Source organism: Octopus sinensis, linkage group LG8 (genome assembly GCF_006345805.1).
Source record: "Octopus sinensis linkage group LG8, ASM634580v1, whole genome shotgun sequence".
In the NCBI taxonomy this organism is placed as follows: Eukaryota; Metazoa; Mollusca; class Cephalopoda; order Octopoda; family Octopodidae; genus Octopus; species Octopus sinensis.
In genome coordinates this window covers 82,734,514-82,806,602 of record NC_043004.1, presented here as the reverse complement: position 1 = coordinate 82,806,602, position 72,089 = coordinate 82,734,514, and the positions used below count along the sequence as shown (strand labels likewise).

Sequence of the window (72,089 nt, the reverse complement as noted above, 5' to 3'; positions counted from 1 at the left end):
TTAAGGACTTGATGATGAATTCCTATTTGTATTGATGGAAATTCAACGATGATTATTCGCATGGTTATATATAAAACCAGAAAAGAACCTAAAGGAAAATATAATAGCGATACCAATAAGGATGGGACAACTGGCACCAACGAGTTAATAATTGATGTGAGGAAGATCAGAAGATTTTAGATGAGTTGCAGGAAGTAATGAATAAATAGAGAAGAAAAACATTGCCAGCTTTAAAATGCACCAACATCTTTAAATGATTGTTCCGGAGCATATTCACCATCTACTTCACTTATTACCTCCCATTCGCTCTGCAGACGGCTAGACTGTCATTTAAAGATGTGTTTGTTAAATATTGCTCTTTTTTTTGTTGAAAAAATTTTTGGAAAGAAAATCTGCAATAATTATGCACCAATCAAATATATATGTGGAGGCGGGTTGCCTAGAGGTTTGGGTGTCAGCATCATGATCGTAAGATTGTGGTTTCGATTCCTGGACCGGGCGACGCGTTGTGTTCTTGAGGAACACACTTCATTTCACGTTGCTCCAGTCCCCCCAGCGGGCAAATAGGGCTAAGGTTGCGATGGACTAGCGTCGTGTGCAGCTGGGGAACACATACGCCATAGAAACCGAGAAACTGGACCCATATATATATATATATATATATATATATATATATATATATATATATATATATATTTATATATATAATGGGCTGATGAATAACTTAAAATTGTAGTTAGATAGGAGAAAATCAACCATAAAATTTATTTACCTTCGCAACAACCTCCTGGTCGAAGCCCTGAAACTGCATATAATGAATACTTTGTGTAATGCTGTGAACCTAGACGCGAAAAAGAAAATAATAATGATAATAATAATCATCTGTAATAAAGCTGATATATGTGTTACCCATATCCCAAAAGAATTCCCTAGTCTTCCCCAAAACCACAACCAGCTGTGGCGCTATGATCCGGTAGCAAAAGAGCTGCATGGGAAACTGTGCAGAAAGTGTGGGCTAGAGAGAGGCAGGACCTAGTATGAGTACAACCCACAGAGAGTCGGAGACTAGCAAAATTCTCTACGATTTCCCAATCAAAGGAGATCAGGTGCTAGAGCACAACAGGTCAGAGATATAGATCGTCAAGACGATATACCACATATGCTATATAGTTGATGTTGCATGCCCCCTTGACCAACGAATAGTCGAGAAGGAGAGCGAAAAATAAATACAACCCTCTTAAATGCGAAATAGCCCGGCTCTGGAAAATAAATGTGCAATTAGTGCCAATTAGTGTTGGGTCCTTGGGAACAGCATATCAAGGCATCAAAAGGAATATCGAGAAAATTGGAATAGAGTACCCAGTAGAACTGTTACAAATAGTTGGTCTCCTTTGCCCGGCCAGAATAATCAGGAAAGTATTAGATAGCTGAAAAAAAACGAATAGCAAGGTAAGGTAGGCTGCAGGTAGTAAGCCTGCTATGCATGCAAGAATCAGGCAGCTCCAACAAAACATGTGACGGTTCGGCTTAAATAACCGATAGAATACGTACTAGGCTGAAAAACAATAAGTCCTGGAGTCGATTTGCTCGATGAAACGTGGTAATCCAGCATGGCTTCTGTCAAAATGACTAACAGAGGTAAGAAAATTAAAGAAAATAATAATTAAAGCATGAAGCAAAATTATTTTTTTTAAAATATTTTAAACAGTTGTGCATCAGCATGGCCACTGCTCTGAGCTAAATCTAGATAAAAAAATATTACTTAAACAGCAATGCAGTTTGACGACATTTCAGTGAAGATAATGTCGTTTCTAACCACGAGAACCAGAAATGAATTACAACGTTCTACCTGGAAGCAACTGTCTCACTTGTGACGTTCAAAAAGGTTTTTAAACGGATGAACATAAGGATAAACGTTTCTTTCGAATTTTCATTTCATGTTTCTAGGAATATTCAGACAGTGAATATTGAAAAGAAAACCAGATACGGTTTACCAGCTGATAATCGGAAAAGAAACACGTAGCTCGGAGTACTGGAAATCGTAAGCTTTCAGTTTTTATTAGATGTTGTAAGTATTACAACAGTTTTAAAATGCTGAGCACTCGTCATCCAATTGTAGAGGTTTTCCATTAATAAAAAAGTTTTCAAATCAAGTAGCAACATTATAGAGAAGGTAGATATGTAGACAAAGATGTAGATTTAAATTTTAAGAATATTTCAGGTAGTGGAGCCCATCAACTGACTGACTAAGATTCAGTAGATCCAGACGACTGTAAGGTTAAGAGAGGGAAGAATAAGTGGAAGGAGACAATAAAGATTTACTAATTATAGAAATGAGGTAAAAGGGGATTTCAGAGCTCCATATAAGGAATTTATGTAGAAGACAGCATTGTCACTACTAAATGCCAATTACTACTATTTGATGAACAGATTCGGCGCGCTCACATACACTCACAAGACAATGATAAAAGAAATCCAGACAATTTTTTGTAAGATAATATTTACCCTGCTTGGAGTGGTCACGTGGGTTTGCCATTTCTAAAAGCCAAGAATCATTTCCTACTGAAAGAACTGACCAACTGCTAAGATGTCAACAGATTTTTGTCTTCTTTCTTCCTTCTTCCGTTCCTTCTTTTTTCCATGGACACCCGTTTCCGATACAAAAGGACACACACACACACGCACTCCCTCTCACTTTCTCCCCATTCCTCACCCTCTTGTACTTTCTTATATCTCTCTCCACCCCTACACACTCAATATAAAAATAGACAAATCTCCTGAAAAAGTTCAATCTGAAGACTCCACTAGAGTGGACGCAAGCGCTAATATATGATTTATAAGAGCATGTTTCATATTAATAAATATCTGTAAATATAAGTCCATCTAGATTTCTGAGTACCTTATTTCTTCTAATATATATATATATATATATATATATATATATATATATATATATATATATATATATATATATATATATATATATATATATATATATATATATATGTATATATATATATATATATGCGCGTGTGTTAGTGTGTGTATGTGTAAAATGAAATATAACAGAGGATAGAAAATTGTCAGCTCATTCCTGCTGTTTCTTATACATCTTTTTAATAGAAGAATGAAAACATTACTATATTACAAAAAAAAACAATAATCATCACACGAAACGTAATTTTCACCTGATGCTGAAAGTTATAGAATATCTCAAGAATACGGCAGAGATCTGACTGAAGTCTGTCAAGGCCAATTATGAAATGGAAGGATGAACCACAAAGTTGGACGTTGAGGTTGAGAATATAATTCGTGAATATGTGTAACATATTCAGCAACCCGGGTGAGGTAGGGGTCTGCTAGACTGGTTCCTGGAGTGGAATGTAGGTGATATTTTATTATAATATCCAAATCGCAACGGGTAACAATGAGACAACCGAATATAAATTAGGAATAAAGAAAGATGATCAGGAAAAGGGTGAAGAAAAATGAAAACCTACAAGCCAGCTAAGCATAGGGCCGAGTTTAGGGTTCACTAACTAAGGTTAAAGCACAAACAGAAGAGAGCAGAGATACAGAGAATTTAGGGATGTTCTGTGAATATCGGTTGAATTCTTGGGGAGGGTACAAAGACAATCAAATAATATGATCTAACTTTTATGGAATTGCAGTGTTAAGATGTACAGTGTTGTATATGGGTTAGATAGGACCAATTATACTATTAAAACATGTTTGCCTGGAGAGGGTAAAGCTGCTACTGATAGTTGAGTACTATTTATCATTGAGGAGTACTAGTTATCAATGAGGAGTTTAAAGTGGAAGGGTGTCATATAATAAACTACACCTTGTAAGGTGTTACAGGAAATGCCATGTCGGAAATCATAGAAAGCTGTAGGGAGTAGTCTAATGATTGACAATAGGGAATGTTATACAAATTCCGTAGATATTATTTAATTAGATAGTATAATCACCATTGTGTAAATCACACAAAGCAACTCTGATAAGTAGTCGTAATAGGTGTGGATAGTGTATTTATTATTTGACAAGCGCAGCACACATAACTGTATCTTTTTATAAGGATTAGTACCTAGTGGAATTGGAAAAGAAATGACTAGAGTGTGCAGGATGCTACTTCTAGGTTAGATATATTTGCTATGGTTATTGCATAATAAAAGGTACGTAATACAATGTACATTGCTTAGTTCTTTCGAAGGCGGCGAACTTGCATAAACGGTAGTACGCCGGGCGAAATTCTTAGCAGTATTTCGTCTGCCGCTACGTTCAAATTCCGCCGAGGTCGATTTTGCCTTTCATCCTTTCGGGGTGGATTAAATAAGTACCAGTTACGCACTGGGGTCGATATAATCGACTTAATCCGTGTGTCTGTCCTTGTTTGCCCCCACTGTGTTTAGCCCCTTGTGTGTAATAAAGAAATAGGTTAGTTCTTTCGATATAGCGTACCATGCAAGTATAGTAAATGTGGTTAGAAAGTAATGGTAAAATGACTGTATCCTCTATTCCTTTGGTATTTTGTCCATCTTACTTCTTAAAATTGACTTCTTTGAAAAATCATCAGCCCTTTTAAGAAAATGTGTTTATTTACAAACATGTTGATAGGTGTACAATGGAAAGAAAAAAGAAAGGATAATGAAAAAAATGCTTTGTAATGAAATTTCAATGAATTGTCCACATCAAATTGAAAAGAAATACCTATATATCTAACTATCTATCTGTCTCTCTGTCTGTCTAATTATTTATCCATCTATCTACATATCTATCCATCCTTTCCCCCATTGTATATTATTTTTCTCCTCTTACAGGATTGTCCTGAAACCTCTCTCTCTCTCTCTATTTCCCGCCCTTTGGATTTCCGCCTTTCTCCAAATCGCCTAAAATGTATGCTTGTATAAATATTAGATACGTAAAATCCATGAACTATAATTAATACTTGCATAGTCTACAAGATGATTTGTACAGTACAAAAGCATATTACGTGTATATGTTTTTTAATTGTATTTATAATTCTCAACTTAAAAATTATTTTTTCATATATTGGCCATTGATAAATTTTCTCATAATATAAGCATACATACACATATATACATATGAAAACACACACATACATACGTACATGCATGCATGTATAGGCACACACACACACACACATACACACACACACTGACCCACTCACATGCGCACACACAATCAAAACGGAAAGCAGTGTAAATAACGGACAGAGTCAAAACTATTGAAAAGTTTGCAAGACGCAAAGAAAACTTTAGAAAAATAAAAATAAGATAAAAGTGGGTATTTTACAGGTGAGTGTGTTATATTATAAGGCACAAAAAGAAAATAACTCTCCCCAGACACAACAGAATTTATCTTTATATTAGAAGTAAATTCGGCCTGATCGTTTAGCCAGCGGTGTCGCGTCGTTTATGGCTAAAACAATGCGAAGCGCATTGTGACCAGCTATGTGTAGCAACGTCTGCTAGCCTGGTCGATCCCGTAATCACAGTGATATTAGAAGTAAATTAATTCTCATTCGGTGCTAACTTTATTTTTATCAATGTCTGTTAGCTTGCTTTCCTTCTTTCAATACGTGGTGTAATATTACAGACGATTTAGCGTCTTTTTTCAGCATGTTGGAAATATTTTTTGTTCCTTTGCCCATATTTACATATATATATATACCTACTTATATATATATCCTATATTATTAGTAGTAGACTTATTACTGCTTGCTATAGGGACTGGTAACCATTACAATTTGTAGCGCTGAAAAGGCAACATGTTGTTCTAAGACTGACCGAAGAATTTTTATTTTTAGATATAGCTGAGGTACTTATATGTACATATGTTCTTTGCTTCGGGTTTTTCCATAGGCGCATGTTCTCTCGTAATGTTCCATAGGCGCATGTTCTCTTACTTATATTCTCTCGTAAGCTCTAACGTTGAAGAACAAATCCTTTATGTGATTAATTCCGAAATTGATTCAATATAGAGATAACGAAATTTAAATATTCTAACAGTTAGTTGGCCGACTTCAGTTCTATTTTTCTGTAGCAAGTGGATTATATGTGGTAAATCAGTATATTGGCTTCGGAATAATCTTCTTTAGCCCTTGCTTGTAAGATATACATATATATATATATACTCTTTTACTCTTTTACTCTTTTACTTGTTTCAGCCATCCGGCTGAGGCCATGCTGGGGCATATATATATATTTATATATATATATATATACATATAATATAGGATAAAATTTTGGGGAAAATATTCTATCTTTGGCCAGCATATTAAAAGATACCTTTAAAGGTTAAATTTATAAACAACATATAAACAAGGGCAAAAGAAAAGAATTCTAATGCCAAATATGCCAAAAATAGACAAATCATCAATAACCATATAATTCAGCACTATACGCACGCGTCTCGAAATAAACCGACAGACATTTCTAAAAAAATTCCGTTATTATCTTATCGGCCCCGATTTCAGAGGTAATTCATACGAATTTTCTCCTCGTCAGTGATAAATACGGTAAGAAATAAATGAAATACTTACATATACCCATGGAAGAAGCAAACACTAAGTCATGAGCACAATTAAGTACCTCAAATATAGCCAAAATAGAAATTTTTCAGCATACCTCGAAACACGTGCGATCGGACTGAAAACTGTCATAGAGTGAGAGAGTCCGGTAGTGAACACTATAAAATTTGCATCTAATATAGGATGAAATTCTTTGGAAAGAATTCTATCAATGGCCAGCATATTAAAAAATATCTTTAAAGGTTAAATTTATAAACTTATTATAAACAAGGGTAAAAGATATAAATTCTTAAGCCAAATATGCCAAAAATAGACAAATCATCAATAACCAAATAATTCATCACGGCCACGATTTCAGAGTTAATTCATACGAATTTTCTCCTCGAGAATAAATAAGAATTGTTTATAAATTTAACCTTTAAAGGTATTTTTTAATACGCTGGCCATTGATAGAATCTTTTTCGGCATGTTAAATGAACCATTATGGGTAAACTTAAACAATAATATTTATAATTATGCGAATAATTATAATTAGGGTTCAGCAAAAACATTTGCCTCAACACATACCGAAATTTAGAAATAGCATTCAAGAAAACTAGGTGTGGTAGAGAAATAGCTAGTTCTCTTGGTTGCTATTTCTAAATTTCGGTATGCGGTAATGCAAATTAAGGGCAATTCCTTTCGAGTTGCTTCAGATTAATCATCTAAAGTTTGGTGACAGTCGAATTGTAATACAGCCTGTTATACTCCCACTTGTCACATTCTCCAGTTCCAGGCGGATCTCTGAAAATATCTTTCTACTTACGATTACATAGTCACTTGACTAATAACCGAACACATACTATCAGCCACTAAGATATACAACGTATAATACACAGTTCTGTTTGACTTCGTTGGTTTCCTAAAAATACAAATATTAGACAGAACTGATATCAATTAAATATCATATAAAACTTACCGATTTATTTAAACGAATTCCACTCCAAATCATTATGATCTCATACATCAGATAATATGATGCCATAGATATTAAGTAAATGAATTTATGTAATTCCTTTTCGTATGATTCATTTATAATTCCGTAAGTTGCAATACAACATCCTATAACACTGCTAAGTACGACATATGCTGTGGAAAGACGTAATGATTCATTGAGTAATTTCAGCATTCTACTCAAAGTATCATGAGTTTTACATATTTCTGTAATCTCTATCTCTCTCTTGAAGAAAATAAACTTCTCTGATTGCTGTTCCTTTACATAGCGTTGAACATCACTCGTCACTTTGTTAAACTCATAATCCAGTGTGCTTCCGATCATAAGGTTTACGTAAAAGTCAAGTTGCAGGGAAGCGAGTGACATGCAGTTAAATGCAAGATATAGTGCGAAATATAGAAGGTGATAAGTATTGTTGATTGGTACAGGAAATAGAATGAAACGCATCAAATCATGATTGGACTGTGTAAAAATATAATCTTGAATCGTGAAAACAGTTAACGGGAACAATATAAAAAAGCATAGTGATGTATACGAAAAGAATATATTAGAGTTATAGAATTTTCTATCATCTTCTTCAATTTTAAGTTCGGTGGATGCTTCAATTAGTTGTTTGTCGTTCGGTTTCTTGAAGAGTTTCATCAGACCATACATTGTTATAAAAATCTGGTAAAATATCGTGTAAATATAAAAAAGTGTTTCATCAGTTGATCTATTTTCCATTTGTATTGCACTAATAGTGTTTAAAATTGGAGCTACAGTCAAATATAAGCAGTACACAGCGTAAAAACTATAGAAAAATATTGAGATAAATTTGTGAGATTTTAATGACGTTGTATTCGCAAACGATTTCCAAATATTTATTTTACGATAAAATTCCAGCAGTTTAAAGATTTGCGTTTCATTTGATTTCATGCTTATTATAATTTTGTGACATCCAGAAAATTCTTCCCATTTAGCAAACGAAATCCTTAGAATAGAAGAAGCAGGTTTTATATCTTAATGAGTTTAATAATCCTTGTATGTGGAATTATAATACAAATTATTAAAATCCAGATATACAATATTGACAAATGGTTGATATTAATTTTGATATTTCATTTAGAGAGAAAAATGTCTGCAATTAATTTCGGGGGAATCACTAAGATTCTAATATATATGTGCTCCCATGTAGTTGTTAGATTGTTATAGGTAAAAAAAACGTTGCATATAATTTGCTACACAATATATTCTCTATTCAAAAGGAAATAGATTTGATTAACTTCAGTAAGATGCATTGACTGTCGACTGCATACAACGGTTCAGTTGCCAGTATGACTCTATTAGTAATCTATGAAAAAAGCTATTAGTCCTTACATTCGATAAATATACGTCTGTATATGTTGTTTTGCTAGTGTTACCTGCATATATATACATATAAATATATATATATATATATATATATGTATATATATATATATATATATATATATATATATATACATATACGTGTGTGTATGTGTGTGTGCATGTGTGAGGGTATATGTGTGTACGTGTGTGTGTTTGCTGCGACAAGGAACTTTCAATATGAAATTTCCGTCCTTCAGGGGGGTGGGAATTTAATGCATTAACGTTATATTGCCGTCAATATATTCCACGTACATGAAGCATTAATATGCAATACATTTTATTGTGTTATGTTAATAAAACAAATTATTCCTATTGGTAATTAGATATGTGTACTTAAATCATTAGTACAATGGTTTATATTGATGACATGAGAGTAGTTGATATTTTTGAACCCTGATATTTCTGAACAAACACACAGTTCTCAACCTGACGAATACGCCTTGAAATATTTAGCGAATGGTTTTGAAGAGTCAAAACAGAATCCCCGGAATGCTGAATATTATTTCAAAACCCAGAAAATGATTTATCCAAGAATCTTCTAGGTTTGCAATTAAGCCCCTTGCTTGATCTTGTTATCCACTCTGATTCAATTTTTGAGTAATGGCTCTTCAACAAATCTATATTTTCCAATGTTAAAATATACTTATATAGGGGAAAGGAGGGAAGACATTTCTCAAGTTAAGGGACCATCGTGATTACCCAACTTCTCTTAAAAGATTTAAGCGAATAGAACATGTATCTCAACGGCAGTAGAAAATTTGAAATAGAATGAAATGTAGAGTTAGTTGCGTATTTCTGCATCTGTGCCAATGTATATTTGCAAGAAAGTTTTGCATACATATAGTGTTGAATTAAAGTTAATTCCGTTTTGGGATTGGTTTTGCAAGATTCTTTATATGAGTTCGTGTGTTGAAGCATATTCTGTTGTGCCTGGAGAGAGGCAATTTTTTGTGCCTTATTATTTAACACACACACCGGTAAAATTTCCACTTATCTCTTATTTCTATTTTCCAAAACTTTTGGTTGTGTGTTGCAACCTTTTCTGTAGAGTAAAATCTATTGAAATGTTTGCAACACGCAACGGAAGTTTTAGGAAAATAAAAGTAAGAAATAAGTGGAAATTTTACCGGTGAGCGAGTTAAATAATAAGGCACAAAACAAAATGATTCTCCCCAGACACAACAGAATAAAGTAAATTCATTCAATTGAAATTCTGATCTGTCAAGATGAAGCCGAAGAATCAAACAAAAGGGGTAATTTTGTGTTTATATGTGAAGAAAAGAATAAAATGATGGTTTAAAATCGTATTTTAGAATCTTGTGTGTTTGTGTGTCTCTGTTTATCCCCCCAACATCACTTGACAACCGATACTGGTGTGTTTACGTTCCCCGTTACTTAGCGCTTAATGTTATTTGTATCCATTAAGATTGATGAGACTATACACACTCGAATGAATTCTTAATTGCCATACATTTTGTCATTTGTTGTTGAGAAAAAAATTTCAAGCCAAGTTTTTGAGATTCGCCGATGTCAGGTTTCAAACTTAGCCAAAACAGCATCGCACAAACTTATGATGGAACGATCATGATGGCCTAGACTTCGAGCTTTTGCAGAAAACAATAAATGAGAGTTGGGCGTGAGCATCACATTGTTATGCATTTTCACTTAATTTGGTATTCTCTCAATCAGCTTCAAGTCTTCGCGAATGTCGAATTTTCCAAACTTTGAAAATACTGTTATTTTTCTCAAATTTGACGGCTTGAATAGCTGTATACAAATAAAACCGACGGAGAGCAATTTCTAACGTTACCTGAAACAGTTTTGAATTATACATTTCGACAATTATTCCTTTTCCTCAACAAAATTGCTGTGTTTTCTCGGGTATTTTGAAACGTATTAGAATGTCCATAGTATTGGAGTGCTTCAGAATTAGAACAGACAAAGGAACTAATTACAATCCAAGATTTTCAGTTTAAAACTTATTGCGGTTTTTGAAGCAAATATTCAGTGGCCCAGCGATTCTGTTTTCGATTCTTCAAAAACGTTCCCAATATTTTTGGAGGCGTATTTCTCAGGTTGAGAAGGTCAAAAGACAATGTTTTGGTATTGTGGTATGTGTATTTGTTGTATTAGGATGGCTGCATAAACTACAAACAAAACAAAACTCTTAAATATTTAAAACCAGAGAAGACTGAACATGAATACATAAATTATCAAATCCTCACTGGCGGAGAGACTGGAATACAGGAGTAGACTTATAAGTGATGTCCCAGTCATTAGTTATTTCCAAGACTTAACTGCAAATTCTTGTTGATTCTACGGCCTTGATTTAAAATACCATTGTTTGAAATCTTTGAGCTCAGATTTGTTGACTTGTTGAATCCGAAGATTTTGCAGGCTTAGTAAAAAAATATTTCGTGAAATACTACAATCATACATACTGCAACAATACTAACCAATTGTCTTTCGAATATATATTTTATTTTTATTTTTTTATTTATTTTATTTTATTTAGTTTCAGCTCACAAGGTGTTGCCATGCTGGGGCACCAACATTTGGTGTTGCTACATGATTTTACTTCACGAATGCTTTCTAGCAAATGCCATCTGGTGCATGAGAGTGTTCGATGCAGCTGCGCTCATCTGCACGTCCTGCCGAGAAGTTGGTTCATCTGGGACACCTGACAAGAAGAGATCCAGTTTCATTTTAAAGACATCTGCATCCACCACATACGTCTCTTAAGTTCTTCAGGAAGATATTGAAGAGCTGTGGGCCTCGGAAGCCCAGGCTATCACAGTATCTCGTCCTACATCTTGAGGGCAAATTTGGAGTCCTTGGCACTATGCAGTGGCGCCCAGTTCTGGCATTTGTGTAACTCTCGATGCCAAAGTTTGGGACAAGTCCTTCTAGGATCTACCAGATGTATATTATGGCATATCTTTCTCGCCTTTACTCCAAGGAATAGAGTCTCAATCTCTTGAGTCTTTCCCAATAGCTTATATGCTATATATATATATATATATATAAATGAACAAAAAAGTAAATAGAGGTGATAAATTGTCTTGATGGGTGCTAGCTATAATGTAAGTAGAATATGTTTGTAAGCTGTATAGAAGCATAAAATGATTAGTGTAACTACATGAAGGTTTAAATATTAAGCCAAGTGGTAGGAAAACACTACGATTGTATAGCTGTGTAATTATAATTAAGTAGAAATAAAAACATTGGGAGGTGGATAAGAATATGCGTAATGGCTTAATATGGGAGTTATTAACCTCTGCACCTTCTTATCAAGTTAATAAAAAAATATTTTTTAGGTTTAAGCGAAAAACCTTTGATTCTCTCTGTAAAGTTCCCACTACTTAATCATAGGTATGAGCGAAATAAACTTGTTTGCACATGGTAAAGTTTCTTTTCTATATATGGATAAATACATAATTGGTAATTCTGATTCATTTTACTACTATATCAAGACTAACTCGTATATCCGATCCACTCCTTTTCCAGGCTTCATATTGATTTTGAGCCCTTCTTTTTGTTCCTCCACATTTGTATTTATTTCTGCTCATTTATAATTACACAGCTATCCAATCGCTGTATTTTCCTATCACGTTGCTCAATACTTAATCGTTTATGCATTTATACACATCATTTTAGACTTTCATACACATTATAAACATATTCTATATACGTTATACCTTGTACCTATCTCATAGAATATTTTATTATCAAGCTATTTTATCACCTTTATTTATATATTTTTTTTCATATATATATATATATATATGTATGTACGTATATATATATATATATATATATATATATATATATATATATATATATATATATATATATATATATATATATTGCTGGAGATACATCGGGGTGCAGAAGGCTGGTCTGAGATATATTGAATAAATTTGTCTACTGAACATTTGAATTTTATGGGATCCGTTTCCGTTTGGACATATTTTGGTAAGGTATTAAAGGGAGCTGGACCGGTTGAGGTAAATTAATTGTTATGTAATGTTGCAATTGATATTTCTGTTATTCTCATTCACTGGTTTCTCAACCCCTGTTATTATCTCTTCGTATTATTTGATAGTTATACACATATTTTATCACCTTTATTTATTTATATCTCATATACTCAAATTTTATACTTCTATCTATAATTCGTGTATTGTATCATACTGTACATATACTTCAGACTAATTTGTATATTTGTCTCCCACATTTTCTGGCTCTATGTCGATATATTGATTTATCTATATATGAGATAATGTTATATTGATATATTGATATGGAATTCTTCCTTTCTCTTATCCCAACACACCGTATTTATTTCTACTAATCCATAATTTTAAACCTTTGTACATATTATACCAAATTTTACTTGCTTTAAAACATAAAACCATTTCATATTAGTTATTTATTTCACGTATTTTGCTACCTTACCTCACTTTGTTTGAAATTCTTCGCAGTATACAATACCATATGGTATACGAACTGTATTTTTCTTCTTTTTAATTTGTTTATCAAAATCTTTATTTATTTATATTAATAACAAATTACATTTTTTAATAATAAATATTGCATGTTGTCACGTAAACCTTAACTCAACCAAATTTAATGGTAAGCTTCAAATTTATATAGTTATATAAAAATTATCTTATGTTATTTGCCTCTCCCTCTCCATCTTGTTATTTTCCTCTCTAAAATAAATTTCTTCTCCCGGTATCGAACCCAACCACGAGTATAAAATCATCAGCTACAAGAACATCATCTCTGTGTTTCCTGAATTTAGTAGTAGCCACTGAGCTTAACAAAGTGTGTTATTTCTGAAGGGCCGTTGGCAAACTTCTTTGAATATGTAGATGGAGTGAGATGCAGAATCTGGTACTGTTAAAGTGGTAAACGTTTTAAAGGGATTGACATTTTATTTCCTCGCTGTTATATGTATATATGTATGTATGTATGTATGTATGTATGTATGTATTTATTTATGTGGGTATGTTTACGTATACATGATTGAATATGTCACCTTGATCCAGGAATGATAGAAAAATACAATATCACTATTGAATTGCTACTTCAGGATTAAGCTTATAATAATTTTTTCCACTTAAGAGGAAGAACTCGATGTACAATAACTAAATTATATACAACATATCAATAGCTAAATTGTTATGCCTCTCAATCTCCTTCTCTATCTCCCTCTCTCCCTCTCTCCCCTCTCTCTCTCTCTCTCTCTCTGTATATATATATATATAAATGTATATATACATTCATAAATGAGGGTATATGTATATATATATATATATTATATGAAATTCGTTCTGTCTGTCTGTGTGTGTGTCTTCTAGGATCTCGGGCATCCTCCATCCGATTGCACTCAAATTTGATATGTAAATACCGACGGTATCAGGGCGTGTATAAATATTGATGAAAATTACAATAATCGATACCACGTGAGAATGCGATCGATAAAGTGAATAAAATCGTTTTTCTTTGGCATAGAAAAAACGTCTATCTTTATTTCTTCTTTTGCCGGTGTCTCAAATTTAGGTTAAATCAGTGTTTGTCGAAATGGAGGCCATGGGATGGTCGGACAATTTGCTTTGAGAAAATTTAGTTTAAATGTTTAATAACTCAGCACCGTCCATTGGACAGGGGAGCTTTTGCTCTTATATATATATATACTTTTGATCGTTGATGGCCTATTTCTAGCATACGGCCGACTCCCTAGCAGTAAGCCCTGCCAATATACACATATATTAGAATTTTCTCTGACTTCTCAGATTTTTTGTATGCTGGACTACTGGTTTTAAATTGATGTTAAAATTAATATTAATTTGTCTCCCTCATTATTTAAATATTGAAATAAATACGTTCTCTAGTAGCAAGCACCAACCGCAGTGAATCATTTACTGCAGCCCTTCGCCTCAGGAATTTATTAGCGCGCCAGAACCAAGTCATTTGAAATTTTACCACTAGTGTAATCGGTAAAACTATACACGTGTCTGTACTGGCACGAAAGCTGGGGTTAGTTTACATTACAATGAACGAATGCACTCAAGAAGCACGGACATTTCAATTACGTAAGTAATTCTTTTGTTAAAGGCCGAAACCGAGGTATGCATTTAATTCTGTTTTTTATATAAATTTTCATCTGTCCTGCCCGCCAAATTTGGTTCTGGTGTTCGCTGTATTTTTCCTCTAGAGAATTTCCTTGTAGTTTGATCGTTGATGGTCTATTTCTAGCATACGGCCGACTCACTAGCAGTAAGCCCTGCCAATATACACATATATTAGAATTTTCTCTGACTTCTCAGTTTTTTTGTATGCTGGACTACTGGTTTTAAATTGATATTAAAATTAATATTAAGTTATCTCCCTCATTATTTAAATATATATATATATATATATATATATATATATATATATATATATATATACACCGTAAATCTTCCAGTATAATCCGCATTTTCCCCAAAATTTAAAGGTCAAAATCCCTAGTGCGTACTATATACGACGTTAAAAATGAAAAATATTTTCTAAGCAATGTCCTAGTTTCTATTTGACGTCCGGCAATGTTTATTCAGATGCATTTTGTGATGTCGGGCGCGAGAATACCTTAAGCTAAGCCTGAAAGCAATGAAGTAATAAAAGAATCATCCATAACTTGCAGTAAGCAACATTTACTACACGTTATTACTGTTATTTCTTTATTTTCTGCAAACAAAAGGGACAAAAAAGTTACGTTTGCATTAAGATGTATATACAATAATAATAATAATAAAGGATGTTACCGTATACATTTTTACAAACCAAGGACGTTTAATAGACCTCTTTGACTCAAGTTAGAGAAGGAGTACAGAGGTACAGCGCCCTAACCATGTTCTGCGTTTTATACTCAAGTGCGGACTATACTCGAGGATATACTATATATATATATATGATGCGCTTTAGAACTTCTTTAGGCTAACGTTATAAGAAACATTCTCTTCTGTTTGGAATGTATTGAACTTAAAAGAAAATATTGTTTCAAGACTAAGCTTCATCGTAAATATCTCTCTTTAGTTGTTGACTTCGCTGATGAATTTTACTAAAAATGAGTTGTCTCCTGCTATATTCCATGGTGAACATTTTTTCTAACTTATAGTGGAGTGTTTTGAATTCTTTTAATTTCTCTATGCTTTCATTTCATTGAATGACTCTGTCGACGATGTATGTTTCCAGTTTTATAGTATATATTTGAAGAAAATATTTCTGAATATTCGTAGTCATATTTGTAATTCATAATCTTTACTTACCCCATAAGTAACCTCTCAATAATTCAAATTTCCCTTTTTAAATATGATACTTGAAACTATTTTTCGCCATGGTTTCACCAGAAAAAAGTAATTCATATTTACAGCTGCATTTTCTTCAGATGGTACGGGTTCTGCGATGAAATTACAACGTATCGCTATAGAAACAAATTCCATCACCAAATATCAATCATGCTTAACTATCGATTGCTAAACCAACCACAATCTTTGTTTTAGTTGCCATAAACATGCTGAAATCATCGGTAAATTTGCCACATCTACTGGTAGTAGTAAATTGCTTGACATTACACAACCGATTGACTTACCAACATTCCAACTGCTGAGGCTTCCGGCTGCCACACATGTCACTGCAACTAGCAACGGCCATTCAGGCTGCTATTGTTGCGAAAAACCCACCACGACCAGGTAGCAAAGAAAAGTAAACAAAACAACGGCAGCATGTGAATTTCGTAAAAAAAAAAGTGAGATTGAAGAACTAATATCATGGAACATTGATGAAATACAATTTATTCATTTTTTGTTAAAATTTCATCATGACTAAATCGTCTTTCTACAGCAACCGAAACCGTTAGGATAACTTCTTACTTTTATTCAAGACAGTGCTCAGCCACTTACACGTTAATTTCACGAGCAGGCTGTTCCGTTGATCGGTTCAACTGGAACCCTCGTCGTCGAAACTTACGGAGTGCCATGATTATAGCAACATATAATAATAATATACAAGCAAAAGCTCCGCTCGAAACGTTAATTCCTCCTTCTTTCTTTCCTTTCCTGAGCGTCCAAGAACACTATAATTGTTCCACATCCTCGCGTTGTTGTGTTTTCTGTTTGTTCATGTTTGGATTAACCATATAATTAAGTATCTGGGTCTTACCACTCACGTTACCCATACATGCAATCATAGTTTGTTATCTGAGATTGAACTAACTGAGATAACCTATATCTACTAATTTCGTCCTTGCTGCATAAAATGACATATGCATCACTTAGAAATAAAAGGAATCTTTGCCTTGAAATATTTGTTTTCACTTTGATGCACATACATATTGTAAAGTAAATTAATACTGAACTCAGTAATTGGTTTCATTATTATATTTTATTTCTAGAATATTCGAAAGATTAAGTTTGGAAATGCAAGGTTGAACATTTATAATGTACTAGCAGTATCGCCCGGCGTTGCTCAGATTTGTAAGGGAAATAACTATAAAGCATTTTTAGAGAGTTATAGCCAAAAAATAGCAAAAAAATGGAAAAAAAATGATGGTAAATTTTTTTTGAGAGTTAAAACAGGTGGAGTTGCGTCCCCTAGACGGTCTGTGGTTTGGGTTTCTGATTCTCGACCCCATGTCGAATTTATCGATTTTTTTCAGAACTGGGGGAACTTTTCAACATTTTCGCTGCGTCAGTTTTGAATTATGACATTGGGCTATGTGTGTGTCAAGTTTCATCAGAATCGGTTGAAAGCCGTGGTCAGGGTGAGGGTACGAGAAAACAGACACACAGAAACACGCACAGACAAACTGCCGTTTATATATAGAGAGATTTTCTGTAATATATTGGTGCTTTTTATTTATGTAAATGAGAAAAAGTGACAAGTAGAACATGTGCAGATGTGGTAGCAGGAAAATTAAAATACAGACGGAAAAATCATTGTGTGAATATATATATTTTTATACAATTTTACTTAAAAGATGGCGGACAGTTATAAATAATCCAGCAGAAAAATCAATGGCTGCATGACTGATAATAAAGAGTATAGAATCATCCTGAGATTTCACCGGTAGAAGGCGTTCGATCTCGCTTCAGCATTACCCATCTTTACCTTTTAAGAAAAAATAATCTTGCGTGAGAAAGTGCAGATGTGCCCAGGTTCCAAAGGTATTTAATGGTGAAATAGTGAGGTAGTACTGCTAAAGGCGTCTTCGTACTGAATTTACTTACAATCGAAAATGCATAATAAAATGAGACATCGTTTATAATGGCTTTGTCTGAATTACCACAAGTATGTAAGTAATGAAACTTCCAATCATCTGAAAAACAGAAAAGAGACGTTATATATGTGCTATTTTCAGTGAATGAAGAGAATTATACGGATTGAAGGTCATTATTTACTACTTATACTAGAAAAGTAAACTGGTTGTTTCAGTTAAGCAACCGCAAGTTTTGGGCACTAAACATTTAGGTCATGATTTCAAGATCTTCTGATATATTCGTTACCGATTTTCATTAAGGCGCCCATAAATTATCAATTATTTAATTAAGTTTTATGGTTGAGTAAGGTGTGCGACTGAACCTCGAATCGAAATGTTAAGCAGGCAGATTGTGCTCTGTGCAGTATGACCGACAGAATGTCAAGACTGGTAACGTTTGAACTCAAAAGATAAACGGTTGTAGCAGAATATTGCAAACGTTTTATAAAATCAGGAAGTATAAAACGCATTTCATTGCAAAGTTTTTTTTTTTAAGAAGCTATATCTCTGCCCCAAAAAGTAACAAAGCATATAACAAATACATTCTCCTTCGCAATATTTTCCTTTCGATTTATTTGAAATTCAATTATTTAATTGTATTATATACTCTTTTTATTTTTATTATTCGCGTTTTATTTCTTATTTATCGCTGTGGTTGAAGTTGTATTCACGATCTTTCATGAGTCACTAATAAACCAAATTCATTTTTATCTTAAAATAGCTAATGAAAATTTTGATGCATTTCAGCAAGGGTTTCAGTGGGATGTCTTGAAAATTGCGTAGGCGGTCGCTTTCAGAAGCTGGCCCAGCTACAATGGGTCTTAAGGTGAAGTCCTCTGGCGTTTGGATAGACGAGTATGACCCTGAGAAAAATATCCACTCTACATAAAAACCAAATCCGTTTCCCGCAATACAGGAAAATTCCTCTCAGTGAACATATAAAAAAATATGCAGATAACACCAAGCCAAATATCAAATTCTTCCCCTTCTACAAGTGCAAAGACACAATCTCTCCACAAGAACGTTTAAATAAACACACTTTTTTCATTGAAAAATACAGAACATGTCTTAATATGCACGTATAACCAACTTTTATCTTTTTAAATATTTCAAATCTGTACATAAATCCCCTCACTTAACAAATATTTCGAAACCCTTTTTTTTTTGTCTGTATAATAACGGTAGCTAAATACCTCCCCTTATTTTTTCTACTTGTGAAGTAATTCACTCGTAAATATCATTACACACAACACGGGCAAAATTTCGTCTTAAGAAAATACATATTCAAATAAGTAAACCACAATATCATGAATAGCGAAAGCGAACTGTTGATATATTAAAAATTATATTAAAACTATGTAAAGTGTGTGTTTTTTCCTTATTTAATTTCTTATATATATATATATATATATATATATATATATATATATATATACCTACTATGACACTGTAGCAATTATAGAAGTTGCGTAGCGGTTTACTTGGTAATTTTAATAATTATAATAGGTTTGAACATATTTGCCATCATAACAATCCGCTTTCCAGAAAATGTTCTATTATTTTGGGCTACGATTTGAGTGGATAAAATGTCTGTTTGGGGTGAACAGCGTAAATCACATCAAAACATCTCGTACATAATATATATATGCAAATGATTCCTTTCAGTTTCTGTCTATCGAAATTACTCATTGAGTTCTTTGGTTGACCTGAGGCTAGAGTTGAAAATCTTTGCACTAGGTGTCACGCAGTGAGTCTGATGCTTAAATTATACAGTCGAGAAGCAGAACTCAGGATCATGCCTGCGACTTTGTATGAGAAAATATGTAAATATGCACTAAATACTGTAATATTTACCGTAAGTGTTGACGAAGGAGTTATTACGAAACAGCCACCAACATCAATTCCATGAGATTCAGTCGTTAGTCGATTTAGGAAAACTAATATCTGTAATACATAAGAAGACGAGAAATCATAAACAGAGACGGTTGAACAAGAAATCCCACCAACTTTTCTCATATATTTGATGTCCGTGGACACATCGTCATTTGATTCAGAAAAGGATGGGATTAAAACAAATGCACATTTAAGGACTTGATGATGAATTCCTATTTGTATTGATGGAAATTCAACGATGATTATTCGCATGGTTATATATAAAACCAGAAAAGAACCTAAAGGAAAATATAATAGCGATACCAATAAGGATGGGACAACTGGCACCAACGAGTTAATAATTGATGTGAGGAAGATCAGAAGATTTTAGATGAGTTGCAGGAAGTAATGAATAAATAGGGAAGAAAAACATTGCCATCTTTAAAATGCACCAACATCTTTAAATGATTGTTCCGGAGCATATTCACCATCTACTTCAATTACTACTTCCCATTTGGTCTGCACGCGTTCAGACTCTCATTTAAAGATGTGTTTCTTAAATATTGTTTTTGTTTTTGTTGAATAAATTTTGTTGGAAAAACATTTGCAAAAATAACGCACCAATCCAATATATATGTGGAGGCGTGTGGCCTAGTGGTTAGAGTGTCAGCATGAAGATCGTAAGATTGTGGTTTCGATTCCTGGACCGGGCGACGCGTTGTATTCTTGAGCAAAACACTTCATTTCACGTTGCTCCAGTCCACTAAGCTGGCAAAATGGTAAGGCTGCGATAGACTGGCGTCCTGTCCAACAGGGGAACACATATGCCATAGAAACCGAGAAAATAGACCCATGAGCCTGGCTAGTCTTTAAAAAGGGCGCATTTATTTATTTTTATATATATACATACATAATGCGCTGATGAATAACTTAAAATTGTAGTTAGATAAGAGAAAAATCAAGCATAAAATTTATTTACCTTCGCAACAACCTCCTGGTCGACGCCCTGAAACTGCATATAGTGAATACTTTGTGTAATGCTGTGAACCTGGATGCGAAAAAGAAAATAATAATGATAATAATAATCACATGTAAAGGAGCAGATATAAGCATTGCCAATATCCCAAACGAATAACCTAGTCTTCCCCAAAAGCACAACCAGCTGTGGGGTTATGATCTCTACGATTTCCCAATCAAAGGAGATCAGATGCTTGAGCACAACAGGCCAGAGATATAGATCGTCAAGACGATATACCACATATGCTATATAGTTGATGTTGCATGCCCCTTTGATCAACGAATAGTCGAGAAGGAGAGCGAAAATTTAAAATTTAAAAGAAGAAGGAACAAAAAATAATAATAATCATAATAATAATGCTAATAATAATAATAATAATAATAATAACAACAATAATAATAATAATAATAATAATAATAATAATAATAATAATAATAATAATAATAATAATAATAATAATAAATGCCCTGATGCAGTACCAGACAGTGGTTCTCATGGTTTCTGATCTTAACTGATTGGAAGTGTGATCATGTACATTGTTTTTTCTTGGTACAAAAGTTGGACTGCAGCAAATATTCTGCTCAATACCACAGATTTGCTTGTCAGTTGTTAGACCTTAACCAGTTGAGCATGGTCCTTAGAGGCTGACGATATGTGCATCTCTGATCACGAGAAGAAGTAGTGGGGGAGTATCATAGCCGTATGTTGAAAGGAATTCTTTAGGGTTTGAATAATTCACCACTGGAAACATCATTAAACAACCCGTATTCAGGGACATTTTGAGCGGGATAGGTAACTCGACCTGAATAAAATTCTAACTGGGTCCCACCTGTAAGGTCATGTGCTGTTTATTTTTATATGAGATCACCATGTCGCGCACATATGGTTGTGATGCATGTGCCTCGTGTGCCCTTATCAGGCGGGTAGTAATGATGGGTATACTGGGCTTCGTATATTTTACCCCAGTGTCACTTTGATGGCATGTACAACTCTCTCACTCAATAATAATAATATTGATATTAATAATAATAATAATAATAATAATAATAATAATAATAATAATAATAATAATAATAATAATAATAATAATGATTTCATAGTTTGTCACAAGGCCGGCAATTCCGGTGGTGTTTGTAAGTTGTTTACATCGACCCCAGTGCTCGTCTGGTACTTATGTTATAGACCTCGTAAGAATTAATAGCAAAGTTGACCTCGTTGGTACCAGAACGCAGAACGTAAAAACAGAGGTAATTTAAATGTTGAAGTGAATCTAATGGTTTTCTGTCTTTCTTAAATATCTTATAAACACCTTCCACGACGCATTTGTATATATATATAACTTAGATTCACCTCAACATTTAAATTTATTTTCCCAAATTTATATTCGTTGCGGGCTCCAAGCGACGAAAATATACTGGCAAATGAAATTTAAATGTTGAAATAAATCTAATGGTTTTTGTGGTTCTTAAATGGCTTCTAAACTCCTTCCACACTGCAACTGCTTTCATTCCAGCACAAGATCTCAGATATATATATCTATAATACTGGGTAAAATAAATAAAATAATCAATTAATTGATTAATAATTAATAATTTTACCAAGTAGTCAGTACGTTAAAATTACCTTTTTATGTGAATTACACAAAATATTTCATAATTGTATATGTAATTACAATTAGGGGTCAGCTTATTGCTTTGCCACGTCCCGAATTAGAAATGGACGCACTTATCTTTACAACTACCATAATTATCTCCGAGAAAGAAACACACTTTTTACTCCCTGATCGAATCTACAGTTTTCTGCGGGAGTGTTCGTAACACACACGTGGGTATAATGGATAAAAATGTATTCACATTCGGCTGTATATTTTTGTGAGTGCGGTTGAATATCAGTTATGCGATGACGCTTGATCGCGTACATATCTAATCCTAACACTCGCAAATATATCCCTCGAATTATCACAATGAGGAGAAAAGTAGGTAACTATAATTTACTTTAAATTCGAAACACGTCTGTGGTTAATCGAAGTCGTGTAAATTCATCATTTTTTTTTTTTTTTTTTTGCTTACAAAAATGTGTGTTACTGTCTCGGAGATATATATGGTAACTGAAAAGACCTTAGCGTCCATTTCTAATTCGATACGTGCGGAGCAATTAGCGGAGCCCTGATTATAATTATGTGTATAGTGTAGAACATTTTGTATATATATATATATATATATATATATATATGGATGGCTGTGTGTGTAAATATATATATATATATATGTGTGTGCGTGTAAGTTATGTGTGTGTATGGTTCTCCCTTTGGGATTAAGACTCAATGTGTAAATCACTAAAACGAATGCCACCTGCCATTTATTTAGTCCGCCAGTATCTCTACTATTCCAACTGCCTAAATAATTGGTCCCTATCAAACGGGCAAATTTGCTGTCTATATTGATGTCATTGAAGAAATCGAACACTGGTACACGAAGCATATTGCCTCATTTCTACGTCAACATTTCTACGACTTTGCTCCATAGAGCAAAGAGAAAATTATGCGATTCTATATTTCTGATAGATTCTGAAGCGTTGGTACTAAAAGTTATTTTAATACCTGAACGGATCACCACTGTATAGAGGCCAACATAAGATCGAAAGCTAGATACCACAATAGCTTTGTGATTAAATATCCTACGGAAATTCGTAATAGATACACATGAATGAATGTAGATCGTGTTATAATATAAAGTGATACCATCGGACACGACGGATGCGGCGTAGACAGAGGTTATCGAAGGATTCTAGTCGCTTAATATCTTACACCCTCATCGGCCATGTCTCGCTGCCGTAAAGGAGAATCGTTCGCACTAGTGCTTGATAGAATTCATCTACAAGTGCTTGGAGAATTTATCTACGAAGCAATTGCCCCAGCTCCCCTTCAGGGTTGGCAAAACGGTGTGGTGGACAGCGAAAAACCTGGCTTCTGTCAGTCAAGGCTGATCTGGAACCCGACCTAGGCCCCCATATCTTCGACGTTCGCTGATGGAATAAGGAGTGGTTGGAGATCAAGCGGTCGTTAGCCTCAAATCACCAGGTCTGCTCGGCGTTTGTGCAAGCTGCAGCATTGAGGATGAATGAAGTCAGCTCAACCCACCCCGGATGAATGCTGTCTAAAGACAAGACAAGACATAATATAAACCGACCATCTACCAATTAAAACTTAAGACGATCCTAATTTGCGGAAAGTAAGAAAACCGAGGGTACTAAATTTGGATTCCATCATTCAACAAGTACCGATGAAAGAAAATGGATCAGCGATAGTGCAGCTATACCAAAGTCGGTGCTCGAGCATGACTACAGCCTTCACACTGAAAGAAGAAAGAGATGAAACATAAAAAGATAAAATTAAGATTTGATATTATGAAGTTATCGTAAAAGATACTCACTGATTTATTCAAATGAACTCCACACCAGAACAACAGTATCAAATATATGAAGCACCCTATCATCACCATTGCTAAATATAGGTGTTGGCTGATTTTAATACTTGGTGAGTCATTTATTATTACGTAAGTTGCAACGCAACTGCTAAGAATGGAAGAAAGTACGATAAATCCTGACGTTAGTTGTAAAGATTCATTTACAAATTTCAATTTCCTACTCATAATATTATGAGCGTCACATATTTCTGTGATATCTTTGTGCTTCTTGATGAAATTTGAATGGTCGGATTGCTTCTCCGTTACGAATCGTTCAGCCTCGTTTGCCAACTTGTTGAACTCATAACTGAGTGTAAATCCGATTAACAAGTCTACGTATAGATCAGCTATCAAATAGACAGCGGAAATGCAATTAAATGTAGCTTGTATTGTTAAAAAGGAAACTTTGAAGATATTGTTTGATATCGGATATGTAAAATATTCCAACAAGTCTTTACTAAGGCATGGCAACACGAAATCTATTAATATGTTAGAAGAGATCGTTACGCATATAAATGCATAAAATACCGTAAATGAATATAAAAGAATTAACTTGCGGCATTTTCTACCTTCATTTTCAAGTTTGATTTCGGCAAATTCTTCAGTCAGTAGCTTAAATTTAGATAGGTTGAAGATTTTCAACAAAGTAAAGATATAAATACAAACTCTGAAAATGAATATGTAACTGTACACAAACAGTTGATCAGTATTCCTTTTTTTACATTGTGCTAAAGTAACAATGTGACGAATAGGGTTTATAATCACATACGTACAGAACAGAATATAAAATGCTTGCAAATAAACTGTTTTAGATTTTGGTGATTTCAATGATGAAACAGTCATACTCGATTGGCTAAAGTGATCAAATTTCTGATATAATTCCAGCAGTTTAAACATCTGAGTTTCTTTCACTTGCATAATTCTTCAAATTTTGTCTCCTTCAAAGTTTGTTTATGAAAAAGAAGACTTTTTAAGTAGTTCTTGATAGGTGCGATGCAGTTTTATATTTCCTTGTGAACTTATTTGCCAATCAACGCGTCTATTAAAGATTGGGCAGTATAACTTAATTTACTAGGAACAACGAATCAGTAGCCAAGGAGAGAGATAGAGTTTTTACTAATTTCTTCCATATATTTTGTCAATATCAAGTTCAAATAATGTAGGATGGTCTAACTCTAATTAATACTAGTGTTGACTCTGTCAGAGAAATCGAACTAGAAATGCTTATAAAATCCGTATAGAGAACATTGCTTGATTTCAATTATCCTATAACGAATCAACACTGATTAATTAATTGATATGGTGCTTTTGTATTAAGAGAATGCATTTGATTTATTTTCTTTCACATATCAAGCATATATATTAATTCAAAATATATTATGAACCTCCCTCTCTCTCTCTCTTTCTTTGTGTGTATACATATAAATACATATATACATACATATATATATATATATATATATATATATATATATATGTATCCATACACACACACACACACACACACACACACACATATATATATATATATATATATATATATTGTACCTCTATATCCAGCAATATATCGAACTGTCTATCTACGTCTCTAAGTCACTCTATCTCTCTCCCTCTCTCTCTCTCTCTCTCTCTCTCTCTCTCTCTCTCTCTCTACATATATATATATATATATATATATATATATATATATATCAAAACAAGCAACAAGAATGACTCTGTTAATTTGGTACAATCACTTCGTACTACATCCTTTTATTAGATGTTGTAAGTATTACTGAGCACTCATCAGCCAATTATCGAGGTTTTGCATTAATACAAAAGTTTTCATATGAAGTGGCAACATTATAGAGAAGCTAGATATATAGACAAAGATGTGGATTTAAATATTAAGAACATTTGAGGTAGTGGAGCCCATCAACTGACTGACTAAGATTCGGTTGTTCCAGACTACTGTAAGGTTCATAGAGGGAAAAATAATTGGAAGGAGACAATAAAGATTTACTAATTATAGAATTGAGATAAAAGGGGATTTCAGAGCTCCATATAAGGAATTTAAGTAGAAGACAGCATTGTCACTACTAAATGCCAATTACTACTATTTGAAAAACAGATTCAGCGCGCGCGCACACACTTACAAGACAATGATAAAAAGAAATCCAGACAATTTTTTGTAAGATAATATTTACCCTGCTTGGAGTGGTCACGTGGATTTGCCATTTCTAAAAGCCAAGAATCATTTCCTACTGAAAGAACTGACCAAGTGCTAAGATGTCAACAGATTCTTGTCCTTCATTCTTCCTTCTTCCGTTCCTTTTCTTTTCCATTGACACTCCTTTCCGATGCAAAAGGACACACACACACACACGAACTCTCTCACTTTCGCCCCATTCCTCACCCTATTGTACTATCTTATATCTCTCTCCCCCCATATACACACAATAATACTATAAAAGGAGACAAATTTACTGAAAAAGTTCAATCTGAAGACTCCACTAGAGTGGACGCAAGCGCCAATATATGATTTATAAAAACATGTTTCATTTTACTAAATATCTGTAAATATAAAACCATCTAGATTCCTGAGTACCTTATTTATTCTAATATATATATATATATATATATATATATATATATATATATATATATATGCGCGTGTGTTTGTGTGTGTATGTGTCAAATGAAATATAACAGAGGATGGAAAGTTGTCAGCTCATTCCTGCTGTTTCTTATACATCTTTTTAATAGAAGAATGAAAACATTACTATATTACAAAAAAAAACAATAATCATCACACGAAACGTAATTTTCACCTGATGCTGAAAGTTATAGAATATCTCAAGAATACGGCAGAGATCTGACTGAAGTCTGTCAAGGCCAATTATGAAATGGAAGGATGAACCACAAAGTTGGACGTTGAGGTTGAGAATATAATTCGTGAATATGTGTAACATGATATCTAAGGTCAGCAACCCGGATGAGATAGGGGTCTGCTAGACTGGTTCCTGGAGTGGAATGTAGGTGATATTTCATTATAATATCCCATGAGTAACGGGTAACAATGAGAGAACCGAATATGAATTAGGAATATAGAAAGTGGATAAGGAAAAGGGTGAAGAAAAATGAAAACGTACAAGCCAGCTAGGCATAGGGCCGAGTTTAGGGTTCACTAACTAAGGTTAAAGGACAAATAGAGGAGAGCAGAGATACAGACAATTTAGGGATGTTCAGTGAATATCGGTTGAAATCTTGGGGAGGGTACAAAGACAATCAAATAATACGATCTAACTTTTATGGAATTGCAGTGTTAAGAAGTATGGTGTTGTATATGGGTTAGTTAGGACCACTTATAATATTAGGAAATGTTTGCCTGGAGAGGGTAAAGCTTCTAGTAATAGCTGAGTACTATTTATCATTGAGGAGTACTAGTTATCAATGAGGAGTTTAAAGTGGAAGGGTGTCATATAATAAACTACACCTTGTAAGGTGTTAGAGGAAATGCCAAGTCGGAAATCAAAGAAAGCAGTAGGGAGTAGTCTAATGATTCACAATAGGGAATGTTATACAAATTCCGTAAATCAAACAAAGCAACTCTGGAAAATGGTCGTAATAGGTGTGGATAGTGTGTTGTATTTATTATTTGACAAGCGCAGCACACATAACTGTATCTTGGTATAAGGCTTACGTACCTAGTGGAATTGGAAAAGAAATGACTAGGGTGTGCAGGTTGCTACTTCTAGGTTAGATATCTTTGCTATGGTTATTGCATAATACAATGTACACCACATATAGAATGCTTCGTTCTTTCGAAGGCGGCGAGCTGGCATAAACGGTAGCAGCCGGGCGAACTGCTTTGCAGTATTTCGTCTGCCCTCACGTTCAAATTCCGCCGAGGTCGATTTTGCCTTTCATCCTTTCGGGGTCGATTAAATAAGTACCAGTTACGCACTGGAGTCGATATAATCGACTTAATCCGTGTGTCTGTCCTTGTTTGTTCCCACTGTGTTTAGCCCCTTGTGGGTAGTAAAGAAATAGGTTAGTTCTTTCGATATAGCGTCCCATGCAAGTATAGTAAGTGCTGTTAGAAGTAATGGTAAAATGACTGTATCCTCTATTCCTTTGTTATTTTGTCCATCTTACTTCCTAAAATTGACTTCTTTTAAAGGTCACCAGCCCTTTTAAGAAAATGTGTTTATTTACAAATATGTTGATAGGTGTACAATGGAAAGAAAAAAGAAAGGAGAAAGAAAAATATGCTTTGTAATGAAATTTCAATGAATGGTCCACATCAAATTGAAAAGAAATCTCTATCTATCTAACCATCTATCTGTCTCTCTGTCTGTCTAATTATTTATCTATCTATCTACCTATCTACCCATCCTTTCCCCCATTGTATATTATTTTTCTCCTCTTAGAGGATTGTCCTGAAACCTCTCTCTCTCTCTCTATTCTCTCTCTCTCTCTCTCTATTTCCCTCCCTTTGGATTTCCGCCTTTCTCCAAATCGCCTAAACTTTCTACTTGTATAAATATTAAATACGTAAAATCCATGAATTATAATCAATACTTGCATAGACTACAAGATGATTTGTACAGTACAAAAGCATATTACGCGTATTTGTATGCACAGAAATAAAAGTATAAGCGATATGTGTACCACGTTTGAAAACATTAATTGAAAAAAATAGCAAAAAGCACTTAGCGAAAAAAAGCTTATATTCAACACATATACAGAGATATAGCGCTCTATTGCTATATATGTCCTGTATTTATTCTGCTCGTTAGTCGATTCTGCCAGTTTACATTGCAAAGTGCAAGAAAAGTACGAAGAAGTGGTTATTTTCAATAGCGAATTAGGACACTTAATTGACAGCAAAGTTAATTTATCTTTTCCGCCGATTTTGTCACAATCAGGTGATAATAAAACGAACAAGAGCAAAACAGCTCTTAAATGTAATAATTTGTCAACATAAAGTGGTGAACTGGCAGAATCGTTATCACGATGGGCAAAATGCTTAGCAGCATTTCGTTCGTCCATACTTTCTGGTTTCAAATTCCGCCAAGGTCAAATTTGGCCATCATACTTTCGATATCGATAAAATAAGTCCCAGTTGTATATCAGGCCTTGTGTTTATAGTAGAAACCAGTAATGCAGTGAGCTCGTAGAATGGTCTGCACACCGGTACAAGATATGAAACGGCATTTAAATTTCGTCAAATTATACTCCCCACTTTCTTGCTTTTCCAGGCCTTTTTACTTTTACCCTTATCGATAATTGTATTTATAATTCTCTCTTTAAAAGGTATTTTTTCATATGATGGCCATTGATAAATTTTCTGATAATATACGCATACACACACATATATACATATGCAAACACACACATACATACGTACATGCATGTATAGGCACACACACACACACATACACACATACACACATACACACACAAACTGACCCACACACATGCGCACAAACAAAGAAAACGGAAAGCAGTGTAATTAACGAACAGAGTCAAAACTATTGAAAAGTTTGCAAGACGCAACGAAAATTAAAAAAAAAAATAAGAAAAAAGTGGAAATTTTACCGGTTAGTGTGTTATATCATAAGGCACAAAAAGAAATTGACTCTCCCCAGACACAACAGAATTTGGCCTTATCGGTTAGCCAGTGGGGTGGCGCCATTTGATGGCTAAAACAATGCAAAGCGCATTGTGACCAGCGATGTGTAGCAACATCTGCTAGCCTGGTCGGTCACGGTAATCACAGTGATATCAGAAGTAAATTAATTCTTATTCCCGAAGGGTAAGAAAATTTCTAGGGAATTTCTGTTCGTATATATTTGGGGTACTTAAATGAAATTCTTGACTTTGCATCCGCTTTTCCGTGAATATGTTTAAGTATTTCATCTATTTTCATTTGTGTTTCTCGCTGATGAAGGAAGAATTGTTAGGAGATTAATCAAGAAATCGGAACCGATTCGGTGCTAACTATATTTTTATCAATTTCTGTTAGCTTGCTTTCCTTCATTCGATACGTGGTGCGATAATATAGGTGAAAATATGTTATTTGGTGAGATGATTTAGCGTCATTTTTCAGCATAAGTGATTTACTTATATATATATATATATACTTTATTTTAAGCAGCAGAAAATTCAACAAAATCTGTTACTCTGAGTTTCTCGTTGCCGTTCATCAGAGGGAGAGAGACACGCACACATAGATGCATAAATACATATACATGAGTATACATATCCATATGCATAGATATGTGTATAGTTATATTTACATATGTATATGCACACACACACGTACACATGCATGTATGTTGTACTTCTATGTTGCATAAAAATTCTCGATTCCTTATTTCGGGATCAGCACAAACACTTGACTATTTACATTTCAGGATTGGTACCCAAATTTAAACAGGTTCAAAATCTGCAGTTCTTTACGTTGGCTAAAAGTGGCATGTAAGATGGTTGAATTGTTACTTCTATGTCGATGAAATACAGAAAATTTCAATGCAACAGAAGTTTTACACCCAGTTAAAATTTTCATTGTTTTTTTGCGTAAAGTTTAAAGACTTCCTTCGGTCATGAGTTGCCAAGTAGTTAGAGCAGCGGACTGGCGGTAGAGGGATCGTGGGTTGGAATCTCAGACTGGGCGGTGTGTGTGTTTATGAGCGAAACACCTAAGCTTCACGTGGCTCCGCAGAAGTTAATGGCGAACTTCTGCTGACTCTTTCGCCACGACATTCTCTCACTCTTTCCTCCTGCATTATGCAGTCCACCAGCGACCGACTAGCGTCCCGTCGAGGTGGGGAACCTATACGCCAAGGAAACCGGGAAACCGGCCCTTGTGAGCCAGGCATGGCTCGAGAAGGAACAAACAAGGGATTGCACCTAAAATGTTCCACTCCGAGGCACAAGTCTGGGCAAGGTAATTTATGGAATAAAATCATTCACCCATGCATATCAGCCTCTGGACTCCAGGCCACCAATGTTGTCCAAGGGAAAGGCAAAAGCCGATGCAGCTTGGTACTAGTGACTTATTTTTAGAGCTGAGTGAAATAAAGTAACAAAAATTAAAGTATCTTATTCAAGAACGCACCCAGCTCAGTCTAGGAACCGAAATCACAACCTCATGATTTTGAGACCGAAGTCCTAACCACTGAGCCATGCATCTTCACTTTGATTACTCTTTATATAAGCAACATTGTTCAACGCTTCTCGTACAACATAGATTGTTATAAGATACCATGCTAAAAGTCTGATGAGGTATACACCAACGTTTGTAGATTTATCACGCGCAGTTATCTTACATAGGCGTAGGTGTGGTTGTGTGATAACAAGTTTTATTTTCAACTACATGGTCCGGGTTCAATCCTATTGCGTAGCACCTTGGTCAAGTGTCTTCCACTACAGCACCGGGCCGACCCAAAGTATCGTGAGTGGATATGGTAGAAAAAAACTGAAAGAATCCCGCTTCATATATATATATATATATATATATATATATATATATATGGATCGGAATTTACGCACCATGGACAAGAAGCATCTTACCCACTCTGCACAGCACATTCCTTGCATAACGGAAGAGCAACTTTAACATCGAAGACTTATTTTTATTTTCATTTTTCCTTTCATACTTCCAGTGTCTCTCCCTCTGCAAAATAACTTATATAATGAACTCTACTAATTTCTTCTATTGAAACTCTCTTAATACGTCTCCAATTATAGAACATCATTTATCCCCCTGAAACAGCTGTAAGATCATATTTCTCTTTATAAATATCCTAGTAAATATTACGTTATTTTGGTCTTGTTATTTGATGGATATATATATATATATATATATATATATATATATATATATATATATATATATATATATATATATATATATATATATATATCTTGACTGAAGATAAAAGGCTTTGAATGACCCGTCCGTGTTTCTTTTTTGGTGGGTATCGCCTATTTGGATGTATTGTTGTCACCTCTTGTATCATCTAGTTGTCCGGATGTTTTGCGTTCTTGTCCCATTTTATATTTTATTATATATATATATATATATATATATATGAAGCGGGCTTCTTTCAGTTTCTTTCTACCATATCCACTCAATACTTTGACCAAGGTGCTACGCAATGGGATTGAACCCGGAACCAAGTTGTTGAGACTAAAACTTGTTACCACACAACCTCACCTGCGCCTATATATATATATATATATATATATATATATATATATATATATATATATATATATATATATATATATATATATAATCGGTAGATATAGATATAGATAGATGGATATATAGACAGATAGATAGATAGATAGATAGATAGATAGATAGATAGATATAGATATATATAAATATAGATAGACAGATAGATAGATACGTAGATATATGCATAGGTATGAGTGTGTGTTTTTTGTGTCTGTTTTTGTCGCACATCGTTGCTTGACAACTGGTGGTGGAGTGTTTACGTCCCTGTAATTTAGATCTTCTGGCAATAAATGACACAAAAAATATCAGGTTTTACAAAACAATAAGTACTGAGGTTGATTCGTTTGGTGAAAAGCGATGCCGCAGAAAGGCTGGCCGGAGTCTGAACACAGAAAATGACTAATTTATCAATTTATCAGTTTAATGATTGATAAATGATAAAAGAGAATGTGGTTTGGAAAATGGAGAATACTGAGAAAACAGTAACTAAATATTATACTTGGGCTACATTGATACTTTCCCTTCTTCTCTGATTTATATGTGTGTGTGTGTGTGTGTTTTTGCCTCTGTGTGTGTGTGTGTGTGTGTGTGTCATTTATTCTTTAATTTCTTTTACCCTGCTTCTCACATGTGACTACGACGACCCTGAGGCACCGCCTTGAAGAAATTGTAGTCGAATAAATCGACCCCAGCTCTTCTACATCTTAATCCTAGAGCTTAAAATCGAGATAAATGAAAGAAGGAACTTTTCATGAGCAAATAAAGACATTAAAAGTTGTCAACATTAATGTCAACACAAAAAGGCCAGGTGTATATATTTTAAATGTAAATGCTATGCAATTGAACTTCAACTTTAAAACACCAATACCATTGAAACAATTACACAATTATAATTAAAAATGCAAATGTGTCGCATTTTCATAAAAAAAAAGGTCAATTGTAGGTTAATTGTGTACGTTTAGAAAATGCAAATATTGCACGATTAAGAAGCGAGCAAATAGTCTTTTGCTTCTAAAATTAAAGTATTTTTACTACATGCACCTTGAAATAAAGCTCAAACAAACTTGATTGAATACAATAACGGTTTTCTTTCACTAAAAAAAATCATTTATTGAGTATGAAAATAGTATTTTCTTCCTTGAATGAAAAGCAATCACTGGTTTCTTTTTATTAAAAAATAATTAAGCATCCCTTTATTTCAATAAAATTTTTGGTTTTGTTAAACGAAGTTAAGGCAAAAATGAAAAAAACTTCATGAGAAACAAAATAGTCTTTCCTTCTTTCATGCCAAGTTTGAAGAAAATATCTCTTTCGCATCTTACTTTTTTGGTCTCTTAAATATGCTGCCTATTGTGGCATTATTTCATGCAAGCCGTTTTCCACTTTTTTGCGGAAACTGCAGGTGCATTTTTCTCACGTACGCGTATTATCGATCGCAACAGCTGATGTACTTGCGCGTACAAATGCACGATCCCACGGCTTTATTTATTGCATTCTCACCTGGAATCGATTTTTGTAAATTTTACAAGACATATACACGCCCTGATACCGTTGTTATCTACACATCAAATTTGAGAGCAATCGGATGGAGGATGCCCGAGATCCTAGAACACACACACACACACATACACACACACACACACACACACACAGACAGAACGATTTTACATAATATATAGAGTTGCGGCCCAAATGTTCAGAACGGTATTGTTTTCGCCAGAAAAGTAGGTATAATCTACTGATGAATTGATAACGGAGTAAGTGGCATTATATTAACAAAGTACACTGCAGATATTCTTACTAAACGAACCGTCACGTAAACACACTCAAAACATTAGAGTTCGCCGGTTAAATATACGAAAAAATGGAGTAAAAGCAACCTTTCTGATCATTTTGGCCGCCATGGGTTTTGCAGTAAATCACTAAATCATCCATAACTTTTGTATTATCCTCTCAAATTACAAGAAAAATCTCAGACAATAACAAATAATATTGTATTTATTGTCTGTGAAAATTATAGAATATAAAACAACTTTGATAAAAACTTATACCTACTTTTCTGGCGAAAACAATACCGTTCTGAACATTTTGGCCGCAACTGTATATATATATATATATATGTATATATATATATATATATATATATATATATATATATATATATATATATATATATATATATATATATATATATATATATATACACGGTACTCTTCCAATTTTCCGTCTACCAAATTCACTCACAAGGCTTTGGTCGACCCGAGGCTAGAGCAGAAAAATGCCGCTTTGGACCCGAACCTAGAAACTAGAACCATGCGGTTTAGAAACAAGCTTTTAACCTCACACACACAAAATTATTCATAATCCAATTATATTCATAAACAGATTGAACAATCATCATTTTGGGCTCTATATATTTGCTATAAAGCATAAAATTTCAAATTTGACGAACATTTCACAATTAAATAACGCTCAATGGCTGTTTCATTAGTAATAGACAATAGCTACTAGAGTAACTCAACCGAGATATGTAATTAATATCAGTAAAATGAAATTGCTCTAATTTCAAAGCGATGTTTATACAAATAGGCGCAAGTGTTGCGCCGTAGTAAGAATCTGCAGTAAGCAGGTGTGGCTATGTGGTAAGAAGTTTGCTTCCCCGCGCATGCATTGGTCAGTGTTTTTTTTTTTTTTGCACTGCTAGGAGTCACAATACTAACGTCGTGAATTATTGAACAAGGGAAGCACAAGTACAAGGTGAGACATTTGTTTTGGGGGGGGATTCAGTGGGGGGGGTTGTTGTTGCTCGTGTCTAATTATTTTGTCGAGCAAGAAATATCCACTGAGTTCCGGGTATTTGCCTGCCTGTTGTTGTGTTTAATGTCTCACTTAGCGGTGAGAATTGTGTTTTGGAGGCGTATCCCTCCGCCGATAATTGTAATTATTTTTTACCGATTTTTGATGAAATTGTTGTGCAACTGTTTTGTGCCCAGGATTACCAAGGGAATTACCGATTTGGCCAGGAGTATCAGGACACCCAGAATAGTTTGCTGTGTTTTTGAACTGTTTCTTGTCTTCTTTCTTCCTTCCGTCCTTCCTACATTTTTGTGTTTTTTTTACTCTGAATTTTTGTTTGCTGTGAACTTTTTTTCTAAAAAAACATGGCAAAAAAGATAAAAAAAAACATTACGTTGTACTGAGAGATTGTCCAACAGAAACAGTGGATGAAAGACTTTGAAGAGAGGACGGTGGTGTTAAGGACTTACTCGAAGTCGCTTGACACCATCGCCCTCTAAAAAGACGCAAATCGAAAAAGAATTGGCAGAGTATTCGCCAACTATTAAATTCATCTCCAAGGTGGGTGCAGTATGCAATGGTGTGGATGCTATTTGACACCCCGGAGTGGTGTCGCAAATTTGCGAGCCAGCCCTTAGAGCGCGGGCTGCCACCCGGGATTGAACCCCAATAGATAGAGTATACTATCCGCCGGGGATTGGGTGGCAGCGGATCCAAGCTGCTTAATGTTCAAATTTTGCCGGCGGCTGATTGGGTTGGGTCAAAAGCTGTATAGACCCTCTGGACCCAATTAGTCAAAAATCTGGTCTTTCTAGATTTTTTGAAAATGGCCGGTTGCAGGTACCCGGTGACACTTGAAGGATGTCCCGAACCAAGTGTCACCTGAACCTGGAACTGGGCCACATTAAAAAAAACTGTCCCCAATGGGGTCCTGGAACAGTTGGCTGTGGAAAAGCTCTCCCTCTTCCTCCGGAGGGAGAAATGCTGTTAGTTGTGGAGGTAAAGACCTCCCCGTAAAAAAGGGTAAAATGTAAGAAGATGGGCAACAATGGTTGCTCACGGAAGGACCCCAAAGCTGTGGAGGGGGGGGGGGTGATACTCCGGTAAAAGAATGGGAGAGTGCCGGTGGTTAGCAATACTGTGCCGGCATGTCCTGAAACCTCATCGGTGGGAATTTTGCCACAGACGGAGGAAACTGTTTCCCCTCCAAGTATAATAAATGAGAAATTTGTGATCTTTCTTGAGAGAACTTTGTGAGGAATCTAGAAGGCCGGGAACAAGCAGTCCTCCCCTGTATTGAAAGCCCGGATTGGCCTCCGAAGTTGGCTGCGGAGGTCATGGCGTAAAATTATTTCTACAGACTCCTTTAACGAGGATGAATACAATTATCTCTTATGGGGCTTGCGATTGCTGGCTTGCCTGCAGGCGGCAAGGGACCTATTCGGGGAGGTAGCATAAGAGGTCTTAGTGCCTCGATTTGAACTTGGTGATTTTGGTTGAATATATTTGCTGAACCTTGGTTGGTAAGAGGCCCAGGGCCTCAATTTGTAACTGGTGTAAGAGGTTCAATACCTCATTTGTGTTTTTAAAAAAAAAACAATGTTATCGGGAAGTAACAATCGGCGGTCATTGGCTGCTCCCCCACCAACCTTCTCTTTTTTCATTCCATCATCATCAATCTGTTTGTGTCCAGCCTGCGAGCTTATATCTGTATTATGCCTTTATGGCAAATGTGATGAAATAAAGAATCTTGCTTTCCAACCGCAGGGTTGTAGGTTCAGTCCCACTGCCTGTCAGCTACTTATATTTTATGTAGTGTTTAAATACTACACTTAGTAGTAGTGGATATGTCATTTCATGAAACTATGCCTGTCAACATATCTAATTCCATTCGCATTGAACCAGCAACATCAGTGATAGTTGTTAAAGCCGAAAATTTCCGTTGCCTAACTTTCGGGGCGCCCTATATATGTGTGTATGTGTGTGTATATATGTCTATGTATATATAAATGTACATATATATGTATATGTGTATATATATGTGTGTATATATATATATATATATATATATATGTGTGTGTGTGTGTATATATATATACATATATATATATATATATATATATATATATATATATATATATATATATATATATATATATATATATACAACTTCTTAATTTCAGCGGAGGCAATGCAAGTGGAAACTAGAGGTACATAATTAAGATCCACACTCGAAAATCAAATGCATACATATATTCATATATTCTTCCATATCTACAAAACTGATATATAACTTCCAAATATATAGATATAAAAATATTACCTAATTTCATAAAAACATGGGAATATAATTAAAGTGTAATAATGGATTCGTCTGGGTGGAAATTAACATATGAACTTTACCATACTTTTTGGAGTATATGCTAATTAGGTAATATTAGATAACTATAAAGGTTGTTAGTGCAATGTCATAACGCAACACAGATGACTGGTAATTGTATAATAGTATTTCTGCATTTGTTTTCGTATATTGCGTGTAAAAACATCCTAATAAAGGGAGTGTAAGTTTTGAAAATAGGAAATATATCATATTACTTGGCACAGCTCTGAAACTCCCCGTAGATGGAACGTTAATTCTTTGTATTAAATTGTTGTATTATTTTTAGGAGGATTTAAATACTCCTTTTAAAGTCTTATCATCACAAATGTTTAATTACAGCAAAGTTTTATAACTTTCAAATGTAAATTCACTGTTTTATCTATCTATCTATCTATCTATCTATCTATCTATCTATCTATCTATCTATCTATCTATCTATCTATCTATCTATCAATCTATCTATCTATCTATCCATATATATATTTATATATATATATATATATATATATATATATATATATATATATATATATATATATATACACATATGTATGTATGTATGTATGTGTGTATGTATATATATATATATATATATATATATAATATTAATATCTATATATTTGGAATTTATATATCCGTTTTGTAATAATGGAAGAATATATGAATATAAGTATTTATCTGATTTTCGAGTGTGGATCTTAATTATGTTCCTCTAGTTTCTGCTTGCATTACCTCCGTTGAAATTAAGAAATGGAATATAGCTCACTTGTAGCAGTACAACACTAGTCTGTATTTTATTTGCGAGTATTGTTTAACACTAGCAATCTCAAAATAAAGCTGTGTATTATATATATATATATATACAGAGTGAGAGAGAGAGAGAGACAGGCATCCTTCAATTTTTGCCTACCTATTTCTAGTGTTGTAGAAAACTCTACTTTTCTTACTGAAATTATGGGGCAGGCAAAAGTGCTGTCTTCCGTATAGTTTTTTATGATCATTATAGATTTCTGCTAGAATTATATCTCATATGTGCTGAATAGGAATGTAGCTTTAAATGGAATTACACAACATAAAACAAAGATTGTCGTATTGGAAGTCGCAAAATTAGAACAGTAAATTCATTTTCAAGCGTTGCATGCATCACAATATCAGGGAATAAATGTATTACAGTCACGTTACTCTAATCAAACAAAGATGTATTTTATAAATTATATTACAAGACAAAACTCCTTAAATGCGCACTGATATGAAGTCTTTTAAATTTACAGGAAAATTTACATATAATAGGAATCTATTATTTTGAAAAGAAACTTACCGATTTATTTAAACGAATTCCAAGCCAAAACATGAACATCAAATTTAAGAAGCCAGCGCAAGTCAGTAGTGTTATATAAATGAATATATAGGTGTTATTTTTGAATGAATCGTTTATAATGCCGTAAGTTGAGATACAGCAGTTAATAATAGAACTAAGTGCAATACATCCAGATTCACACCATATTGACTGATTTAGTAATCCCAGCATTGTATTAAGCGTGTCGTGCGCGTTACATATTTCTGTAATATCTCTGTCGACGTTGAAGAAAAACTGATTGTCTGCTTGCTTTTCCTTTACATATCTTTGAACCCTTTTCGCCAATTTATTAAACTCATAAGTAAGTGCAAATGCGATTATAAAGTTTATGTAAACATCAAATATAGAGAATTCAAGTGCGATGATGTTTAATACAACCTGTATTATGAAAACCTTTATTTGATGTATATTCTTCATAGGTAGAGCATATGTAGCGAAATTCAGCAAATCCGTACTCAAAATTGGTAAAATGGCCTCAATAATTATATTCCAAATAGTTAAGAGAATACTGAATATTGATAGTGTCATAAATGAAAATATAACATTACTGTTATAAAACTCTTCCTCGCCGTCGTCTAGTTTAATTTCTCTGAATAATTCAATTAGATGAGTGTTTTTCCCTGGGATGAGCAGTTTCAAGATAATATGGAGAGATATGGTACTTCGAAACCATATTATATAAATATACGCAAATGCTTTATCTCCTGTAATAGAGTCCAGTTGAATTAAACCATAAATTTGTAGAATGGGGTTTATAACCAAATATATACAAAGCAATCTGCATAAAATTTGCAAACATATTGTTTTAAATTCAACTGATTTCAGGTGTGAGATTTTCGTAGCTTTTCTTTTCAAATCATGCATTTTTCCATGAAATTCCAGTAGTTTTAGGAACATTCTTTCTTTTGGATCCTTGATTTTTTGGGTTTTGTTTTTCACAATCCGCCTTCTTCGTTTTAAGTTCTGGTATAATACACCTAGCTCACGTGCCGTTTACTTCTTACTGCGCAGGCTATCGAACTACTAGATTGCTTACACTCGTGCAGAAATAATATAAATATCGAAATATGAATCAATTAGTATATTGATTAAATTCCTTTCAATTCATCCAAATGGTCCTGGTACAAACCTCTGATGAATTTTCAATAGAATCTTTCCGGTTTACTAAAATTTACGTTTATTCAGAGGCCTGAAGATGTTACCGTTTAACAAATATTACTTTCTAATATATGCTTGTCACAATAGGGAAAACTAAATAAATATAGCAAATACAGAATTTATTTACTTCCATTATATATATATATATATATATATATATATATATATATATATATATATATATATATATATATATATATATATTACCAAATTGAAAAATAATGTGATCTTGTAAATGTTTGTTCAGGGAAAGTTAGTTTCTAACTCTTTCCAATAATGAAGCAATATTCATTAATGTATATTGTGACTACTGTTGAATACATACACAAATAATTAAAATGAATGTGTGCGTATACACATACACACACTTACACACATACTTACATGCATGTATGTATATATATATATATATATATATTCTCTTACTCTTTACTCTTTACTCTTTTACCTGTTTCAGTCATTTAACAGCGGCCATGCTGGAGTACCACCTTTAGTGGAGCAAATCGACCCAAGGACTTATTCTTTGTAAGCCTAGTACTTATTCTATCAGTCTCTTTTACGGGGACGTAAACACACCAGCATCGGTCGTCAAGCGATGTTGGGGGGGACTGAGGCACACAAACAAACACATACAGACACACATATATATATATATATATACATACATATACATATATATGACGGCTTCCTTCAGTTTCCGTCTACTAAATCCACTCACAAGGCTTTGGTCTGTCCGAGGCTATAGTAGAGGTTACATGCCCAATCTGCCACGCAGTGGGACTGAACCCAGAACCAGGTGGTTGGTAAGCAAGCTACTTACCACGCAGCCACTCCTGCGCATATATATATATATATATATATATATATATATATATATATTATATATATATATATGCATTCATACTTACTATAAAGTAAAAATGAGGAGTCGAAAGCAACACTAAGTACGGTTAGGCAGCTTTTCAATCGCTAGAAAGTTTTCGATACATATAGATCCTTGTATATACAGGATTTAAAGTTAAGTTTACGTTTCAATTAAATTATTTAACGATTTACTTGTATAAGAAGATCTATATGTATCTCCTCAGGCGATGGCAATCTAAACTTGCTTACTTAGACGCCAACTGAGTATCACCTGAGGATATATATATATATATATATATATATATATAGGTAAATAAAATCTTCGAACAGAGACGGTCGGTAGCGACACCTGCGGGTCTGACTACGCTGCATTGATAAAGGGCAACAACCCTGAAACATGTCTGCAGCTGTCTGACTAGCGGGATGAAGCGGCTGCCCTCCCCTGTTCGAAGGTTTGTAATGGACGCAGGTTGTGTGTCAAATAGCTAGCTAGAGGCGGTGGCCTCTTGGAGCTAATCAGCGACAGCTTTAGTCTTATATTCATAAGACTGCCACATTAGTATGGCGATAATTATTAATTTCCAGTAACGCTGCCGTAATCTCCTTTAGAGAGACTTAGTAATTTTAATATTTCTCTCTCTCTCTCCTCTCTCTCTCTCTCTATATATATATATATATATATATATATATATATATATATAATATATATAATATATATATATATATATATATATATATATATATATATATATATATATATATATATATATATTTATAGAGGTAAATCGTTAAATGATTTTATCTAGACTTCTGTATGCACCGAAACATTTGTAGCGATGAAAAAGCTGTCTAACCGTACTTACACTTACTTTTGTCTCTTTTACTTTTTACTTTTTATTTTCACACACGAGGAATACCTAAGCCTAGCATACCATAAGAATACTACCGGCTATATTGGAATTGTAAGGGTGAACGAACTCTATTTGTACTCTTATACGTTCTAAAAAGACACACCTAACCTATATATACATACATATATATATATGGCTTCTTCACTTTCCATCTACGAAATCAATTCTGAAATCTTTCGTGGTCCTGAGGCTCAACTAGAAGGCATTTGTCTAAGGTGTTACGTAGTGGGAATGAACTTCGAAACATGTGGTTCAGAAGTAAAATTCTTACCATAGAGCCACGCCTGCGCCTATATATGTGTGTGTGTGTGTATGTGTGTGTGTGTGTGTGTGTGTGGTGTGTGTTTGTGTGTGTGTGTGTGTGTGTGTGTGTGTGATTAAGAGTATAGCAAAAGGCCCGATTGAAGGGCAAACCTTCCGAGATCATTTAAAAGATTTAGGGTAACTAAAGATCGCAGCAAGAAATGTGTGATTCTGAGAGGGGAATATGTTGAATAAAAATCATAAATTAAGTGATCTGTCTGTATTTTGTTTTACCTAACCCCGGGAGCTTTTCTTCATAGCCAACACTCACTATACGCTTATGAAGGTGTGTGTATGTGTGTGAGTGTGCGTGTTTCTTTGCGTATCTGATTATAAGTAAGATGTGTGCTATGTGAGTAGCACTATTGTATGTATGGACAAAATTAATCATACATTGTACATTAGTATTAATTTACATCATTTCCATATAATATTCTATCACCCATTAATCGAAAATTCACTTAATTCGTGTATATTTATTGAGTAGAGTCCACACTTAATGGAGTATACTCATAAAACTAATTTTCTCCATATGCTGATGTTTAATATTTGATTATTATTATATTTATATTGTTGTTCTGCTTGTGGTGTTATCTTTATTGTTATTGTTAATAAGGTAGCGAGCTGGCAGAATCGTTAGCAAGCTGGACGAAATGCTTAGCTGTATTTCGCCCATCGTTACGTTCTGAGGTCGAATTCCACCGACGTCGACTTTGCCTTTCAACCTTTCGGGGTGGATAAATTAAATTAAATACCGATGAAACTCTGGGTTCGATGTCATCGACTAATACCTTCCCAACAAATATCAGGCCTTGTGCCTTTAGTAGAAATGGTTATCATCTCTTTTCGTAATAATAATAATAATAATAATAATAATAATAATAATAATAATAATAATAATAATAATAATACAGTTTCCAAATTCTGACACAGAAACAGCAATTTCAGGAAGGGGATTAAATGGATTATATCAACCTCAGTATCCAACTGGTACTTATTTCATTGAGCCTGAAACTTTCAAAACTAAAGTCGATCCTGGCCGAATTTGAACGCAGATCGTAAAGACGGACTAAATACCAATAAGCATTTTCCTTGCTTGCACACGATTCTACCAGCTCACTTTACTATTGTTATTATTATTATTATTATTATTATTATTATTATTATTATTATTATTATTATTATTATTATTATTGTTGTTGTTGTTGTTGTTGTTGTTGTTATTATTATTATTATCATCATTATTATTATTATTCACTAGTTTTATTTTTATAGCGTGCTTTCACTTCACTACCGAGCGCAGCTCTGTGTGCCTTGGCTATGTGTTGGGATTTGTTGTGATGCTCTGAGGGTTACTGTATTGAGAGTATTTTGCGTAGGATGTGTGCAGTGCCTAGTAGTGCAAATTTCTGTATGTTATATGTGTTTGTAAGTCCTGGTGATATTGTTATGTATTTGTATCAAATGCACCTACTATGATACGAATTGTTTCTGTTTTTAGATTCCACATTCGGGTTATCTCGATTTCCAGTTCTTTGTATTTTGAAAGTTACTCCATTTCTTTTAGAGACACGTTGTCAATTGCTGGATTTGATATTATTATTATTATTATTATTATTATTATTATTATTATTATTATTATTATTATTATTATTATTATTATTATTATTTTATTATTATTACTATTATTATTATTATTATCATTATTATTATTATCATTATTATTATTATTATCATTATTATTATTATTATTATTATTATTATTATTATTATTATTATTAATACTACTACTATCATTGTTGTTGTTGTTGTTGGCACCTACAGCGTCTTCAGGCGTTCACAGCCCTCTACCACGATGTCAATGGGATCGGTAGTTGTTCTGCTTTAGAAATTTATAGAGGATTAGTGGCGGGTAAGTACGACGACGTTCTTGAGGAGATACAAATACACACACACACACACACACTAACTAACTAACTAACTAACACACACACATATATATATATAAAGAGAGAGTTAGATAGATAGATAGATAGATGGATAGATAGACAGATAGATAGACTGATAGATGAATAAATAGACAGACAGACAGACAGACAGACAGACAGACAGACAGATAGATAGATAGATAGATAGATAGATAGATAGATAGATAGATAGATAGATAGATAGATAGATAGATAGATAGATAGATAGGTAGATAGTTGGATGGATAATTAGATAGATAGATTGATTGTTTGATTGATTGAATGATTGATTGATTGATAGATTTCTTTATTGGCCACGCAGGGCTAAACACAGAAGGGAGAAAATACAAACTAGAAAAAGAGAAGGGGAAAGAAAAAAGGGTGGCAAGTTCCGATGAAAAAGAATCGTGAAAGTAAAAAAGGGAGTGAAAAAAAGGGGAGGTGAAAAGGAAATAGATAGGTAGGTAGACAGATAGACCGGGCAAGTGAGATTATAGACCATAAGGCGACATGCTTAGGGTCTGATCATATGCTGTAAAGCTAAGCGCTTTATAGACGCGAAACCCAGGCTAACCCCATAGGCTAGCCATATGTATCTTTATCTAAATTTTCTACTGCTCTATAACTTGAGTGAGTTTACGTTTTTAATTTATGATGATCCAGATATATGTGTGTGTGTGTGTGTGTGTGTGTGTGTGTATGTGTGTGTATATGTGTGTGTGTATGTGTGTGTATCTATGTATCTATATATCTTTTTGTATATATATATATATATATATATATATAGTTAATCCAAACATGAAAACACAAAGAGAAAACACAACAACGCGAGGACGTGGAAAAAATATAGTATTATTGGACGCTCAGGAAGGAAGGGAAGAAGGAGGGTTTAACGTTTCGAGCGGAGCTCTTCGTCGGAAACTTAGGAGAAGGAAAGATCCAGAGAAGGGAAGACAGGGGAAAAAAATCGCCAACGGTACACACGCGGTCAATCCAGCATGCCGACAAAGAAGATTCCCTGAGAGAGAAAAACTTTTTATGAAACCCAAATCAAAGGTCGCAAACCGGTTGAAAACACAATTGAATAATAGGGAGATGTTTACTTTAATACAGACAGTCCTAGAAATCTCCTAGAAAGAAAGATCAAACTCTCTCATGAAAAGGAAATAGCATACGGAGGGAAGAGATCTCTGGAATGCATAAAAACGAAACCTAAAGCTTTTACAAAAGAATCAGCCAGAATACAATATAAAATAGGACCACTGTTCGAGGGTAATGTCTCACTAACCGCGAATCGAGACAGAATAACTGAGCACATTTGTTAGGAGTGGACTAGTTGATGATATCAAACACAGTGTTTCACCGGTACTTAATTTATTCACCCCTAAAGGATGAAAGGCAAAGTCAACCTCGGCGGAACTGGACCGCAGATTGTTGCGACGGGCGAAATACCGATAGGCATTTCGTCCAGCTTGCTAACGATTCTGCCAGCGCGCCGCCTTATGAACAATAACAATAATGATGACACAACAAAGGTGTCTTCTACTATCTGTGTGTCTGTGCTTGTCCCCCATCACCCACCCTACCATCGCTTGACAACTGACATTGGTGTGTTTACATCCCCATGAACTAGCGGTTCGGCAAAAGATGTCCGATAGAATAAGTACTAGGCTTACGAAGAATAAATCCTGGGGTCGATTTGGTTGACAAAAGGCGGTGTTATAGCATGACCGCTTTCAAATGACTGAAACAAATAGAAGAAAGAAAATAAAATACTGTAGTCTTCTATAAAGCCATTTCGATCAAATCCCCCCAACGAATTTCTAAGGGTTAAACAATGTAGACAATGTAGACTTCATATAATCAAGATGTCCTTGGCCTGAAGAGTAGCTTGGAGTCTACCCCTCTTTTGGTTAATTTATTACTTCCGAGTTTCAGCTCACTAGGAAGTATATACAGCCTCGATTTTGTCAACTCCATTCCCTAAATTATATACGAGGGGCGTTCAATAAGTAATGCCCCTGACCCACTTCCCATAGCAGTAGAGCAACGAAACTTGGCACAGTTATTAGTCTTTTTCTACATAGGAACCACCAAGAGGTACGCATTTCTCCCATCATTTGATGCAGCTCTGGAGACCGTTTTTGTAGAAGACCTCAGCTTGGTCCTCCAACCACGACGTGACTTCAGAAATCAAGGCTGCATCATCTGGGAAATGCTTCCCTTTCAAAAACAACTTCATGGCTGGAAAGAGGGTGCAAGGTCAGGAGAGTAGGAGGGATGGGGGAGGGGTTCATAGCCGCACGCCTGATCTGGCGACACGCGAGTTGTGGACCGGAGCATTGTCGATGCCTTTGCTGATCTTGCCCCGCTCTTTGATTTTGATAGCTTCTCTTAATTTCCTCAAAAGTGAAGCATAATAGGCTTCTGAATTCACGATGCCAGCGTTTTACAAGGTCATATGATGGGGCATCATCACCATAAGTTACTTTCATTTCACCAAAAGTCTCCCGTGGTGTGCGTCCTTTCAAATACAAAAACCGGATCACTGCTCGACACTCAACAGGCTCCATTTCACACTTGACTCAGTTCAAACACCTGTAAATCAGAAACTACAATTAGTTCAGAGCTGTAATTTGCCACTCAATCTATAGAGATATGAAGAATTGCACATGCAAAATTTCAGCTAGATCAAATAACTGCAAGTGGGTCAGAGGCATTACTTATTGAACGTCCCTCGTATATAGGGAATAAAATTTCCAGCGTCACAGGAATTCAAATAAATTGAATTATTCTCGATTACAAAATATGTCATTTAGAAATAGAAATCCCCATGCAATTCATCAAATCCTAATATACATCACACCATTTCATAGAATTTTATTTTAATACTTACTATATCAGTTCTAAATTTCTCTTCTACTCATGTTTAATGAGGTGCGTTTAATGTTCTCGAGACCCTCAGTCTTTTCCAGAAACATGTCTTAACTGCAACCCCAATCATCAGGACTCTCCATAACTTATTTATAATTCTATAACTATTCCTATATTTTTAAATATTTTATCAGTTACGAATGTAACTAACAAACATGCGGGTGTGCAAATAAATTCGCCGAACCTTGCCATGCAAGCCATAATTTAATTAATTAAACTTTTTAAACTAAAATCAAACGTGACTTATGCCTAGGAACATACATACGAATTAAGAATATGTAGGAATGAAGACTATGATATAATAATGAAAATAATATATAATATAATAATGATAAAATAAACAGCGACAAAGAAATATATATTCGAATAAATACTATAGATAAAAGTGGACGTAAACAAATACGAATGAATGACAAAATACAAAAAGTATAAAAAGTACAGAAAGATATATAACGAAATCTACGCAGAAAAAATTTTTAAATGATAAAATATAATAAACTTAAGTTAAAAAGTAAAAGTTAGAGCGTTATTATAACGTAAAAAATATCGTAAAGATATATTTCTTTACTACCCACAAGGTGCTAAACACAGAGGGGATAAACAAGGACAGACAAACAGATTAAGTCGTCGATTATATCGACCCCAGTGCGTAACTGGTACTTAATTTATCGACCCCGAAAGGATGAAAGGCAAAGTCGACCTCGGCGGAATTTGAACTCAGAACGTAACGGCAGACGAAATACGGCTACGAATTTCGCCCGGCGTGCTAACGTTTCTGCCAGCTCGCCGCCTTTAATATCGTAAAGATATGCATGTTCAATCTACCGCTGGTCATAATTCGAGCTAACTTCAACTTAATACCGCAGGTTCTGCGAAAGTATCTACACTCCCACATACTTGCTGCTTCTTTTAAACTATTACTTAATTAGCCTATTATCTTAATACTAACAATGCTGGAGGAAATAAATAAATTCATTATGGGGGCATTACTTTCTTTTATTTCTTATTATTACCACGCTTTTTTCACACTCACCGCACTACTATACCTCGCCACATCGAATGTTAAGTTAATTTAAACTAATACGTTCATATTAAATAATAGTAGTATTAACATTACGTACGGATTAAATTTATTTCTGAAGTGTTTGATTAATAACGTCCAACCCTAAAATAAAGAAATAAATTTAATTCGCACGTAATGAGTGAGTGAGAAGTGGAGTGAATAAAATGTGGTGAGAATGAGATGTGGAATGAGTGAGAGGTGAAGTGAATGCGAGATGGTGTGAGTGAGAGATGGAGTGAATGAAATGTGGAGTGAGTGAGTCATGGAATGAGTGAGGTGGAAAGAATAAGAGGTGGATTGAGTGAGCGGTGGAGTGTGCGAGAGGTAGAGTGAGTGATAGGTGGAGTGAATGACAGGTAGAGTAAAAGTGAGTGAGAGAGAGGGGGAGAAATGGAAGTAGAGAAGAGAGTAAGAAGGAGAGAAAGATACAATATTAATACACTATAAGCTCAAAGGTATCACGTGGTCAGTAGAAGGGAGAGGCAAAAAACGAGAGAAAAATACGGCGAGAGAAAAAGAGAGCAAGAAGTGTTAACAATAAGCTGTAAGATGGGGAAGGAAAGATAAAGGGAAAGTGATATGTTTAGGATTCAATATTTAGTAGAGGGTGATGTTCTTGTGGTGAGGTTAAAGAAAGGCAGATAGAGAGAGATGGAGGGGGAGACAGTTATATTGACAGAAAGAGATAGGCACATAGCCTTTGCATTTTCAGAGTAGAGATGCATGGACGGCAAGAAAAATTAGATATAGACAAAGAGCTGAAATGAAATGAGCTTTGTTACTGAAAACTATAGTGATGATGATGATGATGATTATGGTGGTGGTGGTGGTGGTGGTGGTAGTTTTGGTGACGGTGATGGTGGTAGTGTTGTGTTGATTGTGAAAAGAATTTTTTTATTTAATTAAATGTCTAATATTTTTCTTCTATCAGTTCGTTCACACGTTACGCTTCAGTTTGTTACAGATGAGGAGCGGGGGTGAGTGAGAGAGAGAAAGAGGGAATGTGAGAGTCTGCGCGAGAGCAGACAGGCAGCCGAAGCATTTTGCTGTCACTCATCTGGGGAGTGGAAATCAGAGATAATGAGAAAGAGAGTAATGTTAACGAAATGAAAAGGGGAATTACACGGTTAAAATGTTTATTGAAGAGTTGGAGGAAAAGAGTACTCAACAGTGGAAAATTTTAAAATTATATATTTTTGTAACTTCGAAGTGAAATCAATTAAAACAATGAAAATATAAATGCAAATCGAGCTTTCTTAAATAGCTTATCTTAATGTTCTTCGTTTTGTCGAAGTTCCACTAGTTGTATAAATAACAAAACCTCTTGTGACAACAAAACAATTGCGGTTTTCTTATACAGGAATACTTCCGTTCTCTGTAGTAGGGACAGGTTTTAAGAAAGTTAAAATGAGAGAGATGGAGGGGGAGACAGTTATATTGACAGAAAGAGATAGGCACATAACCTTTGCATTTTCAGAGTAGAGATGCATGGACGGCAAGAAAAATTAGATATAGACAAAGAGCTGAAATGAAATGAGTTGTCAATTTCGAACACACCAGTTCTAGCCCGATAACAGCCCAATTTCCAGTTTCTATCTTGGGTTTCTTGCAGTCTTCCATTCGGTAAAATTGAGCCTGAACAAGATAGGTTTCTGTAAAATGAGCCTGCGAAATTTTAAGTCGCATAGAACCGAATCAAGTTGCTTCAAATATTAATATAAGTCCTTCTAAATGTGTGTGTGTGTGTGTATTTGAGTGTGTGTGTGCGTTGGCACGTCTGTGTATGCATGTGTGTGTTTGTGTGTGTGTGTGTGTGTGTGTGTGTGTGTGTGTGTTTGTTTGTGTGAGTGTGGGAGTGCGAATGCATGTACATAGATCAAATACGTAATCGTATATATATAAATCTTATAACACTTACCGATGTGTTTAAACGAATTCCACACCAAATCGTTACAATCAAATACATTATGTTATTGGCTGTCATCAGTAATACGTAAATAAATTTGTACAGGTCAGTTTCCAAATAATTATTTATTATACCATAAGTTGCAATACAGCTGCTTATTATGCTACCAAGTACAATAAATCCAGTTGTTATTTGCGCTGACTCATTGATAAACCTCATCATTCTGGTTAGGGTATCGTGCGTGTTGCATATTTCTGTAATCTCTCTGTGTTTCTTCAAAAAAATAGGCTTACCTGACTGCTGTTCCTTAACAAATCGGTGAGCCTCCTTCGCCACTTTGTTAAACTCATAAATAAGTGTAATACTGATTATAAGGCTTATATAGAGTTCTAATAAGACGTTCGCCAGTGAGATGCAATCGGATAAGATTTCTATTGCAAAAACTGGAACGTAATAATATGTATTATTTGTTGGTACAGGGAATGTTATAAACATAAGAAAATCGTTGCTGCAGAGCGGAAAAATCAGTTCCAAGCATATTAAGAAAATGAGAGGCCCGAATAAATATACATATAATGCAGTACGTGAATATATTAGATTAGTGTTATAATATTTTTTATCTTCTTCTTCAGTTTCAAGATGGGCGAAATTTTCAATTAGTTTCGTGTCGTTAGAATCTCTGATGAATTTCACCAAACAGCAAAAAGATAAATAACACTTGAAAAATATTATGTAAGCATACATAAATATGTCGCCTGTGGTAGTATTCGGCAGTTGTATTAAAGCCACAAGATATCGAATCGGGTTCATAATCAAATACACGAGGTACAGCAAGTAAAATGCAGACAGGCAAATTGCTTTAAACTCGAGTGCTTTCAGCATTGATTTATTCATGATATATTTCCGAATATTCCGAATATTTCGATATAACTCCAACATTTTAAAGAATTGTGTTTGATTTGCTTTCATGCTTAGTCTAATTTCTTTGTGTTGATAGACGTTTGCTTTCACACGGATGAACACTTTGTCCAGGACCACACGATGTGTAAATGTGTTTTTAATTCCCCACTGTTTCTACTTGGAAATTTCTGCTTGTAATTGACTCCACCAGGGAAATATAATCAACATCCGATAGCAAAATAAAATATTTATCATTTAGACAGTATTACAGTTCTATAGTTACGGCTCTTTATAAAATATATCTGGTATTAGGTTGTAACACTATTAAAACCATTTCGAGAGGAAGAACTGCGATGACGTATTGGTCTTAATTCATTATATCTATACGAACAATAATTAATTTTCTCGTCTTATATATTATGTACGTTGACGAAATAGGAATAATAATTATAATACTAATAATGATGATAATAATAATGAGGATAATAATAATAATAATAATAATAATAATAATAATAATAATAATAATAATAATAATAATAATAATAATAATAATAATAGCAATTGTAGATAATGTTGATTGGGTGCCCTTGTTTTGAACATTTTATTGTCATGTAAACATAATACGTGTCAGCACTTACTAAGATAATCAATACCAATTTGTAAATGAAAATCAAATACATTTTCGTATTTACATTTGATACATAAACAGTTATGCATCTGTACGAGCACAAGTACACATACACATAGAACTATATGTGTATGTACGCCTATACAGGTATACATAGCCATTTCTCTCTCTCTCTCTCATGATATATACATATATATATATATATATATGTATATATGTGTATATATATATATATATATATATATATATATATATATATATATATATATACATATATACATACATATATATATATATATATATACATATACATATATACATATATATATGTATATATGTAAATGTATATATATATATACACATATATATATATCTTTATACTTGTGAGTGCATGTATAAAAGCAAGTGTTTACTGTGTGGGTGTGTACTCATCATGAACGATAATTAAGAAATCAAAATTATAGATCTCTTTATTGACAATAATTATAGGTGTCGTTAATTAACAACCAGCCTAGGCATGTTTCTTTATTAATGAAACCTGCTAATAATAAAACTGGCAATAAAATGCAGGCGGTTGAGCAGATGGATCCTTAGAACTTACAGAACGATTGAAAAAAAAATCTTTGATTGCTCTTTGGGGTGCATTCGTCCCCAGTCGTTTGACAACTTCGACGAACTATGGTCCACACAAAATGAAGCTAATGAAACTACACAAAGAATATTATATAAATGCTTGTCATTAGTATCCTTCGACCAATCTATGGTTGGTCTGAACACCATTGACAGCCCTTTTCCACACTATATGGTCCTGCATTGCTGTGTTCAGATCTCTAATATGCAGCACTGAGTCCCAAGATAACTTATCTAGAAATGTCAGTTTTCCGGAGAAAGTCCTTTGCAAAAGGCCTTTTGGGGGTCTACTATGTGTGAAGCTACGTATTTGAAGTCGTCAATGATTTTGATTGATATATTATTGAGCGATTTATGTTCCGTTAATTTGGAAGAGGTCGTGGTACACTCTATCTTACTTCCGTTGCAATATAGGCCGACCTGCTTTGCTGTTTTCTCTAGTGCATGTAGCAAATATTTTGCATCTTTAAAACAATGGGATATCAAGGCAAGATCGTCACCAATGTCAAAATCAGTTAAATAGTGTGCACAATGCCGCCTGCTCTGGCGGGGTTTTAAATGGAGTCCTTTTCCTCCATACCGTCTTTGGAACTGAGCAGAACATAGTCGAGAATAATGATTGACAAGAAAGGTGAGAGTGTGTCAACCTGCGGTACACCTGCTTCAACATCAAAGGAATCAGTCTCTCCATCAGGAGATATAACTGTTGCAGTGGTGTTTGTATACAGCGCTCTGATAGCATCAACAATCCTGGGGGAATACCATAGAGTGCAAATATTTTAAGTATAAGATCTCTGCTGATGGAATCAAATGCCTACTGAAAGTCGACAAAACCGATTATGACGCTCTTGTTAAACTTTTTCATTTCTTCTTCTATGTGTCGGATGGAGAAGATTTGAGCAGTTGTTGACCGACCCGTTCTAAATCCATTCTGATTCTTACGAAGAAGTGGATCGAGCATAGGTGCAATGCTATTAATCAGAAGTTTGTTATAAACTTTTGCTGTAATCGGGATCAGAGTAATGCCTCTGTAATTTACAGCACTTGTTATATCACCTTTTTTTGGGGGGGGGGGGACAGGGACAATTCCCCGCTCCAACCAAGGTGATGGAGGTCAATGATGTGCATATGTGTCATTGCAGAAACCAAGGAAGGTTTCATGAAATATTAGATCCCTCCACAGTAATATTGGTATGTTATCGAGTTCTGGAGACTTATTGTTAGCAAAAGTACTGAGAGCTACTTTGAGCTCATCCAACGTGGAAAGCTTCGTGTTCATGTCTAATACATTCGATATTTGGCATAGAGGAAGTGGACGACCGCTAGTTGGTGGTGGTTCTCCAAAAAGTTTCTGAAAGTGGTCAAACCAGTTGGCGAAGCATCTTTGAAGTTATTTTTATCAGGCCTCACTTCATCTCAAATTTCGATGTTTGTAGATGCTTCCTTGCTTCTCACACACGGACATCTGCATGAATTGAACTGAGCGTTATTCTTACCTTCTTTAGTAGTTTTCAAAGGTCAATTTCTTATGTGGGCTGCTATGAGCTTATCATATTGTGTTTCAATGTTGTCAGTGTACTCTGAGAGCATTTCAAAACGGTTTTTAAAATATATTGCAAATGAGTGTCCTAAGACTTTATCTGATGATACTTTGGACCAGACTATCTACTTCATGGGGTTTGGGACTGGTGGTTTTGATGATCTGAGCCAATAAATGCGAAGGAGGAGTATTTCTGTGGATTTCGGGCACTATTCTTCCACTTGTTTCTTACAAGTATGTAGTCTATTTGTGCATAAGTTTCAGATGGGTGCTGAAATGCCCACAACCGTTTTGGGTGTTTCATGAACGTTTTTGGAACTCTGAGAAAAATCTGATTTTGGAACTCGTGAAGAAAATCATTCCATTTTATCCTGTTGTGGTCAGTCTGCTTGCTATAGGTGAAGAGCGAATCATCCCTCCATATTTGGCCATTAAAATCACCTGCTATAACAAGGAGGTTGTGGGAAGGGACACGTTCCTTTACTCCCTTCCTCATCACATGTGCAAATTTCTCATCACGTGGGCAGTAACGCGCAATTAATGTGGATAGAGGATTAATACTCAGCTCGGCAACAATTTCTATGTACTTCTACGTGTATTTTATTCTCTTATCTCTATTTTATCTTCGTCTTTCTATCTATCGGCAGTCAGATATTTTCTCAACAGAGAGCAAGTTCTCTGTGGCTCTTGGAGACAGGAGTATACCAGCACCGCCTATAGTGGAGCCCAGGGAGTTTTAATAGCAGAGGTCGTAATAAGTTGGTATCTATCAAGATTGGTATACTTCAAATCTGCATCAGGGTGATGATTCTTGTGTTCTTGGGTGTTCAGTATATCAAATTTGTTCTTCTTGTTTTGATAAAGTTCGTAAATTAAAAGTGCTGCAGGCAACAGGTCTTTTGCACTTTATAAGTTTGTTGGTTTATCCTGCATCTACATCTACCTCTTCACAGCTACCACGCTCTAAGAGTTTAGAAGTAGCTGGTCATACATCACATGGAAAAAAGATGAGAATTTAGAACTGAAGAAGCAGGTGCTCGAACCCTGGCGCTGCAACTGGACGCTATGGCAATTCTTTCTGTAGCTGATACTGAAGCGGATCGCCTCTCCTACATCCAGATATTTTTTACATACGAGACACCATCTCAAGGGAGATTACCATCCAAGGCTTATATGACTCATGTGTCAATTTCTCAACAGTTTATACAAACACATATATATTAGTATTTTGTGAATTTAACAATGCTTTTGGGCGGCCCGATGCTAAAGACGTACGCAATTTCCTAACATACCACACAGTTGGACTGAAACCGGAATCACGTGGTTGTTAAGCTAGTTTCTTATCATTTGGCCATGCCCCAGATTCGTAGCTATTCAGAACTCATATCAGACGTAAAATATTCTAGGGAACCATTACCGTATGATAAAATCAAAAGAAAAATCCCTAACAACGCGAAAGACCATATACTAAATGTCACAATAAATAGCTGTGCATATCATACACAAAAATCAATTCTACATTAACGAATGAGATTGTTACTCATAATTCAGGAAGAAGGAATTTGTTGTCCAAATAAATCTGTTTAAATGCTGGGGGCAATGACAAGGAGGAAGAAATCTGAGAATAAATTTTAAAATCCTTTCTACTGGAAGGACATGGCTTCAAAAACTAAATAGTGAAATAAATCTCTCTATATATAAAGCTGAAGTTGTCTGTGTATGGCAGGGTTGGTAGACTTCAACTAACACTATCTCCTCCGAGACCCTGTGGTGCAAGTTGACCAAAATTAAAAGTATGATAGAAGAAGGCTTGCTCTTCTTTCTGTAGAAGAAAAAAATCAAATCGGACCATGTTAACACCAAAAATTATTTACATCAAAAGGTACTCTTTTTTTCTATGAAAAACCCTATTTTCTACGATTATTTGACTGCTGTGCCGCCATTTTTCGGTGTATTTCAACCAGAAAAATATTCACTTAAAGAGAATAACAAAATGCATGATGCAATTGTTTTTACTTTTCAAAAGTTCCAATTCTAAAGGGTCGAAACAAACCCGAGCAACGCCGGGCGATACTGCTAGTCGAATATAAATTTGATACGTAACTTCCAATCTCCATTAAAATCGTGAATAATAGAATGACTACCAAGGAGTATTAAAAGGTGTTTCTGTATCAATAGTATTTTCTATTTTTCATTTCACATCTTGTCACAAGACCAGCGGCTTAGATGCTATGAGTGGATCACGTCGATCTGAGAGTTCAAGATGAGACTTACTTTATTGGCAGGTGTTGTTAGAAGTGAAATCTCAGACGTTGCAAGACCCTGTGACCCATCTTGCCCAATAAGAGCCCACTTTCGAGTTGCCATCTTGGTCTCCCTCTGTTCCATCATTCTGTAAAACCAAAGCCAAAATAAGCTAGATTTCTGCAGATGAGTCTGCGAAAGTTTAAAGTCGCATAGAGACGAATCAGACTGTTGGAAATAATAAAGTAAATATGTCACCTGGTAAATCTATGCATGTGCGTGTGTCTGTGTGTGAGTATGCCTATCTTTGAATATTTGTGTGCGTGAGTGAATGTATGTACATTGAACAACCAGCTACTCGTATTGTGTTTGTGTGTCTGTGTGCTTCTTTGTGTGTGAGTATCTGCGTGTGAATGAATATACAAAACATCAACTAGGTTATCATATAGAAAACTTATAACACTTACCGATCTGTTTAAACGAATTCCAAGCCAAATCATTCCCAACAAAATGAGCAGCATAACGTTTACATTGAATAATACATAAACATACGTATATAGGTTAGTTGTGAAGGAATAATTTATCATTCCATAAGTTGCAAGGCAGCAGCTTATTATACTATAGAGTACGATAAATCCGGATGTCATCTGCAGAGATTCGTTGACTAGTCTCAGTACTGAGCTTAGAGTATCGTGTGTGTTACATATTTCTGTAATCTTTTTGTGTTTCTTGAAAACACCTGTATTGTCGGATTGCTGTTCCGTTACGCACCTTTGAGCCTCCTTCGCCACTTTGTTAAATTCATAAATAGCTGCAATACTGATTATAAAGTCTATATAGAGGTCTAATAACACAATCACCAGAGAGATGCCATTGAATATAGTCTGTATTATTAAAACTAGTATATGATATTTATTGTATGTTGGAAGAGGAAATATTAAAAATGTCAGAAAATCGTTGCTGCAGAGCGGAAAAATGATGTCTACACAGACATCGAGAAAGAGAGGGGTGAATATAAATACAAAGAAAGTTGTATGTGAATATACTGAATTAGTGTTATAATATTTTCTATCTTCCTCGTCAGTTTCAAGTTCGGCAAAATTTTCAAAGAGTTGATTGTCGTCAGAATCCTTTAACATTTTCGCGAAAAAGAAAAGAGATAAGTAACACCTGTAAATTAATATGTAAAAATACACAAGCATTCCACCTGTGGTAGTATTCTGCAGTTGTATTATATCCACAAGATGTCGAATCGGGTTCACAATCAAATACACGAGGTACAGCAAGTAAAATGCAGACAAGCAAATTGCTTTAAACTCGAGTGCTTTCAGCATTGATTTATTCATAAAATATTTCCGAATATTCCGAATATTTCGATATAATTCCAACATTTTTAAGAACTGCGTTTGATTTTCTTTCATGCTTATTCAAATTCCCTCGTCTTGAGAGACGTTTCCTTTGAAATAGATGAACACGGCGATAGGGATTAGATGAGGTATAAAGTGTTCTTTACGTTTACCACTACTCCTGAAATCGTTCTGATACTGTTGTATAAATTAATCTACCAGAAAAACCATAAACACTATTCGATTGCAAAATAAAATATGTACCAACGGACCACATTCATTCAGAGATTACTATAGGCCTATTAATACAGCGATGATTTGCTAGCGTTAATGGGTTACATTTCATACTATCGATAATTTATTTCCAAGTCTTATATATTATGCATTGTTAAGAAATAGAATAGAAATGATTATACTAATTGTTAATGACGTGGATCGGGTGTCTCTGTTTTGAACATTTTATTGCCATGTAAATATCAGGAGTCCGGCCCAGTGGTTATTAAGTTAATCAATGCCAATTTGTATATAATAATCAGATACATTTTCGTAATTACATTTTATGCATAAGCGGTTTTACACAAGCAGTTATACATATAAACAAGCTGAAGTACATATACAAGTATATGTGAATGTATGAATATGTATATATGTAAGTATATGCTGCAAAGTGCTTTTAGCCACTGTTCTACCTCTCTTTTGACAACGTTTTCTGCTCTTACAGATATTGCTATATTACGAAGTCATTCATAGAATGATTCTATCTGGCACTGAACGACCCTAAAAGTAGAGGTGCAATGGCCCAGTGGATAGGGCAGCAGACTCGCGGTCATAGGATCGTGGTTTCGATTCCCAAACCAGGTGTTGTGAGTGTTTATTGAGCAAAAACACCTAAAACTTCGCGTCGCTACAGCAGGAGGTGGTGGCAACCCCTAATGTATTTTCACCACAAAATTCTCTCACTCTTTCTCACTGTTTCTGCTACACCTGTATTTCAAAGGTCCAGCCTTGTCACACTCTGTGACACGTTGAATCTCCTTGAGAACTACGTTAAGTGTAGACGTGTCTGTGGAGTATCTCAGCCACTGGCACGTTAATTTCACGTGCATGATGTTATGTTGATTGAATCTACTGGAACCTCGTCGTCGTAACCGACGGAGCATCACGAAGACGAGCCCCAGTCGTACAGTGTTATTATCCTCAAAGTGTTCCATAGTTATAATGTCCACTGAGAATCACAGTCTAATAACTATATCAGCACAGACGTGACTAGCAACACCGTCTCCACCTTAATTTGATCTTCTAACGACCGTTTACTAATCTATTTTTTAATGGCTGGATAATACCACATTTACCGGAGGGTGTACAGTTTCACTATACAGCAGGGTATATATATATATATATATATATATATATATATATATATTGCCATGATAGATCGTTACCCACTACACATTTTTTCTCTCCTTGTTTTTACTGTGTCCCTTTCTGTAGAAGAGCGTAGGCTCGAAATGTAAAAGAGTTTTTTCTATTCCTGAGCGTTATACTAATACATCTGTTTGTTTTGTACACCACCTGTCTTCGTCTTTTGTTTTTTTCGTAAACTCTCCCTGTATATATATATATGTGAACATATAACATAACAAACTGAGGAAAAGAAATCCATCGAAGGGGTGTGTTAAACATCCAGCTCTCTGGTATGTCAGCTAGATCCCATATAAATATTTATATAATTCAATTACAAAGATAAATGAAATATAGAGATATACTATTGACAATCCAATACTTATTCATTTTATAATATTACATTAAATACTATCAATATTATATAGCATAACAATATTATATAACATAAATAATTATAAAAACCATAAATGGCCAACAAATGGTTCCGACTTATATATATTTTTTCTGATATACATAATCACAGTTCTATTATATATGAAATCACTTTAGGCTCTTGTTTATAGAAAAAGACGAAATTCCGTGTGAAAGGACGGCTGGATTGTAAAATTTAATTCAAATGATTATGTAATGAGCCTGAGCGTTAACTATTCAGCCATATATCAATTAGAATTTTAAAACAACAAAAACACCCTAACAGACGATAGAATCAAGTAAACGCAATCCACATCCATCGAAATTCACTTCATTACATCTCAAACTGATGCTAGTTGAAACCCTTTCATGTCCAAGATTGACGCTTGTTACTACAAGATAGAAGAATAAGATATGGGTGTATATAAATTTATATAATTAAGTATTCAGGTCTTCTTTTTTACTTGTTACTTGTTTCAATCATTTTGACTGTGGCGATGCTGGAGCACAGCTTTTAGTCGAGCAAATCGAAACCAGGACTTATTCTTTGTAAGCCTAGTACTTGTTCTATCGGACGTAAACACACCGGCATCGGTTGACAAGCGATGTTGGGGGAGAAACACAGTCACATACACACACACACACTCCCACACACACACACACACACATACATATATATATATATATATATATATATATATATATATATATATATATATATATATATATATATATATATATATATATATACATATATACGACGGGCTTCTTTCAGTTTCCCTCTACCACATCCACTCACAAGGCTTTGATCGGCCCGAGGTTATAGTAGACGACATTTGCCCAAGGCGCTGCGCAGTGGGACTGAACCCAGAACCATGTGGTTCGTAAGCAAGCTACTTTCCACACAGCCACTCCTACTTACAGCTGGAATAAAACATAAGCAATTACATCTTCAATACAACAACCCTTTTTTCTATTTAGATTATTTATTTAAAAAATTATTGTTTAAATTCTCTAATAATAATCTTCTATATTTATTATTTTCTCGAAGGGATAATTCCGTAGTAGATATGTATAGAAACTTAATGAAAATTTCTCTCTTTGTTTAGTTAATCTATCGCAGGGAGAATTCCGTGAACATTGTTCGAATTCTCTCAGAGACTTATACAGTACCAGCACCGTTAAGTGATGACTTATTGCCAACTTAATATGGCAGTCCCAGGATAGGGAAGAATGCTACGGCTATTTAGCCCCAGAAAACACCGTTTCCAGTTGACAATGTGACATAAACGTTCTGTGTGCTTACGTTTTCAAACAGGGGAGATACGCACTCCACCCAAAAAAGCCAGCACACAAAGACTAGTTTCAGAGTCATTGTGCTTCATCAGTCTGGAGTAGCTTGGCTTGCTAGCTGTCGATGCTTATTTACCTTTGAAATCTTGCAGCATTTCAATTCAAATAAATTCACTGATCTACAAAACTAGAAGTATGTATATATATATATATATATATATATATATATATATATATTCTTTATTATCCACACAGGGCTGAACACAGACGGGACAAATTACGAAGTAGACCTTTTCTTTTTGGGGAGAAAAAAAGTGGGGTAGGTTTTCGATCAAAAGAGATCGTAAAAAGGAAAGAAAAAAACCATTAATAGGCATCGTGTATCACAGAAATGTCATGGTGTAAAGTGTAAAGGGGCAAGTAGGTATATATATATATATATATATATATATATATATATATATATATATATATATATATATGAAAATATTAAATTAGTGTTGTAATATTTTCTATCTTCTTCTTCAGTTTCAAGTTCAGCAAAATTATCAAATAGTTGTTTTTCGTTAGAATGCTTTGTTCCACGGAACAGAAAAGAGATAAATAACTCCTTTAAAATAAAACGTAAAACTACGCAAATATTTCTCTCGTGTAAGCATTTTGCAGTTGTATTAGTCATAATATGGTGGATCGGGTTTACAGTCAAATATATAAAGGACAATAAGAAAAATGCAGAGAAGCAAATTGCTTTAAACTCGAGCTCTTTCCCTATTGATTGATTCAAAATATATTTCCGAATATTACTTATATTTCGATATAACTCCAACATTTTTAAGAACTGTGTTTGATTTGAATCCATGCTTATTCAAATGCTGTCGCCTTGATCGATGTGTCCATTCTGATAATCTCAGTGATTGGTTCCACACAATATATAAAGTCATTTTTTAAAACGTTTTCTACCATTTCTTTTAATATTTCTGTTTGTGCTATACCAAGAAAATATAAACAGTATCAGATAGTAAAATGAAATATGTAACAAATGACTGCATTCATACAGACAGTATTACAGTCCCATAACTACAGAGCTTTACAGAATATATCTGGTCTTTGATTTAATCACTGTTAATACTATTCATGAAAAATGTGCTATGATCTCTAGGCGTTATGATTTCATAAGAACAATAACTTATTTTCAAGTCTTATATATTATCTACGTTGACGGAACAGAAATAGTAACAGCAATTGATGAGTGGATCGGGTGCCTTTGAGTTGAACGTTTTATTGCCATGTAAATATAACAAGTAAGCCACCGTGCTTATTAAGATAATCAATACGAACAGGCATATAATAATCCAATACATTTTCGTATTTACATCCACAGTAAACGTAAACAGCATAAACAGTTATACATATACACACACAACTATATATTTATGCATACATAAACATGTATATGTGTGTATATTATATATATATATATATATATATATATATATATATGTATGTATCTATTTGTATATACATATATAGATAGATAGATGTATACATATATATGTATATATATATATATATATATATATATATATACGTATATATATATATATATATATATATATATATATATATATATATATATATATATATATATATATACAGGTATAAATGTATACACACACACATGTATGTATTCATATGCATAAACACGTGTGTTTGTGAATATGTGCGTGTATGTGTAAAAACCAGTGTTTAATTGTTTAGTTTGTGAGTTGGCACCATCATTTACATCAGGAACAATTATAAAGATATCAAATTTATATCTCTTAATTAGGAAATGATTATAGGTACCGTTCATTATTCCCCCGTCTAGGTGTGTTTCTTAATGAAGGTAAGTACTTATAACAAAGCAGGCGATAAAATGCAGTCGGCTAAGCGATGGAATCCTTAGAACTTATAGAACGAGTTAAAAGGAGACCATATTTGCTTTCGGTGACATTTGAACGTCTGCAGTTTAGACCATTGCAACATTCTATAGTCCGCACGCAAAGTAAAAGCGCGGAACGTGAAACAATCTAATGGAGCTTCCGATCAACAGAACAGTCAGCTCGTGAAATCAATGCGTAAGTGGCAGAGTACTGCACAGACTCGTGTACCCTTGACGTAATTCTCGGGGGGATTTAGTGTGATGCAGAATGAGACAAGACTGGCCCTTTGGGGTACGGATACACCTCATTTTTTGCCAGCTGTGGACTGGAGCAACGTGCAAAAAAGTATCTTGCTTAAGGACACCACCTCTCACGACATAGCGATCATGAACTGAAAGCCCTAATCACTAAGCCTCGAACCTTCATATAATATGATATAGCATTTTGTAATATAACATGATATGATATGATATTTACATATATTTGCATATGTATGTGTGTATGTGTGTGTATTCAGTTAAGAGGAGAAAATGAAGAGTTAATGACTAATTAATTCATGAATAAATTGATAAACATTCATTCCTATAATTGTTTCAATTTATACTCAATCAATAAATTAGATTTTGTTTATATACATATGTGTGTATATATGTGTGTGTATGAATATATATATGTGTGTGTGTGCATACATATATTTATGCATATACTTTTATATATGTATGTCTATGTACATATATTTCTCTCGCTTTCTCTCTCTTTATATATTTATATATATTCTATTTGATTCTATTCTGATTTTCATTTCATTATTTTATTTTTATTATCATTTTTCATTCTTTATTATATTCAAACTAATCTGCTCTCACAAATATACACTAAAAAAAATAGTTCTATATATTTAATCTGCTGAAAATAATGGATTGGTCAACAAGTAATATTAAAATGTCAAACATTTCCCTATTGAATATTTTGTTCATGACTCATAAATGCAGATTTATTGCATAAATTTGTAATTTATCGAATGCGTACAAATTGAAACAATTGTCGGAATAAATGATTATCAATTTATTATTAAATAGTTATTAGCCATTAACTCCATTTTCTTCTCTTAACTGAATATGGATAATATGCTTAATATATACTATAGTGGAATATATAGACAGTATAAGATGTTGATGCGCTTGCCTGTATGATATTACAAGAGTCCATGGTGAGACGAAGAGAATAAATTCAAGATCTTTATATTTACGTCATAAAAATCTATCGAGTTAAGATTTCTCTTCGATTCGTCAGGTTTCTCCTCAATGAGATTCTCCAGCATTGCTATTGGAACCTTTTAAGACTTTCAACTACAGTTTGTTTTAGGTTTATGGTTTTTGTATAGTTCGCAGTGAGTTACCTCTTTATAGTACATCTTATTTTGAAGCCCACTCGGAGTCTATCTCGAGTCTGTTCACTCTTGGTACCAGGTAAATCATTAGTGTAAATTTCTTCCATCAATAATCAGACGGAGTGTTTCTGAGCCTGAGTATCGGGACAAAAATTTACGCAAATAGTATCATGTTGTTTTGAGAAAATCCACAGATACTTTTATACATATCTTAGTTGTCCTGTTGACATTCACTCCAATCTATACCGTTTCAACTACATACATTAATATAACATTACAGTGCTTGCATTTGTTTGCTTTCGAAGCTGTGGTGTTACCATTGGAGCATACTTTTCGGGTATCCTTTAGCATATTTAACTGCTTCTTCCAAATGTTCATGTTTCGGTCAATGCAGATTACGTCAAATGTATTTCAACATCAGCATAGCATCCGCCTTTTGTTTAGCTACAAAAATACACATGATTGCAGTAGAAACTGCTACTGCTATCATTGCTGTTGTCTTGTTGTTATTGCTAGAGTGACAGCTGTCCCAATATTGTTATTTCACAGGCGATAACTGTAAATATTTACCTCCTCATGATGATCATGATTATGTCAGCAGCGGCGATCGTTTTACTGCACAATCTGCTACTGTATGCGATACATCTTCACTGCTGCTGCTGCTGTTATTGCTGTGTTAGCAGTAGTGGTGATAGTTCTCTTAGATGCTGCTGCTTCTGATATTGTTTTCACTACTCCTGGATATTGCTCCCGCTGCGGTGCTGCAAAGTGAAACATTTTGACTGCTAGCAACACTCAAAATGGCTTTCCGCGCCGACTCCTGCAAAAGTCAACGAACGAACAACACGTTGAAGCCATCTTGAAAATTTTCTTTCGATTTCAACTCCCTCTTTTTTTCACGTTTTATTTCATGCTGGGCCCTAGTAGTCTTAACCTTCTGAACAATGTGTTTATTTTAATGACCTACTAATGCATACAGTAGGTTTCACTGCCCTAGGGGACAGGAAGACACTCGGCAAGAAATGGAAACAGAATTGAAAGAATACTAATGAAAATAATAATAATAACAACAACAACAACAACAATAATAATAATAAGAAGAAGAAGAAGAAGAAGAATAGCAACACCAACAATTACAATAATGATAGCAACAACAGTAAGAAGAAGAAAATAAAGGTGAAGCTGAAGAAGAAGGAAAAGAAGAAGGAAATGAAGGTGAAAGTGAAGAAGAAGGAGACTTACCGATTTATTTAAACGGACTCCAATCCAAACAATCACCATCAAACATATTAGGATAACAGATGTCAGATACACAATATACATGTATAAAACTGATGACATATTTTCAAATGAGCCATTTATAATCCCATAAGTTATGACACAACATCCAGTAATACTACTGAGCACGAGAAATCCCGAAGAGAATTTAAATGTGTCATTTACTAATCTCAGTATTTTACACAGAGTATCATGTGTATGACATATTTCTATAATCTCTTTATATTTTTTAAAGAAATACAAAGTGTCTGATTGCTTTTCTTCTACGTATCTTTGAGCGTCATTTACTGCTTTGTTAAATTCGTATATCAGTGCAGTCTCAATCACATAGTTCATATACCATTCAAATATCACAAACATAATTGTCATGGAATTAAATACAATCTGTAATATTAAAATTAACCAGTGGTATGGATTGCTGATTGGCACAGGGTATGTTAAGAAAGTGCGAAAATCGTTACTGAAAATCAAAAATACAAATTCTATAATTGGATAGGACATACCTTGCCAGACTAGAACTATACAAAGTGATTTATAGGAATATAAAAATTTACAATTATAAAATTTTGTATCCTCTTCTCCGATTTCAAGTCCAGAGAATGCTTCAATGATTTGTGTGACTTTGGATTCTTTGAAGATGTTTGTAAGAAAATAGAGCGGAAGAAAGTTACGGGAAAATATTGCGTACGTATATAGAAATATTTCACCAGTTGAACTACGTTCCCGTTGTAGCAAACCAACAAAATTGCGAATAGGGTTTACAACTACAAATAAAAGATATGCGATATAAAAAAAATAAATTATGACCGTGTTAAATTTAAGAGATTTCAGTGATGACAGAGTCACAATTGATTTCTTGATAATATCAATTTTCCGGTAGAATTCGAGCATTTTTAAGAATCGTGTCTCATTCAGTTGCATATTTTGGAATTATGACTTCTTCACAAGTCTATGTCAACAACTAAACTCTCTTACATAATACTATAAGTTGTATTTATTTGTCTCTTTTCTATGTATATATATATATATATATATATATATATATATATATATATAGGTTTATGCGTTGCTTTATCTTGCTGCTCAGTTGATTGCTCCATGTACAATAAGTAGAAAATCAATCTTATATCGATATTTCAAAATTGATGTGTGTTACTTGAAGAAAATGTTTTATATGCGCCTCATAAAAAAACATCCACATCTATTTTGATGAATATGCTATTATGAATAGAAATATAACTTCGGCTTAACTGATAATGCTTTGTTTATCACAAATAAACTAACAATATACTAAAGACCAGAGAGAGTATTATTAAGTGGGAATAGATGTTTGTGTATTTATATTTTATCTTAAATCAATTCGAATAGATGTTATATGAATACGAAGAAAAACCACGCACTAAGCTTCTTAAGAGGTATTAATTTCAGAACCTATCTATATATTAAAACAACACTGCTTAAAACATATACAAGCGTATGAATATCCATGTGTATTTGTTGGTGTTTGTGTGTGGTGTGCGTATATATATATATATATATATATATATATATATATATATACATACATGTATGTATGTATGTATGTATGTATGCATGTATGTATGTATGTATGTATATATGGTTTTATTTTGAATGCTGTCCATCGATTTTATCCAAATACAATAAGTGGCATATCGATAGTTATATTCATTTCAATTAATTTGTATTCTCTGGAGCATTATTTCAAAATTGACTTGTGTTGATTGAGTAAAAACTTTTGTAAATATCTGCCTCATAAAAGAAGAATAAAACTTATCCTCTTTCTAATAGATATTAGAGCGTGGACACTTATATAAACGTTGCGTATTTTGTAGTCATATTGTTTTATTTGCTTAGTATGAAACTGGTATGTGCATATATGTTTCTGTGTCTATGTGTATTTATGCATTTAAGGATATAAAGGATATATATGCTGGTATATATGAGTCTATGTAGATAAATATGTGTTTACGTGAGTACGCATGCATGCATTCATCGTTGTATGTATACGAGAGGATATCCAAAAGAAACCGGAATTTTGCAATATTCGGCGAGCTGGCAGAAACGTTAGCACATGGGGTTAAGTGCCTAGTGGTATTTGGTCTGTCTTTATGTTTTGAGTTCAAATTCCCCCGAGGTCGACTTTGCCTTTCATCCTTTCGGTGTCGATAAATTAAGTACCAGTCACGTACTGGGGTTGATGTAATCGACTGGCCCCAAAATTTCGGGACTTGTGCCTAGAGTAGAAAAGAATTTTATCTTATTTACTTAGTTTTACATGTTTACACTTTTATCGCCTTCAACGTATTCTCCATTTGAAACAACACTTCGGTCCAAGCGTGTTTTCCACTAATCGAAGCTGTGCTGAAACTCTTGCGAAGTGATTCCTTTTAATACCTCTTTCGTTTTTCGCTTCACCCCTTCCACGTTTGCAAATTCTCTGGCACCAGCTTTCATCACTAGCGGTGACCTTCGAGAAAAGATCCGAATCAACTTTCAATTACTATATCAGCCGTGAATATTTTTTATCTTCCGTGAGCAAGCGAGGCACACATTTTGTAGCAACTGTTTTCATTTGCAATACCTCGCTCAAAATTCGTTCGTGGGAGCTCCTGGACACACGAGTCATATCAACAAGTTCGTCAATTCTCCACTGATGTTCTTCCAAGATCAGTTCGGGAATTTTCCTGATGTTTTCATTCGTTCGGGAGGTCGACGGTCGTCCTGAACGATGTTGGTCTTCAAGTGGCAAATATCCATTACTAAAACGTGGAAGCCACTGGAAAACTTATGTTTTGCTTATAGCAAAGTATTTGTAAGTTGTTTGAAACACGACAACTGTTTCGGCCGCCGTTTTGACCAGCGGAAAATAGAATTTCACGGAAGCAAGCTGTTCCTTCTTTTCAGCCATTGCAAAAATCCACGAGCAAGGGAGAAGCCCTACAAAGCAAAGACGCTCCACGTGGCAGAACGAGGTTACCGAGTGACGCTGCTCGGCAGACTGATGCCTGAGAGTCGCATCAAGTGGATGAACTACAACGGATTTATCCCACAGAGAATGTTTCTGGTTAATTTTGGTACCCACATGTACAGATTTCTCGCGAAAGATCTATTTCAAATTTATAGCAATTCATCAGTATTTTAAAGTATCGAATTTATGCGACATTAAGAATTTCCTCTATCTAATTACAAACGGAACGATATTCAATCTAACGAAAAAATGAATTATTTAATCTTATACCATATATTTATACAATACATTTAACAATACGATTTTCGATTTTACCCCAGGAAAATTGTTTCACATTTCTTTCGGTTTTCAAATTAAAGAATTGTTTTCGGTTGTAGTGCTTCGGTTTCGTTCGGCAGTGAAGATTAACTTGCACATGAATTATATTATAGTAATCAGTATTTTTAGAAGTGGAGAGCGAGGTAAAAACATTTGACTGTAAAGAGGTTACTTCATCGATAAAAGTCTCGCTTGATAATCTATTATTTCAACACATTTTGCCGAAAAGTGTATTCAGAATGTCAGAAGGATAACTAGTTACCCAAACAATTATTGCCCAGTAGGGTAACTGTTATAACAGTCTTTCTGTCTAAAATGGTTTGGAAATTTCAATACAATATTTTCAATGTCAAAAAGAAATTGATTTTCGTTATTTTTCGATATCAGACTGACTCGTAATTGTTCGGTAAGGGAGATTATTATACCCAAAAGACGAAAACAACCGTTTTTTTACAGACTATATACGAGATGAAATACAAACAGGGATGACAAAAGTAAGGACAGTTTTGATACATATGAACAAAGAAATGAGAAGGGACATCAGCAGTTTGTGACTTATTATTTGCTAACTGTAACTCTGGAAATTATTATCCACTAGCTTCGAAGCATAAGAAGTAAATGATCTTCTGGAAAAGAACATATTGCCTGTGGATCAAAACGGATGTAGGAAGAAATCGAGCTAAAGAACTGGCATTAGAAGAACAAGAAAGTAGCTGAGAAAAGACGGTGAACTCCACCTTAAATGTAATACCTATTTCTTTACTACCCACAAGGGGCTAAACACAGAAGGGACAAACAAGGACAGACAAAGGGATAAAGTCGATTATATCGACCCCAGTGCGTAACTGGTACTTAATTTATCGACCCCGAAAAGATGAAAGGCAAAGTCGACCTTGGCGGAATTTGAACTCAGAACGTAGCGGCAGACGAAATACGGCTCCGCGTTTCGCCCGGCGTGCTAACGTTTCTGCCAGCTCACCTTAAATGTAATACCGACTGGTTCTATCTACCAAGAAAGTAAGGTAGTAGGGGACTATTAAACACAAATGAAACTGCTAATACTGCGAAACTGAGTCTGGGACATTTTGTTGCGAAGAGTAAAAAAAATGTTCTTGCGGCAGCCAGTGATACCCAAAACGTGACTGAAACAGTCGGAGAATCCACAAAAAAAAGGAAAAAAAACGGAAGAGCAGAAGAGGAAAATGAAAAGATGAAAAGAAATGGAACTCAGTGGTCAATACATGCGACAAAAAAAAGAATCTTGGAAGTAGAGAAAACTGACTCTGATTGATTGAGGGAAAATTGAAACGAGAGAACAAAACGCTAATTGTCGATGCTCGGGAACACGCCTTTGAATAAATCTGATAAAGGCAAGGATCGACAATACTCTGATAGACAGCAGATGTTACTACTGCAGGATAAGGGACGAAAGTATTTATCACATTTTGAGTGATAGCAACATATTTATACAAATGGAATATAAAATATGTGTTGGTGAAGTAGGCTGATGAATTACGATCACGAATAGCCAACGAGAGAAGAAACCCTACTCTGCGTGGAATTACATGGACAATTCCACCGTCAAATTAACTAACTAAAAGACTAGGAAGCATCCTGTAGGAGGCTTAGCAAGGGTGGCCTAAAACAGAAGACTAAAAGCCTAATCATCGCTGCCCACGACTAGGCATTGGATACCATCTCCATGGAAAGTAATATATACCACACAAGTGCAGAATGTGTGGGAAGAAAGTCGAAAGCGTGACTCACACTTATGAAAATCTTGCACAGAAAGGGTACAAACGACAGACATGGTAACCCAAATCCTTCACTGGGTACTATGGCGGAAGTATGGATAAGAGGTAACGGGTTCTAGGTACCATCATACACCGGAAAGTATAATGGACGAAAAGAGGAAGGCAAAAATCCTCTGGGACTTTGACTTCCAGACAGACAATATATTAAAGCAACGAAGACCGGATATAGTAACATTTAAGAGGTACAAACAAGAATACCTGATAATCGAGAGCCAGGTAGTTAACATATTATCATGTAAGAAAGAGAGAAGATTGATAAATATGGAGACCAGAGAATTGAGATCGCCACAATATGGCTACGGGAGTCAAAGTTTGTCCGTATTATCATTGAAATACGTTATTGTCATTGGAATGTAAGTGTATTGCAAAAGTCGGCATTACTTGGACCTGCACGTATATTGCGTAAATTACTGTCTGTCTGAGGTTCTTGTGATTTGACACACTACAAAACCCCTGGTAAACAGAATATGTCCAATAAACAGCATCACAATACTGGATACTGGATACTTAGATATTAAGAACATGAAGAAGAAGGAAGGGAAAGAAGGCAAAGAAATAGAAGAAGAAGAAGAAAAGAAGAAGAAGAAGAAGAAGAGAAAGGAGAAGAAGAAGAAAAAGAAGATGAAGATGAGGAAAGAAGAAGAAAGGACATGCAGCAGCAGCAGCAGCAGCAGCAGCAGCAGCAGTAGTAGTAGTAGTAGTAGTAGTAGTAGTAATAGTAGTAGTAGTAGGATAGAGAATAAAGAGTTTAAAAATTCAGGATCATAAGAAAAGTGTTCATAGAATAAAAACATTGTTATACAAAATCCGTTTAGAAGAAAAAAAAAAAAAAAAATGGAAAACCAAAAGAAAAACCAATTGAAATGCGAACGCACGAACCGTTGCCCTCAACTAGCAAGGGATGGGTTGTACGAAAGAAGGAAGGAAATGAAAGAGACGGTGAAGTAGAGATAGAGATGTTTATGACGGACCAAGAGAGTGGTGAAGGATATCAGAGAACGATACCTACAGGGAGAAACTTAAGAAGCCCCATAGTAAATGAAAAAAGTGTCGAAATTGAAAAGAGAGTATCAAAACGGAAAAATGTTATCATAGGCGCTGGAGTGACTGTGTGGTAAGTAGCTTGCTAACCTCACTGACTGAAGAGTGACTTTGCTTACCTTACTACGGTTTGGACGCGTTTTCTTCCCGGTAAGAGATTTGTTGTGTTGTTAATATTACTTCGTACCATCTGGAACTTGTTGAATTTTACTACTGAAAATTTGTTTTTGAACGTTGTTGAACTGTCTTGTTCCCCGGTTTTATCGGGGAATAATTGGATAATTTGTTACTGTTGAACTGTTAGCCATTGTGGCTTTTTTATCTACGTGACTGTATATAGTCGTGCCAGACTATCTTCGTGCCCCTCCCCCGAATGGGGGTGGGAATTAAACCTAATTTTTGAACTGCTTTTTACCTCTCATTGAACTGCTTGGAAGAAAAACTTTTTTAGGTTTCCCAGTTTTGTGGGAAA

At 34.5% G+C, this 72,089-nt stretch overlaps 1 protein-coding gene across 3 annotated transcripts; it reads right to left on the bottom strand.

Annotated features, from left to right (window-relative positions):
* Positions 1 to 17,841: 17,841 nt before the first annotated feature.
* On the bottom strand, positions 17,842 to 57,956 carry LOC118764608. Of its 3 annotated transcripts, none has more exons than XM_036505528.1 (4): positions 56,879 to 57,956; positions 21,092 to 21,160; positions 20,095 to 20,184; positions 17,842 to 18,300 (listed from the first exon to the last, which is right to left on the bottom strand). In XM_036505528.1, the coding sequence occupies exons 1-4, from the start codon at positions 57,830 to 57,832 to the stop codon at positions 18,244 to 18,246; spliced, it is 1,170 nt and encodes a 389-aa protein (XP_036361421.1). In that variant the 5' UTR covers positions 57,833 to 57,956; the 3' UTR covers positions 17,842 to 18,243. The 3 variants fall into 3 exon arrangements, with proteins under 3 accessions (XP_036361421.1, XP_036361422.1, XP_036361423.1); XM_036505529.1 differs by lacking the exon at positions 56,879 to 57,956 and adding an exon at positions 50,479 to 50,884; XM_036505530.1 differs by lacking the exon at positions 56,879 to 57,956 and adding an exon at positions 39,322 to 39,575.
* Positions 57,957 to 72,089: the final 14,133 nt, after the last annotated feature.

Coding starts and splice junctions, on each gene's coding strand:
- LOC118764608 (XM_036505528.1), bottom strand. CDS start 57,832: ATGAAAGAAAATCAAACGCAGTTCTTAAAAATGTTGGAATTATATCGA. Junction 21,161..56,878: donor GAATTCGTTTAAACAGATCG/GTAAGTGTTATA, acceptor TTTCGCATCCAG/GTTCACAGCATTACACAAAG. Junction 18,301..20,094: donor CTCCTTCGTCAACACTTACG/GTAAATATTACA, acceptor TCTGTTTTTCAG/ATGATTGGAAGTTTCATTAC.